Here is a 71,441-nt window from a genome sequence, read left to right on the forward strand (position 1 = left end):
AATTCCATTGGATGGGGATAAAAGGGGCTGGACTGACAGCTTTTGAGCCTTGTGACACGGTTGACAAGCAAAGGCTTCTTTAATTGAACTTATTTCATTCTTATTTAGTTATTGAATTATTCTTGGTTAAGAAAGATTTCTAAAAGAGGGGATGAGGAAGAAATGAAGAAGAGGTTTTACTTGCTGGGAAAGAGGAGAAGAGTGTTTGGAGAATTGGCACTGAAGGCCAAGTGTCCCGTGCAGGGAGGGGCATGCCAGAGGTGCCTCTGTCCCAGCTGCAGCAGATGTGGGCTGTGCCTCTTTTGGGTGGGAAGGCCAAGGCAAAGCAAGGGCTGGGCTGCAGCTGCTGCTGCTGTTGTTAGCATTCAAAAACACATAATCACATAAGCGATTATATGCAGTGCTTTTTATTTAAGAGCTCTGGGAATCGGGGTAGTTTCCACCCAAATCTGATTGCAACCATATGTTCGAGGTGAACGTGTTTTATACTCTATCGTTATATAACTTTCATGTTAATTATTAAACTTATATTGTTCTATTGTAGGCACAGATTTCAGCTAAACATAGCTTCTCTTGGTTCCCCCTTAAATTTCTAACCTAGTTTCTCATGATTCTTCTTATGATTATACAATAATTATATTTAGTTACTAAACAATCATCACATCTAGCAATTATATCATTTATCATACTGCTTACGCAGGTGCAGTGATCTGAGAAAACACAAAGCCTAACATTTTCAAAGTCTATCTTTAACATTTTCCAGGGCTCCACTATCACTGTGTGAGCCCTGCCGTGCGTGTAGGCGCTCCCAGAGCCGTGGCTGGGGCTGGGCTGCAGCTGCAGCTCTCTGTCCTTTTGCAGATTATGACACGTGTTGGCCAAAGAATGTCTCTCTTTCTGTTGATGTGCTGACCCATTGCCTGCAGTACATTTGTGATTATGACTCAAGGGGGGGAGTGTGATTTTTTGGATTGACCAATACCTTATTCTCAAGTGGCATGACTTTTGTCCTCTGTAAAGTCACACATAGCAGTTTAGAGAAGCATTTTATTCCATAAGAAAAGGAAACATTGCAGGCTCTGAACCATCTTTAGAATCTTTAGGGTTCTGATGAATGAGCTATGATAGAAGAGATGAATATTCTGAAACTGGTCATAGTGAGAATATCTTTGTGACCAAAGGTAATTTGCTTCATGGTGGACATTTGCTTCCTCAGTGGAATAGAAACACTACTTGGTTGTCTGGCTTTTCCTGTCTTTTGGGTTGTTTTTTTTCCCTACCCTGACGATGTACAGATTTTTGCCACTGATCCCAAATGTGATCCTGGAAATACCCAGGGTGCATAAATGTTTGCCTGGATGACACGCGTGGGGCAGCAGCAGAGGCTCCGAGAAGCAGCACCTTGTGATGGGTTGTGTGAGCGGTTGGCTGCGGGTGCTGAGACTCCCAGGCAGAAATGTGTGCTTTGCCTGTGGGTTTGCAGCACACAGCCCTGGGCAGGGCTGGGAGCGAGCTCTGCCTTTGCTGGCAGCCGTGCTGGCAGCAAGGAGAGCCCCTGGCTTTGTGCTGGCTGATTTCTCACAGCTCTGGGATAAGGCAGGGTCAGAGCGTGGGGGCACGTCCCCTCACTTGGTGTCTTCTGGTTTTCTGTGTTCATGTTTTGTCTCAAAGGTCATTTTGTAAGAGCTTCAGTTTCACCTTGGCCCCCTGAATCCTGAGTTTAAAAGGCTTGTCATGTGAACCGTGGGGGCAGTGTTCCCTCCTCTGTGCTCCATGTCCTTTGGGAGTGGAGAAGGAGAGTTACTGTATCCCTGATATGATTCCAGCAAAATAGTGAGTGATCTTTGGGTTCCTTTCTTTCTGTTTTTCTGCTCAGGACAATGTTGGTGTTGCCCCTGATTCTTCAGGAGGGGAGCCTGTGAACAGAGCTGCAGCAGAGGAGGTTTCATCTGGCACCGAGAGCTGCAGGAACAGTTCCCAGGAGCCCCAGGAGCCTGGTGAGGACAGAGCCCACACTGATTTAGAGAGCTGTGAGATGGCTGCTCTGAGCAGGGTTGGTGCTTCCTGATGCCTTTAGTTCAAATCCTGCACTGGCACAACCTCCCTGAGCCCTGCCCTCCACGCTTCTCCAGAGGCTCTGACACTGAGTCCTCTGCTGTGGCAAGAGAGCAGGGAATAAACCTGACCTTGTGGGAGTTGTGTCACCAAGCCGGGTGTCCCAGTTTTGTGCTGAAGTGGGTGGGTAAATTTGCTGCAGGGTGCCAGGGGAGGCCAGGCTGAGCGACTCTTGAAGGAACAGGGGAAAAAAAGAGCAAAAAGTCAGGGTAGAAGTCCAAATCACTGACTAAATGTAATACCACTCTGCTGGTATTGGTCCTGACCCACAAGAAAAACAAGGAGCACAACATCAGAGGCCAACCAATAGAAAAATCACAGTAACTCCAGTATCAGAAGGAAAAGCTTGAATGACCCCTGATTAGGGAGGCCTAAGAGGAGAGAGGGAGCACTGTGGATCCATTCCTTAGCCAAGCTGGTGCAGCCTGCAGGCCTCGTAGGGAGCTCTGTCCCTCCCAGCCCTTCCTGCCAGAGCTGATGGTTGAGTTGGAGCAGCTGCTGCTCACTGCAGAGGGCAGTTTGTAGATGCCAGGTAATGGAGCTGGTTCATGACTCAGCTCCCAGCACCTTCAGCTTCAGCCATTTCAGTGAGGGCTGAGGTCTCTCTGTCAGCTCAGAGAAAGAACAAGGCTGGGCTTCCTTGTGGCAGCTGGGACTGTCTGTGTTTCAAGCTCTCCTGGGTGCCCTTTGCACTGCGGGGGCTGAGACTTTATCAAGATACTTCAGTGTTTTGAAACACCCTTTTGAACACTTGGAATGGTCCCTGTTCTTTTAAGGGCAGATTGCTTCAAATTGCCAAGTGAGAGTCTGCCTTTCAGGCCATCTTTGACAGCCCCTGGTCGAAGGACAATTGCTGCCCAAGGGAAAGGTGCAGAAGGGCCAATATTGACTGAGCGTTGCCTTTGCTTCCCAGATGCCATCTGACCAACATCTCCAGGAGGGCTGCCCTGCACGGCAGGAAGAGACAGGGGAGAGCCTGTGACCATCGGGCAGGTAGAACTCCTCTGTTTGTAGATATGTTTATAGATTTCTATGGTTCTATTTATTAGTGGTTATAGTTCCATTTATAGATGATAGTGTTCTATTTATATGAACATATATTGATAGATCTGTATAGTTAAATGTGGATATGTATATAGTTATAGATGTGATATAATTATATTTTAATATATATTTACATTTATAGATTTTCAGAGTTAGATTTTTATATGTGCAGAGTAAAATATTTTTATATATATATATATATACATATGTATGAAGTTACATTTATGAATGTGTATAGTTATCTAGTAAGAGGAATAGGAATGTTTAGATGGAGAGATTGATGGATAGATTGCTGTTTGTGTAGGCCTAGGCTGCACTTTTAGCTCTTTCCCCCCTCGGCTGCCTTTTTCACCTCTTGCTTTTGCCCCGGTGCCCCCTGTGTCCCCTGTCCCTGTGCTGGGTCCGAGCTGGCGGCCGGGCCGGGCGGAGCAGCACTTCCAGCCCCGGCTGTCCCTGGAGCGGTGGGAGCTGCCGCTGGCTCCAGGCACTGTCCCCTGAGGAGCTGCTGAAGGTCGGTGAGACAGAGGGGGCTGAGGGGGCTCAGGGGGCGCTGAAGGGACGGTGACCCTGAGCTGCTGCTGGGGCTGAGGGCTGTGGGGCAGCTGAGGGCCATGGTGGCACTGAGGTGACAGGCAAGTGGCACAGGCTGGCAGGGTGGTGGGTCTCAGGGGACGGGATGTGTCAGAAGGGACTGAGGGGGGTGAGAGGACTGTGAGGGGCTGAAGAAACTGAAGGGGGCTGGGGGTTCACCGAGAGCATGGCGGGGCTGAGGGGATGGAGGGGGCCAGCAGGGAGCACAGAGGGCTCCGGGACTGCAGCTCTGCCAGGCCTTGGAAGCAATTCCAGAGCCTCCACTTTTGCCACAGCTGCCATGAAGACCTTGAGGACAGCCGGAGACTGATGGGAGCCAGCAGGGAGGAGCTGAAGGCCATCAGCAAGAGCAGTGAACGGGGACCTGCTGCTGCCAGCCTGGAGAGAGCCTGGGTGAGGCCACAGGCCCGGGGAGGCAGGTGGGGCTGAGGGTGCCGTGGGCTGTGGCCGTGGGCACTGCCCGGCGGGGCAGGAGCGGGCCCTGCCCGTGCTGGGGCTGCTCAGCGCAGCTGCCCCGGCCGGCACAGGGGCTGTCCTTGGGCAAGGCAGCTGTGCCGGCAGGGCCGGGAGCTGTGCCGTCTCTGTCGGGCTGCCGGGGCTGCGGGACAGTCCCGCCGCGGCTGCGCTCACCACAGCCTGGCCCGCTCGGCTGCTTTCTCTTTCGGACCCCCCTGGGGAGGCTCTGACATTTCCTCTTCCCTGATGGAAGTGCAGCTGCTGCCAAGGGAAACGTCCCCATACTCACTCAGTGTTCCCTTTGCTTGCCAGGTGTTCCATCTGCTGTCGCTGTCCAGGAGAGCTGCTCTGCACGGGAGGAGGAGACCGAGCGAGAGGCTTTGAAGATGGGGCAGCTGGGGTCCCTCTGCTTCGAGTGCTGTTTAAAGATACACGGACTTGAACGTAGCCATGGTTTATTATATGTGTATTTCCATACGTGGGTTGCTATTTGTATGTGTTTATTTCCATGTGTATATTCTTATATTTATGTATATTTATTTTGTTATGAATGTATGCTATGTGTATATAAATATTTTTTTGAAATTACATATCTGTGTATTAATTTATTTATGTATACATGGATATTGTTATATCTGTGTTAATTTCTGTTTCCTGTGGGTAATGTTGTGTAGGTATCTCTTTTGATACAATTTTTGTTATATGGCTTTTAAAATAGGAATATTGGTATTTGTATAGGTATATAAGTCTATTTTTAAATGCATACTTATCTGTTTCTGGATGTAATTCTATTTACATATCTATGGAGATATTTTTGTATTCCTAGATGAGCTTAATCCTTGTAGTAATATGTAATAAATTAAGTTGTTAAACACCTAATTGATCTTTTTGTATAGTGCGTTGTTGTGGAGGTTGGCAATAAATTAACTGAAGTTGGTATTTGTATATTATTACATAGAAAGGTTGTAATAATAGAATAAATTCCCGTTTTTAACCTAAATTGAGATTTGTATAGTTCTGTATTGTCGGCGTGGGTTTAGCGCTTTGTAATAAATGACTTTTTTCAGCTGAAATTGATTCTCATGTATTTGTGGATCAGCAGTGCAGCTGTAGCAATCTGCAAGAAATGCCATTTGTCAGCTGCGATGGGTGTTGTGTGATTTGTGCTACCCAAAGCCATGAGCAGCTGTAAATGCTGGAGGATTTTGGCCATGCAAGTCTCCGGCCATGCCCAGCACATGCCCCACCTGCACTCAGGCTGGGCAGGGGAAGCGCAGATTTGGGCTGGCAGCAGAGCCCCACCTTGGCTCAGAACTCGCTGCAGAGGCCTGCTGAGAAAATTCTGGGGCTACACTGAGAGTAGAACTCCAAGCAGGAGCAACCCTGGCAGGAGAAATCGTTCACAATGAAAAAAGAGAGAAAATGTGGCCAAGCAGATGTGGGGATACTCTGTGAGGCTGATAAAATGCTCTGAATCACCCCTGCCTGGGCACGTCTTCTGCAAAAATGTTTTGTTAAAAACTGAACACCTCCCGTGAAATACAGATTGCACTTTCCCCTTCACTTACCTTGCTGTGTAAGTGGAGACACTCTCTCCTTAGCACTGAGAATTTTTGCCCTTCAGCACCTCACATTTAATCAAAGATGATGTACTACCACTTGGCACCATCAATGAAAACAGCCCTGCCCTCGTGGCAGCGTTTGCAAAGTCTTCCCTCCTCCTGTCCCCACATCTGACAGACGGAACCATCCCCTTCTGTCCCAACTGTGCCTGAGCTGAGTGAGGGCTCCAGGAGCTCAGGAGGCTGCAAGAGCACCGCACGTGGGAAGGTTTTGCAAAGCTTCCTAAGCACCAGTAACCTCTGGGTTTGCCAGTCTTCTCCTGCAATATTGTCCTACTCAGGAATGATCCTGGAGGACACTGTGCCTCCAGCTTACTCAAGTAAAGTTTGTTTTCTTCAAGGCTTGAATAGAGGAAAATGAAAATTGTGGTTTTTAGAGTGAAATTTGGGGGTTGGTGCGGCTGGGTTTGCTCCACTATTTGCTGTGGAAAGTAAGGTAAAATCTTTAAATTCCCAGCAGAAGCTGACTACCAGCCCACACAGAGCTGAATGAGGCCCAGGTGGGCTTGCTGCATGCTGGTCCAAGGGAAAAGCTGGAACAAAGTCCCCTTTTATTGCAGATGGAGTCTCTACTGGTGTCTCCAGGGCTGTCTGTGGTAAGACACGGCAATCCAGCCAGAAACTGTGGATATGAGAGTTCCCACAGCAACCTGCTTCTCCAGGGTGAGGGACGAGGCCAGCCCAAAAGCCTGGAAGGTGCTCTGGGCACTGGAGAAGGCCAGGCTGTCCTTGTGCAGGGATGGCCTTCAAAGGGCACCTCACACCTTGTGCTGCTGACCAAGGGCAGCTGGTGGCCTTCCACAAAATGCTTCTTTTGTCCAGCTCTTGGAAAAGTTCCAGCCAGCAACAATTCCTGCTGCTCACACCAGCCCTTTCCAAGCAGGAGGAATTCCAGCAGCAGCCTGACAGCTTAGTGGCAGGAGAATAAAATACTCAGCTGAGCGTTATCAACTCTCTGTCAGAAGCCACATCCTCAGCCCCTCATCTCCTCCAGTTGTCTCAGACGTGGAGGAAGCAGCAGGAAATCTCTGATCCTGGAAGGGAAAGCAGAAGGAGGAGAGGCAGTGGCTGGTCCCTGGGGCCTTGGGAGCAGTGAGAGCCATCCAAAACAGGATCTCTGCTGGGCTGTGGAGATAAGAGTGACCAACCAGCAATGCTCTGTGTGAGACTGGAGCCGGATTACCAGAAGCAGTTACACTGATTATTGACCTCCACAATTAGAAATGCACAACAACCACTCAGGTGACTTAATCTGGCCATGATCTTTAGCTGCAATGCCAAAATCTCATCAAATATGTTGCTATCCTTTAAACAAGGAAGGAGAGCACAAATACCAACAATTCTCATCAGCCTTCTGGGCTGGAAAGACCATTTAATTTATGCTCCCTTAGCTGTCAGCCTAAACTCTGCTGTGCAAACCTTAGGTCTATGTTGGACCTCATAAACTTCTTCAGCATCAACTTAGGTGCAAACCTGCTACAAAACCCTTCAGGCACCACACTGATTTAGAGTGGCAGGACTTCACTGTTCCAGCAGAGAATTTTATTCACTTGCTCCTGCAAGTCATTTCCAGAGTGGAAGTGAAATCAGTGCCTTGCTATCTGGATGTGATAGGATTTTCCTCCTGTCCCAAGAGACAGCAGGGGAAAAGATTTGTTCCTATTATACCATTACATCTAAATCTTTGGTTTGAGAGCAAAAGGAAAACGTTCCTTTAAGAAGTAAGTTCTGCCTGGGCTTTTTGGCATGAGGACAAACTGGGGTGTGCTGGCAGGAGCAGCACTGTCCCTGTGGGTGCAAACCCCCTGAAGGATGAACAGGCTGCTGTCACAGGGGCCACACCTGCAGCATGAAAAGCCACCGTGCCATTAACTCGATGCAAACTAAACACAAGTGACACAGCTCTGCATCCTCAGCAAGGACTTGCCTCTACAGAGATGTTGCTGACAGACTCAGCTCTTGTGTGCAAGTGCTGTTAAATTGTCACACAAATCAACCACCCCTCCCTCTCTTGTCCTTCTTGGCGTCCGGCTGCTGAGCTGCTGCTGAGAAAGAAGAGGCAGAGTCCTTCAGGGCAAACGGGGACTTTGCAATGGGCAGAAACTTCCTCCTTTCTTTTGTTTTCAGTGACAACAGAGGGGTTTGTCTTCAGTCCCTGTGTCAGCAGGGAAATTGTGCCTGCCCGTCACACCTAGGATCTGAACAACCTGGATTGTTGTTGGTGTAAAACCCACAGTGACCTGAACTTCTGCAGGAATATGGAGAGAAGAGTCAAAAGGGATTCCTGGAATGTTGCAATAAGCAGATAGTGGTCTTAAACATATATAGATAAAAAGGCATAAAAGCTCATAAAACATATGGAACTGATGGCAACCTAATAAAAAGAAGCATTTTATTGTAATAAAGAGTGAGGGTTGCAGACCACAGTGTGAGAAATAGCTACTCACTTTTCATAGTTTAGGAAGGTTTATTAAACCTTATCAAAAATACAACAGAAGACTGAATAAAGAAAAAAGGTTACAGCACCAGCAGCAAAAGATTTTCCTCGCCATGTGCTCAGCCCCCTCGTGCTGGAGGCTTTCCCTTTCTAACCCTTTAAGCCCTCCCAAAGTTCTGTCCATCAACCCCTTCTTCGCTGTCCAGTGGTGGAGATCTCTTCCTCAAATTGTGATTGGGGGTCAGGTGTCGCCATAGTGACAAGCCAGCCCTCCCAGATGTCCCAGCCCCAGTTTTCCCTTGATAACCAGGGCATGGGGTGCAGCATAACTATAAATCTATAAAACTTTTCTTAACTTATATACATGATATTTGTCTATTAATTGTGAGAGTCAGTCATCACATTACTCATCTGTCACAACAGGAAAAGAAGTTTCTGGTGGGAGGAACACTGGTTTTCAAGGTAGGACCAGCTGTTGAGGTTTGATTTGTTCCCTCTTTCAGATTACAAGGAAGTCATGGTGTTCCAGAGTAGAAGCTGGTGCCAAAAGTTTGAGAAACAGGGTGTGATAAGATCACCAGAGTATTTTATCTGTATCTAGGAAGAAGCCCTGCAGAGCTTCTCTTTGGCTTGGACTGAAAGTAGAAGTCCTGTTTTTACCAAGAATTTTGATCTCTTGGTGTTTTGGAGAAAGAAAAAGAAAACCCCAAACCACCTGAAGTCTGCATTGAGGTGAGGTGTATCACAGAGGGCTGAGGGCTCAGCAAGGCAAGAGACCCTCCTGTAATTTAAACTGTTCTTTCAATAATAACAATAATTTCTCAGGACATGTTGATTTCAGCGGGCACCAGATTCCCTCTTCTTGTTCTGGCCTTTCACATATTGCTAAGGAAAGGTGAGGCTGTGTCATTCCCATTTGGAGTTTTAATTCTTCAGAAGTCAAAACTGAATTCAAGTCAGGTTCATTAACACTGTAATTTACATACTTCTAAAATCTTGTAGCCTTTTATATTTGCCTGGAGATTTAAGCTTGTTCCTTGACAAGAAGAAAAGACTACATATGGTACTAATCCTTCTTTGATATGAAACAGTTTTCAACAGAAAACAGGGGAAAATGGCATTGAACACATCATGACTTGGAAGAAAGGTGGCTGCTGCAGCAAATACTTACCAGGACAAAAAGGCATGAGCTGTCATTCTTTATGTTACTGTGTGTGCATGAAATACTGTTACTAAGCCTCTGTTTTCAAGAGTATAAAACACACAGTGCAATGAGAATCTCTATTTAATCTCCTCACCAGTGCAACTTGTGCTGGATACTGAGAGCCCTGTTGAATTACTTTAATGCTTTGATCGTTCCTGTCAATGTTCAAAAGCCATTAACCATAGCATTCAGTCTCTGGCAGATATTTGGTCTTGAAGGAAAACTTTTTACTAATTCTTTTCCTCTCTCTTTTAAAACTCACTGGGCTCAGTTAATATCAAGAGCTAGAAAGCCAAAGCCTGTGGGAAAGCACTATTTATTGTAGCAAATATCTATGTTGTCAGAAAATGTCCTTTAGATCAAATCAGAATTTCCAAGGCCTCTATCCTCTCCCTCTCTCCCTTTCTCTTTCCTTTTCCTCTTTTTTGACCTTTCCCTTCCCCTTTCTCATTCCCTCTTCACTCCTATTGTCTCTTCTTTTCACAGAGAGAGGTTTTTATGACCCGTCCCCCTAAAAGGGATTTACCAGCCCTTCATTAACTCTGCCAGATGCTGTTTGAAGGTGTTCTCTCCATTCTCTGAGAGGCATCTCTGCACCATCCTGCCCCTGCAGATGCTCTTGCTTGGTGGCAGAGGCTGCCACAGCAGTGCCAACAGCAACTGTGCAGCCAGAGCTGCAGAATTTGTCATTGCTGGCCTGAAAGTGCCAGCCCTGGATGGAAATATCAGTGGGAGCTCACGCTCTGCCTCCCCGTGCTGACAAATCCCTGGAATCCCTCCTGCTGGGCTCTGTGGCAGCACTGCCAGGGGAGGCAGAGGATGTGACAAATCCTCAGGGACACCTCGGGCTGGCTCTGGGCAGCAGCACCTTCCCTTGGCCCATGGTCAGTTCTGCAGGCAGGTGCGGCCCCGCTCCTCAAAACACTCCCTGCTTTTTGGGGGAAATCCCTTCAGCTTTAGTCATTCAAGGCTCTGAAAGGGCCCAAAGACTCAACCCTCTTTTTCTGAAAAAGCAGATGATGGGCAGTTCTTCAGCCCATGGAATTAAAAAGAAATTCTTTTGACCTAAGTAGCCTCCAAGCACATATTTTGTGAGGGAATTACTTTGCCACACATGGTGCACTTTCCCTCTTTCACTGCTACCAAGATCCCAGTGTTTGATGCAAACAGCCCCAGAGTATTTTCATGAATAGCTCACAAAATTGCTCACAATCAACCTCTGGAGAAAAGCAAAGTGTGTTTTCTAATGTAGCCAATTAGTTTGAGTTTTGAATGTTTTGCATTTGCAGCTGAGGCCCTGTAAGCAATTCTAATTGTTGTCAGTAGGTGAGGTACTTCTCAACAAAGAAATAAGTTTTACATGGCATTTCCTAATGGATAATGGTCATAAAAAAGAATGGATGTTTGGAGAGTCTGTTAGTATAATGTGGTATGTTCAAGGTGTCACACACACGCACACACTATAACATCTCTTCTTTATACTTCTGTTTTATAAATACATAGGCCTAAGAATTTATAACTTTTATTAGCTTAAAGAGTCAAAGACTCAGTAGTAAACACCTGTCTCGCCTCCTGGACCTCCGTTCTGGCCATCCAGGGCCATAAGGTGCCACTTCAAAAGGTATTTTCCACTCAACAGTAGCAGACATAGGCCCCAAGGCACCACCCTGCCCTCTTTGTGTATCATCAACAATAGAAATTAGTTCCTTCCAGTTCCCAAATGTCAAAATGTATGTATTTTTGAATGGAAACTATGATGACTTTTGCTGATGTTTTTAACATTTCACAGGGCCAAAGATGATTAAGATTTCTGAAGTTTTACAAAAGAGAGATGCAAATGTCACAGCAAGCATAGCAAGGATGAAGGTTTAATCAGCCTGAAAAAACCCTGTCTTGCTGAAGTCTCCATAGAATCACAGCTTGATGCAGAGTGCACGGGTACCACCTCACCCTGTCCATGGGCCATCCTGGAAATGCAGAGATGCCAGCCCCAAGTCTGGTCCTCTGCCTGTTCTTATGCACAATGGTCTCCAAAATCTGCAGCAGCATGTTAGGAAAATTAATCCAATTTCATTTATCGCAAAACTAAAATTTATTTGTAAAAGCAAATCTCTTTTTCCATTCACCAATCAGTGGAACCCTTCCCATTGTTAGTTTTATCTACCAGCAGACCCACAGCTTGTCTGTAAAGACAAATGCACTATTCCTCTCACTAGCTATCCCATAACTTGCCTTTCTGTGCAAACACAGAGGTTTCAGTTGCCCACCTTTCAGAGACTGGAGCCTGCCAGACCAGGATGAGCATTCAGCAATGTCTACTTGAATTATCTGAAGTTTTCAATCCAGAAGCCCAAGCTTATGAAGTGTGATTCCTCATTTAATTTCCTATATTCAAAACTGATTTTCCAGATCTACTCATGAGATTGTTCTCAAGGTCTGCTGAGGATATGGAATGGTTTGGAAAGCAAACTAAGGAACAAGGCACAAAAAAAATGTTACAGGGCCAGGGAGAAAATGCTAAGGGGGGAAAAGGGCAATTGTGTTTTTATTGCACTGCTATTAGCTTGCAATTATATATATATATATATATATATATATATATATATATGAATATATAACTTGCAATTGCTGTGGGGTACTCAACAGTTTATTCAGGTTGAGAACCTGATTCAAAAGTTTATTACTTCATTCCTGAAGCTGCACACTTGAAATTCTTCAAGTTTGTACATCCCCCGTCAATCCTGTATGCAAAATACTTGAAAACACATTCTTTATCTGAAAGGAAAAATAGATTTAGGCATCATTGCAAGCATTTTGAAAATTCATAAATTCTCAAAGTACTAGGTTAATTCCTGAGACTATTTTTATCTTTTGCTCTTGTGCTTTTTGTTGTCTTATTTCATATTCTGTTACTACCTGTAACCTACATTAATCCTATCTCACTTCAGTGCAATAATAAAGCAAATAATTACCCAAGGGATGAAAAGAGTCTATTCCTCACTTTCTTGCATAAGGATGAAAATGGAACATTTCAGGGCCATCAACAACTCATTTCTCTTAATAGTACCCAAAAAAACCCACCCCCCCAAAAAAGCAGCAAGCTTTAAACACTCCACAGATTCTGGCTGAAGTATGAAGCTCACAAAGGGCACTAAGCCAGGGAGACATGCACACCATCACCTCATCTGACAAAAATGAACCTGTTTCTCACCACCAGCCAGTTCATAGACCCAAACTCCATCCCCAGCCCCATGTGGAGGCAGTGTCAAGGCACAGGAACCGGGAAGTGTCCCAGGATGCAGAGATAATGCTGCCAGCAGCACTGGCTCAAGCACATTGAAGTTAAGCTGTTGCTGTACAGCAGTTTCTTCAGACTGCTAGGTTCCGTGGTCCTGGCTGCATTTTTCACAACAGCCACTTCAGTACAGGACCTGGTGTAGTGAAAAGTTCTGGAGTTCTGTTTCCTGTCGCGTAAATTCCTATTTCTCTTCTTCTTTAAGACACCCACAACTTGAGACACCTCAGGAGGCAACACTTAATTGCAACCAGTTCCCAAAGCGAGCTTGTAAATTATGCTCTATGTTTACATTATCTACTATGGGGATTTCAAAACTCTAAGCTGTTATTTTTTCAGTTAAAAATGCCTGCCAATAAAAAGCTGAAACTTGGCCAGCTTTAACTCCAGAGGAGAATACTCTCTGTCCCAGACCACCATCCAAACACACCCTTGGCTTGGGTACATACAGCTCTTGCACCTTTTGGGTATCTTGAGTGCAGAATTAAAAGATCCAAGACCAGGGGTACAAATACAAGCACTTGTGTAAACAACTAGAAGCAACTAGGAAATTGTTGGGTTGTTTAAATTTTATAGGAAGAATTAACACAGCAGTAGTAGAAATCACCTTTCTACAGAAGCAGCTCTCACAACTAGCGCGCTTAAGACTGCACCACAAGTAGTTACTAGAGGTGAAATCCAGTTGTTACATGCCACCAATAGCATGTGGAACTGCTGTAGGAAAATACCACAGACACATTTTCTTCTCTTTTTCTTTCCGTTCCAAAGAGAGTCATAAAACCTGTCTGGCTCCCTGGGTAGCTGTGTTAACACTAAAAATACTGACCAGCAGAAATGATTGCAATCCCACTCTATTAAATGATCAATCGAAATCCAAATTATCAAAAATGAGAAAAGATTTATTTATCTTTTTCTGCGACCAAAATACGGTCCTCAAAACCACCACAGCCAAAGAGACAGCGTCGAGCCCGGGGTCAGCGCTGGGGGAACCTGGATCCCACCTCTATCGCATCGGACCCTGCCCCGTTCATTGTTCATGAGAGCCACTTCTTGCAGGGATGCTTTGTACAGTTTATTATGCCCGAGGCGAAGGAGTCCCAGTTTCTTTTGTAACTCTGCATATTCATAGTTGGTTCTTTCCCTGTGCAGAGCTGGACCATCGCCATTTCCTTGTTGATAGCCAGCGCTGATGGATCGGGGAAGTCGGGTATTCACATGTACCTTTCTGGCGACTTTGGCCATCTTGATCGATGTTATCAACAGGGCAATGATCGCTCTGAGGTGTCTTCCCATGACTCGGGATAATGGTGATCATTGTGCTGGGTGCTCTATTCATAAGCTAAGTGCTGATTGTTCTCCTGCTGCCTTCAGGAATTTCGGAATTTGAATAGACGTCTGCCTCTCGGCTGCTTGTGGTAAGAGACTTGTTTGGATTTCACAATCTTGATGAAATACATGCTTTTATAGCATGAATTATTTCCCAGCATATATTACAACACCACTACAATCTTTCACAGAAGAAGGCAATCATACAGATCAGTGTATGGTCAAATTGCCCCCTAATTCTCATAAAGTCCATCTACTCTGGATACCCTTACTTTTTATTTTTGTTTCTCGGTCATCACAGAACTGAGTGCTGCAAGAAAAAGAGAAAGAAATATGAACAGTCCTTGGGTAAGGGAAATACTGGACTGTCAGGGACTAAAAATAGTTGATAGCATCTGTACCAGGCAATTTCTTTTACTCTCCACCAGTTTCCATTTCAGGCATCCTGTTAGCATGACTAAGAATTTTGCAGCTAAATGCAATGGGCTGCAATTTGAGAGGCCTACAAGAAAAAAGCCTTATCAGACTTTTTTTCCCCTCAAGTGACAGGTGCAAATGACAAAATGAAAGGGCCTACAGAAATTTAAAATTTTCTAATTTTAGAAAAATATAGTATTAGCATCAGATTCCACAGGGATAGAGATATAGGAGCAGCAAGGAAATGCTCCCAGAAATGGTTCCTAGCCTGAAGAGACAAGCTAGCCACAGGAACAGGAGAGAGCCACTTCTTTTAAAATGTGTGAATTACTGAATGCAAGAGCCATTGGCCCTTTCAGCTTCTCTTTTTAACAAAAAGTAAGCTATTAACTTGTGTTTATGAAGACTTTATTTGGACTTTAATGTTTTTGAGACAGCTTCTGAGCAAAATACAAAGAAATTACATTACATATTAGTAAATGCAGCATTTAGAATAGCAACTAAATAGTCCTATCTCATAGTTAAATGTTCAGTTCTTCATAAATTGTGATCAAGTCCATGAAATGCAGTCCCTAATCCAGTTAAATGCCACCTACACCTCAGATTTGCTTGTGTAACTAATATTTTCCACTCCACTCCCTATCCCTTCTCTCACCACAGTCCTCAAGCCCTCAGCCAGGCACAAGCCAACTTCTCACCTCAACTGCTGTTAGCAATTACCAAGCACCTGTTGGTAATTACCTGAGCACCTGCCCCACCCACAGCAGCTGTAGGTCCCTGGCTGCTGGGAGAACAGGTCTGAAGTGCAGACCCGAACACCACCAACCCCCCACCACAAAAAAAAAAAAAAAATTACAACTTTTCTAAATAAGTTGAGACTAGTAAAAGATCAGGACATGGAGGGACTTGTTTATCCCCTTTAGGCCAATCAAGAAAAAGTTTATATCCTTCTCTGGAAAGGGAAGACGGGGGTTTTTCTTGAAGCAGAAGCATGTTTTATCAGCCCCCTTCCTCATTTGTCCCTGCTCCCCAGGAGGCCATTCACTAGGCATATATAGAAATATCTATGTCTGAAAACACATCTACATGAGTGCATGACTTGCCCTGGTGCAATTTAAAGCATAGATTTTATTGCACCAAGATGCAGAAATCTGTTCCAGAAGAGGCACATCTTGTGGAGCTGTAAGGACCCTGCCAGCACATCTGCTACCAAAGCAACAATTCCTGCTCTGCAGTGGCTTAAGCGGGCTGAGATGGAAGTGTTTCTTCATCAATGCATAAACCACAACAAAGTAGTGGTGACAAGCCTTTTTTCCAAGTCTGACTGAAGGTTTGGGAAGCAGGTTTGCCTGCAGAGGGCACACAGAAGCATGACACGTTTGCCTACTGTGCACCTCCAATTTCCACACCATCATATCACTCACTACTCGGTCACTGAGCAAGCTGACAGTGTATGACAGGTTATTCATCCTGCACAGAAAGTCACAGAAAGAAGAAGAGAGGAAGAAAACACGGAAGATGACAATGCAAAAGTAGTTGAAGAAGTGTGGCAAGGATTGAGCGTTAAGGGACAGAAATAAGAAGAGACCATACCCTTGAACTGTAAAATCCTGACAGGAAACGGCAAGTACTTGCATCTATGAGTTCACCACCCGAACTTGCATGCTTCTCCACATTACCATTCTTTCAAAAATTTTGCTTCCTGGACAAGCTGCCAGGTCTCCAGTACCAGTCCTACCTCCCTTCCAGCAGTCTGCATCTGAGCAGAGAGTTGAAAATAGATCAGGGATTACCTGTTACGCTGTAAGCATTCAAGACAGCAAAGAACTTTGAGGAAAAAGGCCATACTGAGTGCCCAGGACAAAGAGATCTTAAGAAATTGGAAGAAGGAAGTATTGATTGAGGGTCACAGTTATGTTGAGGTTTAGCCTTTCAAAGGTTTGTTGCTTTTCTACTGAAAACTGCAGGTGAGAAAGCCTAGGCAGAGAAGGGAAGGAGAAGCTGTGTAAACAAACCCATAGCTGTATACAAGGACAGAAGCCGATTTCTTCTTCACCAGGCTGAAGAGAGTGGTTTTATTATTCGAAAACAAAAGCCAAACTACCCCAAGTCAAATATATATTCTCCCACTACATTTAGACATTACAACAATAAAAAAGCGCTATAAAACTACTGCAGTCAATTAGTCAGTTAGGAACAATAAACAGGGCACAGTTTAATAGTATCCATATCTGTCTTTGGAAAGATGAGCAATTACAATCTGCATCCCAGCTTGTGCTCAGTATTTACTACAATCTCAAATAACAATAAAGTCAAACACAACAGATGACTGATGTTCCTTCCTTCTGCTTTCCAAACAGAGTTTTAAAAGATAGTTTATTGCAAAATCAGTCTCAAGTATTTTCAAGGCCTTGGGAGCTCTCTAAGCTTAATTAACAACAGAAATAAAAACTATATCTTTATAACAAAGTTATAAAGATCACAACTTTAATATCACACATATAGAATCCATTTTAATATTTGTGTAGAGGCAAGATTATAATATTATAATTTGTATATAACAATCTATTTTAATATTGCTGAAAGAAGGCACACTTTTCTAAATACCTACTGGCTTTGGTAACTGCTAAAGGTAATGTAGCTTGGGCTGTACTACTGTTTACTCATCTTTCTGTTGCACAGAAATCTTGGATACTTTAGTGTGTATGTCTGTAATTCTGACATTTTCTGAAATGAAAGCGAGAGGAGAAATGGGCTAAATTCAGATACCTGAAGTTACGTATCAACATTTGCAGACGTAAATCAAATACCCAAGGAAAGCTTTTCTATGGGAAGAATGCCAGAGCAAGTTAAAATATGTATTGATAAGAATAATCAACACAGTAGAAATGAAGAGCATCTGCACCATAGGAGAGAGGGTATAAAATCACACTCTGCATCAAGAGAACATAATTTGTATTTCTTCACAGCCTTCTCCCTTTGCATGCCCCTCTGCAAAGTGCAAGGGGCCCCAAGGACTGAAGGAGACACAGGGAGTCAAATGGAGACACTTGCACCGATCTCACTGGGGGCTCCCGGGGAAGCAGTTTCCTTGGGAATCAAGCCCCTCTCTTCCAAGGGCACCTCCCCAAATGTGTACATTTCCTGGGGAACACCATCACACCCTTAAGTGCGTGGTGCAGAGGTTCATGGACATCACAACATAACCAATATGATCCAGTGAACCTAAATTTAATATTCCTAAAAAGACTATTTATAATAAATCTCTACTGTCCACGTGTCTCTAGCTAATACATGATTGGTTTATCCTAGCTGTTCACACGTCTAAAATAGAATGCTGATTGGATCATCTAATTTTTCACGCGTCTTGATTTGGTTGTCTGGCCCACCCATGGCTCACTTTCCCAAGCTCGCTGACAAACTTGCTGAGTCCTGATGACTCTTCTTTTTCTATCTTTTTCAAGAATACACCGACCCCATTTCTGAATATGTCCATAATTCATTCTTTGTGAACGTGTCCATTGTCCATTATTACAAGCAGGCTGGATTGTGCATCGGCTGAATATGGCCCTTGTCTTGCAAAAACTCTGTTCTGTCTCTGAGCCAGCATTCGATGCCGGTTAAACAAAATCCTCCATCTCAGGCTGTAAAGAATGTGGAATTAGAGTTGGAATGTGACCCTGAAATAGAAGCAGCTCAGAAACTAAGGTAGAAAAAAGTTATTCCAGAAAGAAGGGACTTTTCTCTCAAATGAGGGAGAGGCTTTTCCTGTAGTAACTAATGCTGCAAGTAGAGTTTGAGAACCTTTCACTTGGAAGATTTTAGAAAAGTTGAGAGCTGCAATTTCACAATTTGGCTGAAAATCCCAACTTGCACAGTCACTTCTGCAGTATAGTTTTACATCTAGCACATTAATTCCAGCTGATGTGTATACCCCAATAAGGCTTATAATGCCACCCCATCAGCAGGTGATGTGTCATAAAAGCTGGGAGGAAAAGTGTGCTCAGGAAGCACCGAGAGTGCAGGGTGATCCTCTGTATGGTTTAACAGCACAACAGTTACTTGGCAAGGGGCCCTGGGCTACTGGACTGCCCAGGCTAGGAGCATTGATCAAGTCCTGCAGATGAGCCAACAACTAACATGTAATGCTATCCTTGCACTTCCAGATGGGTTACACACCATGTCTTTTACACAAATTCACCAAAGAAGAATGAAGACTTTGATAAATTTTTAGACAAATTGCATGAAGCTATCTCTAATAATTCTGATTTAAATTCAGACACAAAGATACAATTGTATGGACTTTGGGATTATTACTCCATTCCAAATAGCTTTCCCTTCAGTCACAAGAGCCTTCCATCTCTTCCAAAAATTGCCTGCTGAAACTCTTCTGCTCCCTTCCAAATCAGTTCACTACTCCAGCATAACCCTTGAAGCACGGACAGATGACTCTTCAACTAATTATAGTAGAAAAGAAGGGTATTTATTGCAGTGCTGGATACACGTGAACATGTTTCCAAAGACACGTGCAAGGAGTTGCAGACTCCCGCTCTGTATTTCTACAGAAAAGGTTTTACATTAGGTTTCTAAGGACCCATAATACATAATTATTACCTGCCTGCTTCGTATTTTTATCAGCTGAATATCTATTACAGCTGCGCAATTGTACTCCCTTAACTGGATTGGTGGGAGTTTGAAATGAGGGAGTGGTTGTATGGGAGGAAGAAAGCTGTCTTCCTCATGGTGAACTCTTCTCCCATGGCCAGCTGGCAAGACCTTTTGACCGGCTGGTCATGGTCCAAGCCTCTCCTAACTGTTCAATTATTCTCAAGGCAAGGTATTTCTATGGTCTCTGCTCCTTCACAATTGCTTCCTCTATCCCTGTCACTCCTAGCTTTATGTTCCTAATATATTTGGTACTCTTTAACTAAGGTGCGTGATTTCTGCTAGCTGTATTACTAACTTAGCTTCTTACCTCATTTTAAAATCTTAACTAAAATATGCAATTTTCTACTATTCCAATTCTATTCCCAGCTGGCCCCTCGACTCATCTGCACTTTTCAATTACCCTAATTACATTTTCAGCTAACCCCTTGAGTCACCTCAGGCACATCCCTGACTCCCTCTCTCCCAGCAGCTCAGAGCTGCATTGCACAGCGCTTGCTGTGCACCAGAGAGCACAAAGCAGGCTGGCCTGGGGGGCCTGAATATTTCTGCCAAACACTGTGCATCTCAGCCCTTTGTTCTGGCTCAGTGCAGAACTGCAGGATTGCAGGCGCTTCCTGCCAGAGCTGCGTGAGGCGCTGGCTCCTGCAGACGTGCCCTGCCAAGCTGTCCCTGCCTCACGCTGGCCTCGCTTCCCCTGGCAGAAGTGCCGGGCCTGAAGGAGGCTGCCCTGTGCTCCAGCCTGCCGAGCAGCCCGGCTCCCTGCCCCGGTGCCCAGAGTGCTGCACACACTGCTGACCTTTGCCAGGAGTTGCAGGGCAGCCGGCAGAAGAGGAGGAATCCTCAGCCAGCCCAGCGGCCCTCGGCTGCCCTTGGCCTTTCCCTGCTCCTGGGCACACTCCGGACGGCCAATGCCTCCAGGCTGGGCTGTGCCCAGCGTGGCTGCGCTTCCCCTCGGGAGCAGCCAGCTGCCACCTGGGCTCTGAGAGCGGAGGATTCGCCCGCTCCCAGGAACAGGCACCCAGGGCCCGGCTGCTGCCTCTTGCAGCTCCAAGGGCCTCCTTCCAGCCTGCCTCTGCCGGGGCTCAGGCTGCTCCGGCCTCTGCCGGGGCTCTGCTGGGGCTCCACCCCAGGCAAGGCCGGGCCCGCTCTCACCTCACAGGCGCTGACAGCTCCGCACCACAGGAGACCTTCCCGAGCACCCTCTCTGATCTTTCTGCTTTCTCACTTGAGCACGGCTCTCCTCCCGCCAAAGACATTGCACCTAGGGATACAAATCCAAGTGGCAGGAACCCCAATGCTCTCCAGTCACAGCTGAAGGCCTGCATCTGCACAAGATGTTTGGGCTGCCTCATTCTTCCTTTGGTTTTGTCTTCAAATGCCATTGTCCTTTCTGCCTCAACTAGAAGTGCCACAGATGTACCAAAATGGGCCAGTGTGCTGGCCAAGGGCAGTGTGCTCTGGAGATGATGAATGAAGAGTCTTCCCAACTTTCAAAGTACACTGCAAAAAACACCAATCACTTGTTTTAAAATTTTAAAAGTTTAATAGCAATTAAATGGTTATTAAGATAGTAATAAAAGTTAGAGTAATAACAATTCGGACAATCAGAGTTAGAACAGTAAAGGACAATAAAAACAAAGACATACAGACAGTCCTGGTGCCTCCTGGGCAATTATGCCCGGAAAGCACGCAGGCTAACAAAGGATTAGCTCTTAAAAGCAATAACCTGTTGCATATTCATATATCTCATCCATGATGCATAAATTCTTTTCAAACAAAGGGTGTTCTCTGGTTATTGTCAAGTTCTCCCCCTTAATCCAGTTGGCTCCTCAAAGTCGGGAAGGAGGTGGAAGAAAGTTGGTCTTTTCCAATAAGGACGCAAGAATTCTTCTCTTGGGGCTTTAGGTGTCCTGTTGCTGTTATCTCTGGGCAAAGAATTTCTTGATTATCCCATCTCTTTCTTGAGCTAGTTAAAAAAGTATCTTACATCACATAATGTTATAACCTAAAACTATATTTACCACTGAAATAATTACCAATTTTTTTTTATTTGGAGGTACTTAGGAATAAAAAGAAGATGTATCAGCGTTGGAAGGAGGGTCAGGTCTCTAAGGAAGTATTCAAGAAGGCTGCTGGAGCATGCAGAAAAAAAAATAGGGAGGCCAAAGCTCATTTTGAACTTAGAATGGCAACTTCTGTAAAGGATAATAAAAAGTGGTTTTACAAATACCTTAATGCTAGAAGGAAGGGTAAGAGCAGCCTTTGTTCTTTATTGGACAAGGGAGGGAACTTAGCATCTGCAGATGAGGAGAAGGCAGAAGTGCTTAATGCCTACTTTGCCTCAGTTTTTAGTGGGAAGATGACTTGCCCTCAAGACACCGGCCCGCCTGGAATGGTTGATGGTGTCAGGGAGCAGAATGGTCCCCCCATTATCCAAGAAGAGGCAGTCAAAAAACCACTGAAATGCTTGGATGTTCATAAATCTATGGGACCAGACGGGATCCAGCCCAGGGTGATGAGAGAGCTGGCAAATGAGCTTGCCAAGCCAGTCTCCATCATTTACCAACAGTCCTGGCTCACTGGTGAGGTTCAGGATGACTGGAAGCTGCCCAATGTGACACCCATTCACAACAAGGGTGCAAAGGAGGATCCTGGTAATTATAGACCAGTCAGCCTGACCTCAGTACCTGGCAAGATAATGGAACAGTTTATATTAAGTGCCATCACACAGAATTTACAGCATGGCCAGGGTATCAGACCCAGTCAGCATGGCTTTAGGAGGGGTAGGTGATGTTTGACCAACCTGGTCACCTTTTATGACCAGGTAACCCGCCTAGTGGATGCAGGGAAGGCAGTAGATGTTGTTTATTTGGATTTCAGCAAGGCCTTTGGCACTGTCTCCCACAGCATACTCCTAGACAAGCTGGCAGCCCGTGGCTTGGACAGGAGCACTCTTTGCTGGGTTAGGAACTGGCTGGATGGCCAGGCCCAGAGAGTGGTGGTGAATGGTGCTGCATCCAGCTGGCGGCCAGTCACCAGTGGTGTCCCTCAGGGCTCTGTGCTGGGGCCAGTTCTGTTTAATATTTTTATTGATGACATGGATGAGGGCTTAGAGTCTTTCATTAGCAAATTTGCAGATGACCCTAAGCTGGGAGCATGTGTCGATCTGTTAGAGGGACAGAGGGCTTTGCAGAGGGACTTGGAATGGTTGGATGGATGGCCAGAATCTAATGGGATGAAGTTGAATAAGTCCAAGTGCCGAGTCCTGCACTTTGGCCACAATAACCCCCTGCAACGTTATAGGCTGGGGATGGTGTGGCTGGACAGCGCTCAGGAGGAAAGGGACCTGGGTGTGCTGGTTGACAGTCGGCTGAACATGAGCCAGCAGTGTGCCCAGGTGGCCAAGAAGGCCAATGGCATCCTGGCTAGTATCAGGAATAGTGTGGCCAGCAGGAGCAGGGAGGTCATTCTTCCCCTGTACTCAGCACTGGTGAGGCCACACCTTGAGTATTGTGTCCAGTTCTGGGCCCCTCAGTTTAGGAGGGACGTTGAGATGCTTGAGCGTGTCCAAAGGAGAGCAACGAGGCTGCTGAGGGGCTTGGAACACAAGCCCTATGAAGAACGACTGAGGGAGCTGGGGTTGTTCAGCCTGGAGAAAAGGAGACTCAGAGGTGACCTTATCACTCTCTTCAGCGTCCTGAAGGGTGACTGTGGTGAGCTGGGGGTCAGTCTCTTTCTCCGGGCAGCAACAGACAGAACAAGAGGACACAGTCTCAAGCTGCGCCAAGGGAGATACAGGCTAGAATTAAGGAGGAAGTTTTTCACAGAAAGAGTGGTCAAATACTGGAATCATCTACCCAGGGAGGTGGTGGAGTCACCATCCCTCGATGTGTTTAAAAAAAGACTGGATGTGGACTTGGTGCCATGATCTAGTTGAGGTGTTAGAACATGGGTTGGACTCGATGATCTTGAAGGTCTCTTCCAACCTAGAAATTCTGTGATTCTGTGATTCTGTGAATATAGCCAGACGGGACGTACATGAGCTTGTCTGGCCTTTGCTGCTTGACCAAATAGCAGCAACTGTGGAATTTTACCCCAGAGACACTTTTGGCTGGCTGGATGCTGCAGCTGGGCACTTGGAGGCAAGTCCAGGCACGCAGGAGTTCAGGTTTACCTTTGGTGGAGAAGCTTTAAGGCGAGGTGAAGGAAAGGAGTCGGTTCTGATGGAGGGTTTTGATCCAGAGCTTTATTCCTGGCCCACAGGCCTCTGAATCCATCAACGGCTCCAGGAGAACTCCCAACCACATGGTTTGCTCGCCCTTTTAGCCAGGGGAGAGGGCGAGGGAAGGAACACGGGGGACCACCAGCCAGGTACGGGGTGGGGAAGTCTCAAGGGACAGAGGACACCTGGATGGCCCAATGTCCTTCCAGGAGGGGAGGGCATCTTTTGAATTCTGCCAATCACTCGCCGCCCTTCTGGAATGCCAGGATTGACAGACAGCGCTCAGCAGGGGTCAGGGTGTGGAAAGGAGGGATGATTGACACACCTGGCAGGGAATTATCAGGGAGGAACCTGGGGTATCTGAGGCAAACCATGACATCACACCGCAACATACCACACTACTGAAAAAAATACAGTACTACTGACTAAGACAACATAACACATACAGTATATTAATTTATATATATATATATTTTTATATATATATATATATGTTCATTTTAATATCTGTGAAGAGCCTATCCTGTAATATGTACTTTTCACAACACCAAAGAAGCCATTTGCACCTTTAATAGACAGCTGACAACTCAGAAGGAAATGCTCAGCTTGTTCACAGGGTGAGAAAGAAAGGATTCTTCCAGATGAGTTAAAGTTTCAGAAACTTTATTTCTTTACAATCCTACTCTATAATCCTGTGGGGTGGTATTTGCAGAAAAATGGACAGGCACTAAATGAACCAGCCTAACCTTCTGGAGCTAACTAAACTAACTAACCTTCTAGAACTAGGTCAGGTTTTTAATAAAGCTGCATTCAACTTTGTGGATAAAAAGGTGAAGCAGAAGAGTTGCTGACAGACAAAGGGGTAGCAACCCAAATAAAATGACCCTTACAGCATCTACCAATTAGATTAAGAAAAAGATGCGTGCTTGCCTCAGGACAAAATAGAGCTACCAGTCAAGAGATGCTGGACAAAGTGCAGGAACCAACCAAACAATGCATGTCTATAGAAACCTATAGGATAGGAACTAATTATAAACTATGCTTAGAAGCACAATAAATGGCTTCTCCTTGATTCACGTTGAATTGTGCAGAGTCTTTTGTCTTTTCTCCACATACTCCTACTCTAAATCCTACTCTACAGTCCTACTCTACAATCCTACTCTAAGATGGCTATGGAGAAAATGGTCCTGATATGATTATAGCACTGTTTGCTTCTCCATCCTCCTCTTCACTGAGATGATGAGTGGTCTCAGGGTGGATGCAGCCTCAGCTGATGTTACAAATGGATGCTGTTCACAAAAAAACCCCAAAAACCAAAAACAAATTAAAAAAAAAAGAAAACAAACAAATTAAAAAACAAACCAAACCAAAACAAACAAACAAACAAAAAACAAACAACAAAAATACAAAGAACAGTGAAGAGTGAACCATTACTTTCCAAGCTCAGTGCTTCACAGGCTCAATCGGGATTTCTCTGGGTCCTAAAAAGACCCAGAAAGAGGAGCAATGGCACCATCTGCTACCCAGCAGTCATGTGCAGGACCCTGCCATCACAGGCAAACCTGGCCCAGAATCCCACTCATCCATTTATTCAGGTTTCTTTATCTTGTTGGGATCTTTGCCCTGCCAGTGCTCTAGAAATGGTGCTTTCTGTCCCTGGGTTATCTTCCTTTCAGGAAACTCCAATGACTCACATAGGTCCCTGTCTTTGAAAGACAGGCACTGTGCTAATTCCCACAGGGACAGAAAGCAGTGTCTGCCTTTCCATGCCCTGCCCCTCGTGTGCTGGATGGCACCTTCCTTCCCAGCAGGGCCAGCCCAGTGGCACTGGGTCCTGCAGTTCCCTCTCTGCCACACAAGCTGGCAGGAACCCTGGCGCAGTTCCTGTCTGCTTGAGCGTGCCAGGCAGCAGATGGGGCTGGGACAAGTCCCTCCCAGCTGTCCCTGTTTGTGTGCCAGAAACCTCCAAGTGTGGGCTGGGGGGCACAAACCAGGGCCCCTCAGAGGCTCACAGTGAGCCCCCACAGCCCCTCCTGCCACAGCCAAATCTCTGACTGCTCAGCTGGGACTGGCTTCCTTGGGTTCCTCCACCACCATTTCATGTCTCTGCACCCTGCATTGCTCTACTTCAATTCTTTTGCCATTAGATAAAACTGAACACTCCACCAAATTAGAAAAGAGGGCAACAGAAACAGTCAGAGGACAGAGCACCTCTCTGCTCAGGAAATGCGGAGAAGAGGTGGAGTTATTCAGTTTTGTGAAGAACAGGCCCCAGGGAGACTTTATTGCCACTTTCCAAGACTTCAGAGTGGCTTTGAAGAAAGTGGGGGACATCTTTAACAGGGCTGGTTACAATAGGATATGGACAAATATTTTTAAACACAAAGGGCATCTAATCAGAGTAGGTCTAAGGAAGAACTTGTTTACTGGGAGCATGGTGCCACCCTGGCACAGCTTGCCCCAAGAGCTTGTAGGTGCCCCATCCCTGCAACCATTCAGGCTCCGGTGGCAAAGGGCTCTGAGCAACCTGATCTCTTTAAAGATGTCCCTGTTCATTGCAGGACACTTGCACCACAGGACCTTTACAGGGCCCTGCCAGCCCAGCCCAGTCTAGGATTCCTCACCGTTTTCATTTGAAGAGCACCAAGAGTGGAGGTGAGGAGGAAGGGGGCTCATCTGATGCCTTGGACTTGAGTGGAGGAGGAGCCCGTCCCTCAGACCCTGTTTCACCTGCAGCCCCTTCACATTTTACCTGCAGGAGCTCCTTGGCAGACCAGCGCCGCGCCTCGTCTCTCTGCAGGCAGCAGCTCAGGAAGTCACGCAGGCAAGATGAGAATAGGTTGGGCTGCTGCAGCTTTTGTCTTCCTCCTGTGGCTATCAGGAGTTGAGGCTGGGGAAAAAGGAGACACCAGGCTACACCTGCTTCTTTCCTATCTGTAACTGCTCTCCTGGGTCCCATTGATTAAGCGCCACTCTGCAGTGGCAGTTTCTGCCCTGGCAGAGACCCAGAGATGACTTTCCTTTACCAACCAAAAACCCAAACTCCGATGCAGCCACAGCTTTTCCAACATCCCACAGATCTTGCCTTGGCAGCTGATTTCATTGACTGACCTAGTTAGTGGGAACTACATCACCACAAGCACATTTCCTTCCCTGATGATTCATACCAGCTTGAGAGGCTTTTTGGAAGAAGGACTTTGCTATACTAACTCTACTATATCCAAGGGTTAGTACATGGAAAAGTATCTCTGCAGTGCTTCTTGGTCCCTTAAGAGCAGCTGCCATAAAACAAAACTAATCCAGCTTTTTGCTTTGTTCTTGAAAACAATGGGAATTGGAAGGAAAGAAAGGAAATCCACCAGGTGCTCCTCAGGTAAGGAAACAAACATTTGGAATCTCATCTTCAACACAGACACATTAAGATGCATGCACAAATGTACTGGGATGAAAACGCCTGCTTGGACACACAGGAGCCACCTGCAGCTCTGTCTCTCAGCAGCCTGAAAATTTCTGCTTTCCTTACATGGAAAAGAAAAACTTTTCATGGTCAAATCAGAAGGAGAGGTTCCATCCCTACGGTCACCCTCTACTCATTTGGCTGCTCAAGTCAATGCATTAATGGTAGGCCCATCCCAGAAAGTGCCAGGAAACAAATGGGAGGTTTTGGCAGGCTCTCCACATCACCAGGCTCTGGCTTGGTGACGTGCAGAATGTGGCTTGGGCTAGGAGAGAAACACGATCACTGAGTGTTTCAGCAGCACTGCACAAGAAGCAGAAGAGACTCTGTGGCCTTTACACACTCATGCCCCAGTTTGAAGCATGTTTCCCAGTGAGAAGAAATTGCACAGTGGGGTAAGTTCCTCTCTAAAAACCAGTGCCCTAGCAACTTTCTTGTGTTTGGGCTTCTTTTCTTCATTTCTGGAAATGTAACACCAGTTCTGAGAGGCTTGTCTTGTGGTTTTAGGGGCATCTTCACAGACAGACAAGTGGGAACAACTTGAAACCCAAAGCAAATGTTGCCTGAGAAGAGCTGGGGAGTGTTTGCCTGTGGTGAGGCTTGAGCTGTCTGGCAATCCCTTTCCATGATGTGCAGAAACATCCAGCTGCTCCCCAGAGCTCAGTCCCTCTGGGCACGCCAGCCTCTGGAAACACCTGACGATTCCAGCCTTTCTCCTGCTCAAGAGCATCTAAACTAAGCTGAGCTCCAGTTTCTTCAGCAAGGCCAAGGATGCTCACTTCCATGCAGCTGACAGTGTCCATGGAGCTCAGCAGGTCTTTCTGATACTCCTCAGGCCAAGGAATTACAGTGTAGATTGGCAAGACATTGGCTGATCGTTATCCAGTGTGGTTCGTGTGGAACCAAGCTCTAACATGCTGACAAGTCAGAGGGAGAGAGCTCATTCTGCTTTTGCAAGATGGTATTTAGAAACATAGGACACCAACTTGGAACTATTCAAACCTCAACTTGCAGAATCCATCTCAAATAGACAAAAATATGAATGGCAAGAGGCCTTGGAGTCTCCATAAAAATGCCCACCACTGTAACGATAACTCTGTGCTTGTGGCACTGAAATAGATGGTGACCAAAGAGACTTTGCTATTATCCTCTTTAACCCAAAGGAGAATTTCAAATCCAGAAATGGCAATGCACTCCCCTTGTGTACAAATAATTTATGCGGCTTTCTTTCCTTTTCCCACATCACCAGAGGTGACAAAGAGGGTTTTATCCTGACTCTCAGCTGAGCTCAGCCACTGGCCATGGTGGGGAGCTGGAGTCCTCCCTGTCATTAGAACTGTGCAGGCCAGGGATGGCCCTGCTCCTGTGGTAAAGAAACACAGCACCGGTGTCAACTGCCCACGTTGGATCCCAGCCCAGGCACCTGCCTGCAAGCTCATCAACTTGTTAAAGTACCAAGAAACAGCCAAGGGTTTGGCAAACAATTCTAACTGCAGTCGGAGAAAAACACATCCTAAACTTATCCAGGCCACCCACACACATGACTGAACCATGTACAGATGACTTGAAAGCCTGAAAGTTTCGAAGACCCACAGCATTTGGAAAAGATGCTACAGAATGGAAGAGAAGAGCTGTGTTTAAAAAATGAGAAAGCAAGCAGAACTGCTTGGGCATTGCTTTGGTAGTAGGTTTTTTCTCTTTTTCTTTTTTGTTTACTTTTCTTTTTCCTTTTTTTCTTATGTTTTCTATAAAATTGAAACTGGGAAGGTCTAACCTCCATTTCTCAGAATATTTATCACATGTCTACCCTCTCCACTGAAAAATTCTTGTCCTTCAGAAACAGAGTTCCAACATTGTTCAAAAAACAAGTGAGAAATGTCAGGCATGGCTGGAGGCCAAAATGGCAGGTTTCTGAACTGGTTAGGTTTCTGAACTGCCACTTCCCTTTCTGATACAACCAAAGCTACAGCAGATGCTGATGTGTTGCAGGGGCATTTTTAGAAGGAGACCTTGGTGGAAGCGGTGCCAGCAGATGGCAATGGGATTTTGTCCAATGGCACACAGAACATGGGACAGGTGAGAAAGACAGTGGGATCAGTGAGTATCTGCACCTTACCAAGACAGGAGTTGCATTCCAGTAAGGAACTTCTCGTTCCACCATTTCGATGCCCACGATTCCCAAAGACCATATGTCCACTTTGGGGCCATATGGTTGACCTGTCACCACTTCAGGCGCCAGCCACCCAGGAGTGCCGGCCACGCAGCTCCACCTGCCCTGCTCAGGGGTGAGCTGAGCAAAGAGGCCAAAGTCAGCTGTGGAGAAAACAACAAACCATGAAAGCCAGCTCCAATTAGGAAATAAAGCAAAAGAATTCCCCACTCTCAGGCTAAGAATGTGCTGTTGAATCTCCTGGAGAAATGTGCACGCTCGATTTCCTTGGGGCTTTAGCCAAGGGAGTATGGAATTGGCCGCTTCCAAAAAAACCCAGGTTTCTTAACGCTGCTCACAGCAGTGGACTTTATGCCCCTGAAGCTTTAGATTGTAGCTCCCTCTGTCTGGAAGGGACACACACAGAGCAACACCACTCTTGACTGCTTGTGGTTCCTTATACCTCTGTGCACGTTGCAACTGTGCCTTCAGCTCGCAGCAGGGGTCCCTGCACTGCCACCAGCACCATTTCTGGGGAGCTGGCAGTCACTCCAAGCAGCCCCACACCCACATCCCTGGAATGCTGCACCTGACCAAGAATATACTGACCCAGCTTGACAGAGCCGTCGGTTTTGAGAAGGATGTTGCAGCTCTTCACATCTTGGTGGATGACGCGGTTTGAGTGCAGAAAATGCAGTCCTTGCAGGCACTGAGCGAGAAAACAGAAACAGGAGGGCAAAAATGAGTGATGTGATTTCATCACACCAGAAAGGAAACAAAGAATCTAAAAGATTCCCTCTCCAGGGGAATGGGGAGTAATGGCAGAACAGTAATGGCCACTGAGAGGAAGAGCTTGCTGCTCCAACACTTGCAGAGCAGGACTTTTCTAAGGAAAGGCACGTCAGCTTTTGAAAGAGCAACAGCACTTGCTGTTGTAGGCTGTGCCCTGCAAACCAGCCAGGATGACTCCTGCTGCAGTGGACGTGCTTTTTCCATGCAGAGGACAAAGGAGGGGTTTTGAAAGGAAAAGTCCCTCCCTTTGGTGTGAAGCAGATCACTTTTGGGTGGGAGGCTGCATGACAAAGATTTTCTTGCTGGCCTCAGCACAGGCTTGGAAGTATCACACCAGTCACTTTCCGGAAGCAAAGAGCATTTTGGCTGCACTACTATCCTTTTCAGCTGAGGACTGTGAGACATGAGTCTTTTTTCTTTGCTGATCATTTCAAATCCTGCCACCAGCACCTTTGCTTTTACAGGCAAGGAATGCAGTGAAGACAGACTCCAGGCAAACATTTAGAGAAGCAAAATGGAGAACAGCAAATACAAATACAAGAGACAGAGCGAGAATACAACAGCAGGAGATAAGAGTACTGGCACTGAGTACAGGGAGTGCAGGGGCACTGGCAGGCCTTTCACTTGAGATGCTTTTACTTGCCCATAGAATAGCAGCAACACAGAAACAAAGCTTGGCACAGGAAATCACTCCAGCTCTGAGCCCCTGTTTCCCAGACAATCCTGCCCAAGCCCTTGGAAACACATGGGATTGCTGACCTCCCGACTGATGGCTGCCATCTCATCTTCAGACAGGTAGGTCTTGCTGATGACATTGCTCAGAGTGCCTCCATCCATGTACTCCATAACCAGCCAGAGCTCCTCACCCACAAGGTAGCTGAAAGAAGGAAACAAGGGCGTGGAGATGAATGTACATGGCTAGGTTGCTGTGTGGAAAAGACGGGTTGATTCTTCTTTTCAGGTCCCTTTGAGACAAAGACAAAATAAAGGAATAGACATTCCCTCTTGGCTGTGCATTGTTTGCCATCTGTGCAGTCTCAAGGAGAAAGGCACAGCTGAGAAAAAGGAGATGTCTTAGATGGGCAGCAAGCAAAATGTGCAGTTTAGTAACAGCCCAGATAAAAAACCTGTCACACATGGTGTTTCTGGAAAAAAGCACCTAGTCTTCCTGGCATGCATAGCAATGGAAAACAGTGGCAACAATCCAAGGGAAATCCTTGTTAGTTTACCTGGACGTAAGAAGACACTTGAAAAAAATCAAGCTCCAAAACAAAGTGGTGGCTGTGAATATAGAGATCATTGATTTAGTAAGACACGATACATCCAGGTTTTTGAACAATTTTCAAATACCATGTGCCAGTGAAGACTCATGCAGACAAAATGCAATCTCTTCCCATCCACTGGAGATGAAAGGAGCAATAATAATTAGCCAATAATTACAGCTCTATTTTCTGCCAGTGACCAAAGTGGGATTTTACCTTGCATGTTTGCAATATGTGAACAAACGTTCATGGGACAAAAGCACAACTCACCTGTCTAAACAATTGACCAGGTTGGGATTCCTATTCACCTTCATGACCATGAGTTCATTGACTTTTAGTTCCTTCTTCCTCAGTCCTTGAAGACGTATTTTCTTTATGGCCACCTAAAATGACATTGAAAATCAGTAACTTGAGAGGTTGGTGGCACGAGACCACAAGGCACATGGAGCGAGTGATTTTGCAATGACACAGCTGAGCTGTGCCAAACTGCCTTGTGATTAGGCACCGCAGTAATTAGGAACTGACGTTCCAACAGCCCATTTCTCTGCTCCCTTGGGAGCCAGTTACAGGACACGTGGGGCCACTGACATTTTGCCTTGACCACTTGGTAACAGCGGTGTCTCGGTTATCACCCACAAAGCTCTGACCACACTCTCTGCTGCTTTGTTTGCGACTCAGAAGAAGCAATCCATGCCTTAAAACTCTGTGGATACATCTTGGGCTATGGGCAGGGCTTAGGGCTTTCAGGGACGCCTTGCAGATCTCTCCCTATGTGCAGTTCCCAAGTGCAGCAGGTGGCTAAGGAACTACCGGTAACTTTCAGATGTATTTATTGGCAGCCAGAAATGAGAATTCAGGACTCTGAAGCTGTGCCCCAAAGAGCAGTGAGGTGCTCGAAGGCACCACCTTTGTTTCAGCAATGGAGAGCGAGTGAGCGCGTCCTTCTCTGAAAGGAACCGCTGCCCTCTGTGCCTTCCTTCCGGCAGCTGAGGAGGACAAAGTCCCAAATGCATTTTGCAGGCTGGCACCAGTCTGTGCTTCTTGTGCCTTTTCAGCATAGCTCTGCCCAAAGCTCCAGCCACAGCTCACACCAGAAGGGAAAGCCCTCGAGTGCAGCAGAATCTGCAGGTGCTGTTGACATTTACCTCTCCTCCTGTGGCAGTGTCGAGTGCTTTACAAACATCTCCAAAAGTCCTAGAAACAAAACAGAAGCAGAGAAAGGAGAAGCCATTTAGATCTTGCAGTGAAAGCCAGCCCACACAGGAGATCTGTGCTGTAAATGCCTAAGACCTGCAGGACACTGGAAGCATGGAGATGTCTTTGACAATGCCTTCTGAGCACACTTAGAAATTCTGATCAGCACTGACAATCTAAGCCCAGTGCCTGAACACATTTGCAGCTTGTCTGACTTCACACTTGATACCTATTCCACCAGCAAAACACCTGATGCATAGTTTTGTAAAATTAACATTGCTTGGACTCACCCACTGCCAATATTTTCCAGTTCAATGTATTTTATAATAGGATTTTCCATCTTCGCCATTCTCCCTGAGGGAAACAAAATGCAAGATGTTCACTTTAAAGCAGAGATCCCAGCTTCTAGGAGATACAAAAGGCAGCCCCACTGTCTGGGGCTCTGAGCCCTCCCTTTGTGGACAGCTGGCTAAGAACAACAGGAACAGGAACTGGAACAACAAGAAAAGAACAGCAGGTCCACAGCACAAGTGGCTGGCACAGAGACTGATTTCTAGCATCCTTTGAAGTGAGAGACCTCTTGACACAGGGAAGCACAGGGAGATACATTCAGAGACTGAGACCAGAAGAGAACACCTACCAAGGCAAGTAAGTTTGTCATCTAGAAACATTAAGGAGAGCTGGAACTAACAGTGCCTTTGTTTTCTTGGGAATAAACACTGTGAGATTTAGAAAAGGTTTCCTACTTGCTAAGATTAAATGCACCTGGACATCTAGAATCAATTCCTCTGAACAGATGTCAAGTTCAGAACAGGAGGAATTATTGCCAAGTGTTCCCATCTTTTCCAGCTTGCAGCAGTTTGCCAGAAGAATGCCTCTGCGTTTGTAAACCAGAGCAGCTCATGCTAGAAGCAATCCCGACGGGGCTTTCAGCGTCAGGACCCTCACCCTTTATGAGCAGGCTGAGCTCAAAGACGCCCTTGCCCGTGCCCGCGTGAAGAACCACGCCGCTTCTCTTCACCCCGACAGCGCGGATCAGTCGCTCCCATTGCACTCGCCCTCTCGGCACCGCACACGTCCCCATCTTCCCAACTCGGCACGGCGGGCATGGGCACAGAGGACAGCAGTGCTCCTCAGGCGCCCTGTGACACAGAGAGCTGCCCAGAGGAGATGCTGACCCTCTTGTGAGTCCAGGCCGTGCGACGCAGCAGCCGGCCCAGAGAAGGGGCTGCTGCCTCAGGCAGCTCCGCGCTGCAGCAGCCGGGCAGCAGCAGGACCCTCCCAGCCAAGGAAGGCTCAAGCCTCTGCACTCCCACCAGCCCTCAGGGGCAGGGCAGCGACCACAACAAGGCTGGCAAAGCCCAAGCATGAGCACTGACAGGCACTGACTGGAAGAAGCCAGAGTGAGCCTGAGCCCCGTACAAGCTGTTGCCCCCATTCAGGACACAACAGGATGGGCTTTGAGATCAGCCACACCGAGGCGCAGATCAGTGCCCTTTTTGTCCCAACAGGTGATGGTAGACACAGAATCCACTGGGCTCTCTTCTCAACCCTACCAGATCTTATCTGAGAGCACAGCACTGGCAGCTGTTAAGGGCAAGAAGCAGATTCATTGGGTTGTGATGCAGAATCACAAAGGGCTTGATGTGTTCTCCTAGAGACTGATCTCAGCAGAGCTTCTGCCAGTGGCTAGGACTCAAGCAGTCACAGCCTTCTGCTGATCCAGGAACAATGCCTGCTTCTGCCTTCGGCAGAGAGGGAAGCCCAGGCAAACTCCAGCCAGTCTAAGCTGCCCTCAGAGGCAGCAGGAACACCCAGAGCTCTCTCTTGCTGCCTCGGAGCAACGCCAGCACTTCTGTGACACTAAACTGAGGAGAACCCTTTAGTACAGCTATGCTGACACGTGCACACAATACACTGTCCCTCAGATAAGAAAGATACCAGACGTACTCAGTTGCTCCAGGGAGTCACCCGCCATCTCCTGTTGCTGAGCAGCAGCTGGGTCAGCACGGGACGTGAACCAAGTGCTCAGGCTCCACTTCTTCAGCTGGAGAGCAAAGGCTCCTTGGGACAGCACTGCTGCTTCTGCAGCAGCTTCAGTGTCAGAGTCGGTGTAGATCTGAGACAAGAAATGAGTTTATGTCAGGAAGGTGTGGCAGAGATTGCCCTGAAATGCAAGAGAGATTGCCATTTGAAATGCAAGCCCTTAGGAAGCTGCTGTCAGCCACATGCAGAGCTCTTCAACTGGATTGCTTTGGATGTCCACTTGTGAAACCAAATGGTCAAAACCAAAGGCTGGTTTTACTCGAGGTCATAGCCAGTTTCTTGTTCTAAAGGATGACTGCAGCAACGACCGCTCCACTTCCTCCCAAAGACTCCTTTCCCCCTCCTAGGTCTGCAGATACATTTGCAGCTCCTCATTCTAATGTTCTACCTCCTGCCATGAAATTCTCTTTTTCTGCACCTTCCTCAGGACGTGCTCATCCTGCAGCATCTCTGGATGGTTCAGTTCCTGGGCCTCATGCCAGCCTTGGGGCTCTTGGTTGCCCGTCATTTGCTGGAACTCTCTGCAGGCTGCCAGGTAGGATGGCAACACTTCCACCTCAAGTCAAACAGAACAAAGCAGTCAGAGACTACAGCTTGTCCCCGTCAGCCAGGAGTCATCGACTGGGAAGAAAGTAGAGAAAAGGACAGGAGCAGATTCACAAGGGATACAGACAGCTTGTAGCTCGTATTCCAGATCTATGTGAGTGACCATGTTCACCTGCAAAAACACCTCAAGAAACAAGGTCACCTGGAAGAAGCCAGCAGGAGTTCATTCGGATGACTGCTGGCTAAATGGCCAAGGGAGTAATGCCACTGTCTAGAGCATCAGCTGAGATTCAGCAGACCAGGAAGTGCCCTTCAGAGCAGCTCTGACAGAGGCCTCATCAGGATGGCACTCAGAGGCATCACCCACCCCCTGCTGCTCTGCACTGGAAAGGCAAGGAGGGCAGAAACCACCCCTTGGGTGACTGCAGTGGCTATTGCTGTTTCACTCGCTTTTCTAGAGCCTTTTGTTCCTGAAGGAGGCGATTAATTTTCTCTTTGATGATTTTAATTTTTTCGTCTAGCCTCTGCTTCCTTGCCTTGATCCTAGCCTCAGTTTCCTGCAGCTGTGCCTGCATCTGTTCATCAATTTTCTGTAAACAACAACGGAAAGGACTCTCTTTCATGCGTGGAGTGGCTGCCATTCCTTCATTCACCTGTTTTTGTTGATTGCCCCTCTGCATAGCGAGATTCTTCTCCTCTTGGATGTCTTCATTCCTCCTCTTTGCTGCCATGATGTCACTCTGAGCTTCAGGCAGCTCTGCTTGTGGCTCTGCCTTGATGTTCTGTACACACAAAAGCAGAGCAAGTGACTGAGAGCTGCCATCAAGATCAACTTTTCCCTCTTTTAGCCTCAAAATCACATTTATTCAGCCCCTTCTTTCTGCTTCTCTACCCAGCTCTGCTTCCACTGTAACCATCCTGTCCTGGTGCTGGTCTCTGCAGATTCCAAGGCTCTGTCCTTTCAGTGCCTGTGGGACTTCCTGGCCTCCTCAGTCCCAGGAGCTCTGGTTTATGCCCCTCTTCCTGCCCTTCCCTCTGTCCCCCGGCCAGTCAGGCTAACCTGGCCATTCTCCTCTGGCTCTTCCACCTGCTGCCCGAGCTGCTCTTCCTGCTCTCGGGCAGGGAACAGCTCTCCCTGAATCTGGCACGGCATCTCAGATAAGGCAGTCTGCTCCTGCTCTTTCTCTAGAAGCACCTGCACAGAAAGCAAGAGAAGATGGGTTTCAACTTCCCGTACGACCTTTGTGGGCCAAGACTCAAAGACTGCTGGGCTCACACGCTCCCAAAGCACTGTGATGCTGCTCTGCTGGGTCCTTCTCTGCCCGTGGGGAGCCACAGATTCCAAAGTGACCCTGGCCCTACAATCAGGGGCCATCTGGGACTGAAGCTCCAACAGCCTCTCAGGCAGCTGACAGGGAAGGTGTGGCATTTCTCAAGGGTCTGGTGAGGGCCTCCCTCTGCTTCTGCCATGTCCTGTTTGTCTTTCAGTGGTGACTGACACCCCGCCCTGTCCCATAGCTCCATCCTGGCCCTGCAGGTGGCTTCCTGGGTGAGCTCACTCCTTGTGAGAGACACTTCTGGAGTTCACATTCCCTTCAGGCCTGCACCAGCATTCCTCCTTCCTGACATCTACACTCTTCTTAGAAAATGGGGTCATTCAGGAGATAAGGATGCATGCAAAGATCTCTGATGGAAGTCAGAGAACCTCTATGGCCATCTCAGTATATGGAGGAGGACCAAGGTGTTTCTTCTCCCTCTTTTGTCAACTGAGAATTCTGACCAGCAGTAACAGAGTTTCTCATAAGGCCCCATTAACAAATGCACTTACACAGCCCTGGGGATGCCAGCGAAGGAAACCATGTGTCATGTAATGCATGTATGGGCAAAGTCACCAGATCCCAGCTACAGCATGGGACAGTTCCACTCCCTTAGGACATGCAAAATTTAAAGGATAAAAAGAAGGCTTCAGGTCAGAAAAGGCTGGAGTAGGAAAACATGAGGGGAAAAAACAACCATCTCTAGAGGGGGAAACATCTCTGCCTGCTCAGGATCAGTCAATGGAACTTGTCTCTACTCCTCTCCTGAAGGGATGCCTTGTGGTGAGCTTTGCATCTTCCACTGCTTTGGAGCAGAGCCAGGAAGATTCAAATAGACAGATAGACAGACAGATCTCATTTTTATAATCTCTCTTTACTGTGCTGTGGTATTTACATTCTTTGAACACAGAGAGATATAATTCTCTCTCCTAGGTTTTTTTAAGGGGAGGTAGTGAGAAACTTAGAGAAGAAGAGAAAACAATTATTATGTCTACTTGCTGTTCTTGTTGTTTAGTACATGTAGAATGTGTTCTAGTGATTGTTTACTAAAAGTGATTTGTTAATTGGATTTTAGTGATAGTTGTTTAGCTTGATTAGTTAATTAGATAAAAGCTGTGTCGTGACTGTCTGGAGGCAGTCACAAGTTTTTCTTTAGTAGCTTTTTAGTATAGTATCTCTTTAGTATAGTTTTAATATAGTACTAGTGTGATATAACATAGCTTAAGAAAGCATTTGTTTAACCTTCTAAATCATAGAGTCAAAGCACATTATTCGCCACGTGGGGGTCACCCTGAATCAATACTGTCCTTTCTGTCGCTACACACATCAACACTCGGTAGCAGTGCCCCGATCTGCAGCCATCCTGAACTTGCTCTCCTGTTGCTTCAGTAACCCACACTCTTGGGGAATCTGGAGCGTGTGGGTCCTTATGGAATGCAATCAGACCCAGAGCGTTGCACTGGGAACTGCACTCTGTGCATCTGTGCTCGGGCAAGTTCTTCTCTTGGACTCGAGCACACTGATGGTGCTAAAGTGGCTGGAATCAGAAATGCAGCCCAGCCCCTCCCAGCTCCTCTAATCTCTGAGCACCAGCTGGAATGCAAGGGCATTGATTTCCTGCTCAATTCCCAAATACAACACACACTGATTCCCTGGGCTGCCAAAAGACACGGGAGCCGTTAACCTGAAAGTGATGTGTTTCTGCCAGTGCTGGAAAAGGGCAGGAAAGATTGAGAAAAAGCTCCCTTGCTCCCTGGAGAAGGTGAAATTACACAAGGCTTCTCCTTCTAGCGAACAAACAAACAAAATATGAAAGTGTTACCTACTCCAGTGTCTAAAGCACTTGGATGCAGTGAAGGGATGTTTGGCAGGGAAACAGCCCTTGTGCTGAGCATTGGATCTGTGGATCTAAGGCAGGGATCTATGGAAGTCTGCCTGAAGGTCCCTCATGAGCCCCCATTGTCCAGGCTAAAGCTCCCTCAGCACCTCCTCGCTGGCCTTGTGCTGCACCCCTTGCCCAGCTCCCCTGTCCTTCTGTGCACGCGCTGCAGCCCCTCAAGGACTTTCTGCTTCCCAGGGCCCACAGCTGCACCCAGCACTGCAGCGGTGGCCGCAGCGCTGCCAGCACAGGCCACGCTCCCTGCCCTGCTCCTGCTGCCCCCCTGCTGCTGACACGGCCACCGTGCCCTGGCCCTTCTTGGCCCCCTGGCCACACGCTGCCTCATCTTCAGCGGCTCAAGGCCGCCAGCCCTGCGTCCTTTTGGCCCACGCAGCTCCCCAGCCACAAAGGTGCCCATTTCACTTCAGATACAGCAGGCATCATTGCAAGGTGTACATCCTGGTTTTAGCATTACAAGACAGCAGTCAAGGACTTGCAGCTTTGCTCCCACTCCAGGCTCCAATGCAGTTTTCAAAGCAAACTACACAATAGAAGGTATCAACAGACACATGCAATGTCTGGTTTTTGCCTCAGAAGAAGGGTTCAGAACTACTCACTTTGTTTCTTTTGCCACACTAGACAAGAATGGCCCCCCCAGCTTCATGGACAACACAGTCATCTCCTTGCAGCTTATCAAAGACCAAGAAACAGGCAGACTCAGAGCACCTATCTGCTCTGCTACTGGCTGCTCTGCCTGAAGAGGCAGAAGAGCAACCTGACTACAAAGGCACCAAAATCCCTGACTTCAAGCAGCAGCTCTACATCCCCAGCGTGTCTCTGAAATAGTCCTAAGTAAGCACACCCAAGAAGTTTGTGGGGACAAAGCACCACAAAGAGTTGTGTGGTCAGATCAACATTTTTTTGTGCCTGCAGCTACTTGGCCAGTCTGTGCAGGGGTACAGGTCCCTCCACGCCACAGTGTCCCCTGTGTATCCGACAAGGCTGAGCACAGTGTCTTTGACATGCTCCCTGCTCTGGGATCAGGGAGCATTCATGCTCCAGGCTGGCCCCTATCAAAATGCCAGGAAGCTGCTGCCTAAGCATGACAGATCAAAGCCCATTGTCCAGCTGCCAGAGGCTGGGGGCAATCACCAGGTCCTGGCAGGACTCCAGCACTCAGCATCCTCAGCCAGCAACAGCAAGTGCCGGCTGGTCAGAAACTTGCAGCTCTGCCTTGCACCAAAGACAGCAGCACACACAACTGGCACTTACTGGCTCAGAATGGTCAGGCTGTGGTGTGACCACAGCTGGAGGCTGGCGCTCATCCACCTCATTTGCCTCCTCTTTGGCCTCCTCTCCATGAGCAGAGGGAGCCAGAGGAGAGACTGCTGTTGGTTCTGTGATCTGTGGACAGACAGCAGTGTGAGGGACAGAAAGTTACCTACAATTTATAACCTTATTTCTATTCAGCACTTTATTCTACTCAGCTCTATTTCTACAACCAGCTGTACTAAGGACAAATCAGAAACTTTGATAACAATGGGATTCTAAGTCACTGCGACTGAATTTAAATGGGCTAATTCAACAGAATTGCTAATAGTTCTGAATTAGACATTATGCCCTGGCTGCTATCAAGAAGCAACATTCTCTCTGCAAAATGAGCTTTTCATTCCTTGAAAGTTCTGAAATGGAAAATCAGGAAAAAGCCAGCGATGCCTTTGTTATTGCTGCTGCAGACATGGAAATGGATTTTCTTTCAGCCTACCCAGCTGGCCCTCTACACTCTGCTGCCACAGGCCAAGCTCACAGCTTGCTCTACAATTCTTAAGCACCAGGAACATGAAATGTTCCTTTCTCACTCACCTCAGGATCAGCACCTCTGAATACACGGATCATGTGATCTGGAGTGGGCAAGGGAAAATGAACAAGGGCTGTGAGAAAACTGCCTGGGCTGCTGAATCCCACAGAAGAGAAGAAGTCAACCCAAACAGAGAGTATTTTTCTTTATCAACATCCCTTCACGTGACATACTTCTTTCACACAGCCAGCAAGAGATCAGGACAATAATCTTGGTTGTGCCTACACCAGTAAATGAATACAAACGTGATCAAGGAAATGCAAATTGTTCTTCAACACTCAATGCTTCTGTTCTGTTCAATGGATAAAGCAACTCTTGTTCTCTTGTCTTTCAGGTACTTTTTTAAAAAACAGAAGTTGCATGCACTAATTCCCATTAAGCTGCCGAAAACAGTCACCCAGAAAAGCTTCCCCAAAATCCCCCTGAGCTGTGGCAGTTCTACTGTGAAACAGCACAGCAGCAGCTCCAGGGCTCAGGAGCAGACACTCATGGCTTTAGAGTTTGCACTTCACTGCAAAGGGAATCACTATTTTAGCACTCAGTCAAGGGTCAAAATAGACAGTCAAATCCTTTCATTACAAAATTTAGAATAAAAGAAGCTTTCCCTCAGTTCTGGGGAGAACTACAAAGTCTTTAGAAGGCCTTCTGAGAAGGCCTCCCAGTCTGCATTTTGGAAGTTGTCCTGCTTGATCCAGCAAACTGAGGAAATGACAGACTCTGCTGCCACAGACTCTCCCGTGGAGGGAACAGAAGCCCTGCAGGTTCCCTTGCAAATGCTGCCCCTGTGGCTACAGGCACCCCCTTTTTAGCTGAACGCCCTGACAGGAGCTTTACCAAACCACTGGCATCCTAATGCTCCTTCTCTTTCAAAATCAACCCAGTCACTAAGAAAGAGCAGGAAGACATGCAAAAGCCAGGTTAGCTTACACCCTAACCTAAATAGAGTTGAAACCTCTACTTACTTGCCAGGCTAGTCATGAAATAGGCGGAATAAACAGTGCCATACATGGTGCAAACTGCAGCAGCGAGTTGCTCAATCATTGTAGCACTGTTGTTCAAGTTTACCCCAGCACTACAAAAGCCAAGACTCCTGTCAGTGTGCAGCTACACACTGACAAAGGCCACAATCAGGAGGATGCTCCTGATCTCAGCAAGCCCTAGGGCTGCTCTGGCACTGAGGCCTTCCGTGCAACAAGGCAACCTTCTGATGTCACCACGACGATGTGGCAACCATGCCCTGATATCACAAAGCAAAGTATGACAAAGCAAAGCATCACAAAGCATGTTAGTCTGTGAATTTATGCAAAGCAGTAACCAACCTTCCCTACAGCAAACACAAAATGGCCTTGGAAGTTCTCCTCTGACACAAAGCAGCACAAACTCCCCCCATGGGCCAAACCCTGTTGTTCAAGGGATCCAAGAGGAACTCCAAGAGTGCCCCAAGCACCTACAGCCTGTACCCCAAGTGAGCATTCAGATGGGACCCAAGCAAAGGAAACCAGACCAAGAAAATGGCCCAAAGCATTGTACAGAACCAGGAGAGAAAGCACTATTGGCATAGCAGCTGAAGTAATTCCTAACAAATCACCCCATATATCTGCATGTTTATTGGATGTTCCCAGGGCTGCTGTGTATGTACATCTCTTCCTCTGCTCTGCCTTTCTTCCCCTTTGGCAGCAGTGGACCTGGCAGCATCTGCCCGCCAGCAGCAGCTGCTCCAAGCTGGGAACGCGGCTGGTGGTGCTGATTTCCAGAGGCTCCTGTGTCCCAGGGAAGCCAAGGCAGGAGCAGTTGAACGGTGCTGGCGCTGATGCTGCTCTGTGCCAGAGAGCCCCGGCTGGGCAGGGCACGGTGCCCACTGCGCTGCGGGCTCCTTCTCCTGCCAGAGCTGGGCACACCTGGGAGCAAGGCATGGCAACCTTTGGGCAAACCAAGGGGTTTCTGGGGCTGCACTGCTCTGCACACACCCAGCTCACCTGCAGCACAGAACCTTGGTCCCCCAAAAGGTAAACAAGATGGAAACAGCTGGAAAAGATCTCATTTCAACCATTCTTTATGCTTCAATAGAAATGACCAAAATGAAAGTTACCGAGCAGGGCCCGATCCACACTGCCAGCTCAGTGTGAGAAAAGAGGCATTACTTTATTTCAGTGCTGGGTGCGTGGGGAATCGCTTCCCTGAAACATGCACACCCACGTGTGTGTATCCATGGAACTAAGACATTCCTTTCATTACTTTTATTCATTTCTTTGCTCAAACTCACAGGCTAAACATTCTCACAAAGTATTTGACATGTTTAAATCACTTCCCCAAAATTACTGACATTTAGAGTAGTGGTCTCTTGAGGGTCTCTCGTGGTCATGTGGTGAACATCCCATTCCTCAAATTCTCCTTCCATGGTTAAGATCCTTCTTCTCCTTGAATGCATTGCAGCTACCTCCTCAGTAGGCCCACTGTCTTTATTCTCAAGGCTAAGATATCCACTTGCACACATTAACCACTGGGTTGAGGGAAGGTATGACTCAGCACCACCTGTTAAAGCTTAACAAATTCACAATTTGTTGCCGGTAAACACTTCCCCAACATCTCTTGTTCCTTCTCTGGGAATCAAACACAAGCATTTTGTGAGCACTGAGCCCAAGGCCGCCTCCAACCCTCCTGTCACCCACCAGCCCTTCTCTCTTCACAAACAGCAGGTCCAGCAGTGCCTTCCCTCACCGGCTCAGTCACCAGCTGTGTCAGAAGTTCTCTGTCACACACTCCAGGAACATCCTGGACTGTTTGCTCTCCGCTGCACTCTGTTGCCAGCAGACATCCCCACCCTGTTCCACAGCCCTTGCAGAACCCTGCACCTACTATCCCCGGGCACCTGGGAAGGGGAGGCAGTCACGGAAGAGATGCACCAGCTGCACTGGGCAGGAACCAAAACCCTCTCGCGGCACAGCTGCTGGCCTGTGTCTGGCACAGCTCCGGCTGCCCCACTCCTCATGGGCTTTTGGCTGGAAATGCAATTGCACTTTCTGCCTCATGTAGAAATACCAGGGCTGCACAAACAACGGCCAGCAGGCCACAGCCCAAAGGCACTGCAGCATGGAGTTGAGAAGGAAGAAGACCCTTCCCCAATTCCTAACCATACCAAAAAATACCACCATAATTGGGACTTTTAATCTTCTGAATGTAGAGTTGATTCACAGGGTGACAAGGGAATCTTCCAATGGAGTTGAAGTTTGGTAGAGTTTTTATTCTGAGTCCTACTCAGACTGTTGATTTGAAAATTTATTTTAAAATATTTTTTAAAAGGCTGTGCAGTCATATGGTTTTGTTCTAATACCAAAATGGCTAGATGAAATGTACTGGCATTTTAATTACATACAAACTGATTAGTCTGTAAAAGCTTTCCTGCAGAATAGCCACTAAACAAGAAATGAAAATCTGTGGACTGTTGACTTTGCAAAATTCTACTACATTTACCAGACAATGAGGCATTTTTATTTAGATCATAGAGCAAATTAATTCCTATGGATAACTTGATTTGGATAAACCTGTTGATTTCAAATTAAAATTGCCAGCATGTACTAAGTGGAAATCTGAATACTCACTTCTATGAGATATGAATTATTAGATAGTCATTGTTCACCATAATAACAAAAATTAACATTCTGGCTATTTTTTTTTTACTTATTGTCAGCTCTTCAACACTCTTTGTAACATCAGAGTTTGTAGCAAGGTGAACCATGGGTTGGTGGAGCATTGCAGAAGGCTCCTGTGTCAGCACTAAATGTTCACATTTACCATGGCATCACTTCTTGCCTTTAATTCCAAGCTACAGCTCAGTTCCTGCAGTATAGATTCACACTTGTAGTCTGTATTTGCAGCTGGTTCTTACTTCCCTGTCCAGAAAAAAATCATGCTTGGATCTCAAATCAAAATGAAACAAGGACAGAGTCAGGTTCTGGATAGGCATAGCAAGAACTAAGAGATTCTTTTTGCAAATATGTTGAAAAGTTGTTTGTAGATACTGCAAAAATGGCAGATTAAGGACTTGCACTCTAACTTGCAAGCTGAGGTTTGCCTGCTATTTCTGGACTGATTTCTTGAGGCCAGACACTGAACCTAATCAGTAAGAAAATCAAAACCACAGGAGTAGTTTGGAGAATATTGTAAATTATTCTGTCATGATGCTTTTTGCCTAAAAGTTCTGGCCATCATCCGATTGGAGTAATTAGAGGGGATCAAAGCCATCATTCTGTGCCTGTGCACACAGTTCCTTCCCAGGAGCAATCCATGAAGCAACGCTGACGAATCCACACCAGCAGCTGTTGCCACACAGTCATGAAGCAGAGAATATGTATTTCTGCTACACTTGGACAGCTGAAGATGCCTCTGCTGAGCTAATTTTAGTGACTGCTCACCACAGATGAGACCTTGTGGTCAGTCTCCAACAAGTCAGGGCAGTTAATATTCTGCCTAAGTGAAGTAAGTCTAGCAATACATAGGCCATGGAGCCTGAGGAAAGCCAGCAGCTGTGGGAGATTTAATTTGTTTCCGTATCTTTCTCTTTACTAATTTATTGCAGTCAATTATTTAAAGAATGGAAACTTTTGGCATACCATTGGCTGGAAGGTTGGTCAATCTTCCATTCATGACTCCTCTGAAAGCATCACCCCAGTGTTTTTATCAGTAACTCTTCCATTATTATGGCTCACACAGCATTTCCTGCAGCTCTTCCTGGAGTCAGGGAAAGGCACCAGGAGGAGGGGGAGAAAGCTGTGTGCAGAGACTGTGTCAGATAAAGAGACATTTGTTTCCTCTTATTTGACTGAATGGCTGCAGGAACCTCGCTAGCACTGCTAGCACTGCTGGCAAGGCGGCCTTTTGCAGGGCTGGGCAGAGTTTGGGGCCCAGGATCCCTCCTCTCCGTGGGACACCAGGGTAAGCAGCCCCTGTGCCAGCCAGGAGCAGAGGTTCTGTGACTCTGCCCTGGGCAGAGGGACCTGCCACTGTCCTGAGCTCCTGCCGCGGGTCCTCTGGGGCAGCTCCTGCTCTGCAGGGATGATGGGCGCAGCTGGGGGGTGGCTGCAATGGAGGGTGGCTTCCAGTGTGCTCTGTTGGTCTGCCACACTGGAGCCAACAGAGCTTCTGGAAGGAGCCTCCTCTTGTGAGCTGCTGGAGCTGGAGCTGGCGCTGGCCACAGAGCCGCTGCTCTCATCCCTGGCAGGACCAGAGCACAGCAGCCTCTGGGCCTCCTTGCTGCACAATGACAGTGAGGAGGCCATGGACCAGAGGTTCAGTATGAATGACTCAGTTTCCTGATAAACTGTGCTAAGAAAACCCTGCATCCCTCCTGCCAGATCTAAGACACTCCAAGAAATCTGTTGGCACATTGGGAACTCAGAATTGTTTGCATTTTGAACAATTGTCTTATGAGTGCTTTTGATTGTTTTTGTCATTTTGTGTTGATTCAGTTGATCCTTCAGAGAAGCTTTCCTAATAATATAAAACACGGGGAATTGTGGAGACCCTGGGGGGGCATTCCCTGGTCTAGAGAGACACGAGAAGCTTCCCTCAAAAAGCTGTTAGAGCCCATTGGCTCCTTCCCCTGTTCCTGTGTCTGCTCCTGTGTTCCTGAGCCACACCTTCCCTATTCCCTGATTGGCCCCCTTATCTTTGTACTGCCCTGAGATCAGGGTCAGCCCCAGGCCCCTGTGGAGACAAAGTGAGACCCTCTGTGTGTGGGTGCTGGGACCTGAACATCTCCCTGCACAGCTGAATAAAACATCTGTGGAGATGATGCAAAGGTCCTTTTTGCTTCTTTACCCTGGACTATGCTAGCAGCAATTCAGATTGCTACAGAGGAGAAGCTGCAGTACTGGCATCAAGATTTTGGCAACTTGATCATAGGCACAGAGGGCGTGCAGGATGCTGCTCTATGAATTCTTTAACCAGCCATCTCTGGTGCTGGCATATTCCCTCCAGCTTCTGGTGCAGCCAGGGCCACCTTTGGTCCAGTAGATGACATTGTTATTTGAAAAATTCGGCGCACACCTTGGGCAGGAGGCCATCCACAGGCTCTGGTCCTGCAGGCCCCTGATCAGCTGGGGACAGTGCTCCCCGTGGGGAAGATGGAGCAGCCATCTCAGGGTCTTGGGGGCTGTTTTCAGCAAGGTGGCCAGGCTCTCTCCCTGCTGGACTCTAGCAATTGTTTGGGGGAGCTGATGGCAAATTGTATGTAGTCCTGTTCATCCTACTCAGAAAACCTGACAGCTTCTATCATTCTTCTGCAGAGTGGGCACGCTGGATTTCTCTTTGCCCACTGCAGGATGCAGCCCAGGCAGAACTGGTGGTGACAGGGCAGAGAAAAATTCACATCCTTCTTAGTGACCTGGCAGATGGGGCAGCTCCATTCTGTCCCCATGGCCATGTCTGTCTGTCACAGCAGGAGGGAGGAGCTGAGGACCATGAGCTGCTCTCATTTGCAATCTTGCTTGGCGAGAGCCCAAGCTCAGCCAGAGGGGTCCAGGCTCTGTCAGTGCCCAAACATAAGCAGAAAGGGATGTTGTATCACAATCCATTCCTTGGTGAAGGAGGTCCATAGCAGCCTCAAGAGGCACCTCAGACACTCAACAGTCAAGGCAGTGACATATGGACAGGACACAGATGGCAGTTCATGGCTGGGAGAGCATTCGTAGACATATCCAAGGACAAATTTCCCAGGAACGCTCCACAGCTCTGGGATCTGCTCATCGGCTCTGTCAGAGGCTTCAGCAGAACAACCAAAGTCCTAAAAAGCAGCTTCCAGACACTTTTCCTACCATCCTGCCTGAGTAGCCAGGTTGCTTGCTGCAAAACACTCTTTTTCTCCTCTTCCCCAATGCCCTGTGGACACTTGCAGCCAAAATAAAAAGCTCCTGGCCCTCTGTGTGATGTGATAATACAATTTCTGTATTTCCATGCTGGGATGAAAGAAAGCTGTGCTGTGGGTCAGGAGAGGCCAGGACCCACTTGGCCTTCCTGCAGGCTGAGGCAGTCCCAGCAGACATCCTGCTGCTTTTTTGGGGAATGTGTGAGGTGGAGTGGAGGGGGTGACAGAGAGGCCGAGATTGTAGAGTGGAAACTCAGCTCCAGAGTGGCAGTGCAGACTCTCCCTGCTGAATGCCTGCTGGGGCTGACAAAGAAGGAAAATGCCCCAATAACAGCCCGGTGGCACTGTGTCTCAGGGACAGGTACAGGGAGGTGACAAGAAACAGCAGCATGGCCCGGTCTCACAGCTTCTAGGAAGCAGTGACAGAAGGGCCTCATGTGCCAGAGATTTCAGAAAGGCTGTCTTCTTAAATGGCCACTCTGAAACCCCTCTCTTTGCCTCTTGGGTTTGTGAATGCTTTTGACAGCCACAGCATCCTGGGGCAACGCGTTCCCCGATTTCATGAAATACTCCTTGAAAAGCTCCTCCCATTGTTCAACTGAGCTGCCAGCTTGGTCATTTCAGAGGCTGCTGCCTTGGTGGAGAGAAAAATCAATCTTCTGCCTTTCAGGGAGCTGAAGGAGAAGGGACTCTTCAGCATCCAACACCTGGCTGGGTCCCATTCAGAGGTCCTGCTTTGTAGACTTCGTGAGGTTTGCTTGGCACTTACCAGCGAGGTGAGAACATTGCTCTGAATTGTCCCCCACACTTCATACACAGTGTGTAGAGTAGGGATGAGCTTGTTCATCTCCATGTGTGCTCAGGGTCTGCCTTCATTTCTGGTTTTAGACCTGAGATTTCCAATGTCTCCCAGCTATCTGCAGGATCTGTGGGCACATGCAGCTGTATTTACTGGCAGGTTGGGTATCTGACACTCATCTTTGAGTGTGGTGCCTTTATAATGCAATGTGCAAATGCAGAAACTGAGACACTAATGCTGTTATTTGCCAGAGTCCCAATCTCTGCCCAAGTTGTAATTCAACACTGCAAATGAGTCTGTAGACCTGAGCCTGTGTTTTCTGTTTCCTGGCTGAGTGCTTCAACTGCTGGTGTTGCTTTTTTGAACAGGAGCACCTGACTCTTTTATCTTTATCACTTGTGCCTTTATGATTTGAAAGCAGCTCTTGCTTTAATTTTCCAGTAAAAGGGCCTAAAATCAAAGCTGTGGACATTTTAGAAGGGTCAAGTAGAACACTTAATGAAATTTTTATTTATGGCCTGCAGTGAGCAGGTCTGAGGCCAGAAATTGGTGCCAGAGTAAGTGCCTTTCTGTGCTTGTGCTCTCCTGCTCTTCTGGTACTTGTATGTTCCTCTGGACACAGTGGGATGTGTTGTCATTTCCTGGGACTTCTGTTGAAGGCAACTGCTTTTCTTTCCAATGTGATTCTTATGTTTCCCCTCATGATTTCCCCAGGTGACCAACCTCCGTTCCAAGGTGTCCTACTCTGCCATTGTCATTCTGGGAGAGCTCTTTGTGACCTTGAAGAAGGACATGGACTCTGAGGTGGATGAGGTTGCTCGGGTCCTTCTCCAGATGGTGTCCAACTCCCCAGAATTTGTTCAGAAAGCAGCCAGTCAGACCCTGGGGATCATGGTGGAGAATGTGACTCCTGCACGAGCAATGACTGCTCTCATGGACATGGGAGTCAAGTAGGTTCTTCTTCTTTTAGTGATGTTCTTCACCTTCGTGTGCGTGGGAGGGAGAAGGGATGATACAGAGAATGGGAATGGTGGGAGGGAAGGGTCCTGTATCCTGCATCTTGTGTGGACTCAGTGACTTGATTCTCCGACCAACCTCACTTCTTTCCTCTTGTCACCTATTTCTGCCCTCCTGCAGCCTATTAGTTCTCAGAATCACAGAACTGTAGAATATGGGGAGTTGGAAGGGGCCCATCAGGACCATCGAGTCCAGCTCCTGGCCTTGCCCAGAACAGCCCAAGGGTCACACCAAGTGCCTGAGATTGTTGTCCAAATGCTTCTTCAACCCTGTCAGGCTTGGTGCTGTGACCACTGCCCTGGGGAGCCTGTTCCAGTGCCCAACCACTCTGGGTGAAAAACCCTTTTTCCTGATATCCAAACTAAAGCTCCTCTGACTCAGCTTCCCGCTGCTTCCTGGAGTTCTCCCAGCCTGTCAGATTTTCCTAGATGTGGTGATCAGTGGGGAAGTGAAAGTGCCTGCAAAGGCCAAGGATAGAGCCTTGTGCTTTTGTGGGAAGAGGGACAATTGCAATTGCAGCTGTGAGCAGTGTTTGGTATTTCACAGCACTAACCACAGAGGCCCTGGGAAAACCATGTCTCCTCATGATGCCATTAACTTGAGAAATGAGGAGGGTCCTTGCTGGGGCGTGGAGCACATGGGGGACAATCTGCTGGGTGTGGCCCAGCCTGCACAGCAGGTGCAGCTCCGGCCAAAGGAGCCTTGTATGACTGTCCTGGCCTTAGAGCTCTACTTTCTATTCAAACTGATGTTTCATGTTAGCCTTGAGATGATGAATCACTTTACAGGCACCTTCACAGGCTGACTGCCATGGGACAGTTGAAGCAAATGCTGCTTAAATGTTGGTGCTGGGCCTGATAGTTCCCAAGAGACACTCTCTAGAACAGGACAACCTGGCTAAACTGCCTGCCACCCTTTCCTCAGCTTTGGAATAGGGTAAAACATTCAGATGGATCCGTTGCCAAGCCCCACAGAAGAAACAGGCTGCATTGCTGGATATTCTGCAACTTCATGGCCCACAATGTGTTTTCCCTGCATTTGTTGTTTTCCAAAGTTCTGCAGATTTGAGGATAAATGGGTGGAAAGAGCCTCAATCCTGCTGCAGCTCTGTGTAGTGGGTGCCCTCTGATGGGTCAGCATCAATTGTCCTTAATCTCTAAATTATTCATATGTCATCTATGTCTTGAATCTTTCTCCGAGTAAATACTGTGAAAGAAATTGAGTATCAGACAGTGCAGGGAGACTGAATTCCTCCCTCTTCCGTGCAGGCAGGCCTTGTGTACAATGCTAACTTTGTGTTTACCTGAGGACAGAACCTTCTGCAGGTGTCTGAAGGTGCAGGGAGAGCCCAGGCTCCTTCCCCCAGCAAGGGCAGGGAGCAGGCTCTGGCCAAGGCCTGTGCTGCTGCTGCTCCTGGTCCCTGTGGCCCAGGGTTTGCTCTCTCCTCCCCAGCAGGGGCCACGCCCCGGTGCGGCAGTGTGCGGCCCAACTCCTCCTGTCCCTGATGCAGAGAATTGGAGTCACCAAGCTCGCAGGCACAGCCTGGGCTGAGAGGCTGGCACACGTGGCAGGGAAGCTTGCTCAGGACTGTCACAAGGACACAAGGTAATGATCTTCATTTCACCTCCTAAAACAGGAAAACCCTTTTGTGTCTGGCTCTAAAGGTGAAACCACACAAGAATGGAAACTAAAGGGAATATGAAGTTACCTCACGGTGTGAATAAGGGTCACAGAATCATGGAATATGCTGAGTTGGAAGGGACCCATCAGGGTCATGGAGTCCATCCCCTGGCCATGTGCAGTGACCCCAAGAGTCACTCCATGTGCTTGAGAGCCTTGTCCAAACACTTCTTGAGCTCTGTCAGCCTTGGTGCTGTGACCACCGCTCTGGGCTGCCTGGGCAAATGGCTGTACTGGGAAACCTGAGGTTGGCCAGCAAAAAGGAGCATTGCCAACTTTTTCCTGTGGCTTGAAGGATTCTTTACTGAGATCAAAAGAGCTCAGATCAGCCAGTCCAACAGTCTTGTTTGGCCTTAGGTGCACAACACAAAGCCAAAGAGTTGACTAATGTTCATCACTGAAGGATCCCAAACATCCATTTCTCATTAACTTCAGACTTTCCTAGAAATATTTCAGGGGTCTTTAGCCAACATATTCAGTCTTTCTAAACTTGTTCTGCAGATTTCTAGAATACTGTTATCTGTGGCTCAGTGAGCTCCACATATCTTCTTGAAGAAAACTGTGGTTTCCTAGTGGCAAAATCAACCCAAACCACCAAAATCCCCTTCCTTTGATGATGAAATTCCCATGAATAGCTGCCAAGAACACCAGAGCAACTAGCTGCCCCTGTGCATACACATAGTATAGAATAATGAAGAGGATGCATGAGGTGTTTTGTCCTGGCTTCCCTGCCAGTTAAAGAAAGGCAAATTAATGTGCAATGGCAGCAAGACACTGCTAATAGGCTCTGACAACAAAGCAGATGTGTTTTGCTTGTTCCCTGGGATCCTTTGATGCCACAGAAGCACACCCCCAGTTTCAGAGTGAAATGGTATTTTTCTGTTGCTCCACATTCTCCTCCTGCCTCTTGTGTTCAGCTGACAGCACTGTGCAGTGTCAAGTGAGGTAAATCTCCCTCTTTGCTGAGTAGGTAATGCCTTCTCCTGCAGGGATTGCACCTGATGAGTTATCATGAGGTATCAGCCTCTTCTGTTAACACTCTTCCTGTGTTTGTTCACTTTTTTTTCATTTCCTTCCTTCCTTCCTTCCTTCCTTAGGCATTATGGACAGGAGATGGTGAAGATGTTGCTCACTCATCAACAATTTAAAATGCTTCTGGAACAATCTCTTTCCCCCCGTGACCTGGAAGATATTCTGACAAGAATTAAGAAGAAAGTAAGTGCTTGGCAGGAGAAATGTCTCCTTTGTGCAAGTATTGCCACTGCTAATATGAGATCAAACATACCCAATCTGTCTTTAGCTCATTCCTCTTCTGCTGAATCATTTTGCTCCTGGGAATGAGCTGTTGATCCTCAGCCTGTTCATCAGCAGGCCACGAAGGAACTGATATTATTAGGGAAAAAGTGGGGTTTTGAATATTTTCAATATTGGTCACAAAGAGGGAAGGGAAAGAGGAGAAAATGGGTTTACATTTAAGAGTAACCCCCACCATGCTTTCCCTACTCTGCCCCCTGTAAAGCAATTAAGTGAGAATTGTGCTTCTGAAGATAACAGTCTTTGCAAAGGACACTGGAAGTAGTAGTGCCAAGAAAATTTCCAAATTTACAAAAGATGTCCAAGTCAATCCTAGTTACTACAATGACTGTCTGTCTTTTGGGAATGCTGCCCTGCTGTCAAGCCCTGTGGAGCTGGAAGAAGCTTGGTGAATTCAGCAGCATCCAGTGGAAAATCCTTTGTTTGTTTGATGGGGGGGATTTTATTTTTTTATCAACATTACAGAAGGGAGCCTGCCTTTGTGCAGGCTCAGGGAGAGTGAGTGTTGAACCAAATCAACTTCCAACACAATGGGCCAACCCCCAAAGAGTCCAGTTTGTTCTGCTGCTTCCTTCACAAACACTCGTTGCCTGCCAGTTTGCATTATTCCCATTTATGCTCAAGACAAAGGAATTTGGGATTTTAGACTGCTGCTCAGTCTGGTATCACCCATAACCTGCCTTGGGCTGTTGAAAACAAAGAGTTGGCATCACTCAATCCCTGCTCTGTTTCCATCTGTAAGTTAGGAAATGTTTCCCTAAGCCTTGGTAGCAGTGATCCTGGTTCTAACTTGTGTTTTCAACAGGGAATTTCCTGGTTTATATTCTAAAGATGGATGGGGTTTCTCTATGTCTTTGTAGGGCATGGCAAACCAGAAGGCTGAAGGCCCATCTGTCAAGGAGCCAGTGAAGGAGAGGAACGATGGCTCAAAGAAGCCCCAGGCCACATTGTCTTCTAGCAAACGGTACTGAGCACTTTTGTCAGATGTGACAAAGCACATGACAAGCTTTACATGTCTCTTCCTCAGGAAAATCTTCCTGGAAGACATGACCAGTGCCACAGATTGTTTCCTTTCCCTACAAATGCTCTAGGATAAAAAATGTCTACTTCTGCATTGTGCTGAACACAACTTCTCTGGAGGGGTTTCCACAAAAATGGAGAGACAAAAAGACACCCGTTGGTTGCAGCTCAGACGATGCAGTGCAGTGGCAAGGGCAGTGCTGTGGAGGCTGGGAGAGGGCCAAGTTTCTGCTGCCTGACTTGGGACAAGTAAATTCAACCAGGGCTTTTTTTCCATCTGAGTGGAGTCTTTTTCAGATGGGTGTTTTGATGAGAAATCTCAGTCTGGATGCAAGATGCCATTCCACAAAGATGCAGTTCTCATCCATGTGGTTTGGCCTGGCTGAATCATGGTTTTCTTACCCTCAAACAGTACCAAGTTTGAGTAGTAAGGAGCAAGGCAATTTCTGAACAACTTCAGTCAACAGGTGTCTGAATGTGGATTTTTTGTCTTGATATTCCTGTCCTTCATGTAACTTGCTTGATGGACAGCATGTTTGGTGTATTTCTCCCTGTGCTGCAATCAGCATTTAAGACAGGAATTTGCTCCTTGCTGTCTCTTCATGCCACTGGCAGAGCTACTTGTACCTGTTCTCCTCTGATAGCAGAGGGGATTTGTTTAGCTCTGTCCTGCTCAGCAGTGGCAGGAAAGTGGTCACATGCCTCAGTAGCACAGCTAGCATCTTCCTGTGCTCATGGAAGAGACAGGTTGATCAGGAGAATTGTTCCCAGTGGGGTTGTTAAGCTGTGCATCTAGTCTCTAGGGAAGCAAATGAAATGTGAGTGTAGTTCTGGCATGTCAGGCTTCTGTTTTTATCTCTGTTACTGATTTTCTGAATCCTTCAAATATGGTCCTGTTTACCTGTTCAGATGCATCTGAGCTGCTTTTCCAGATTGTCATGCCTGGTTGTAGAGACACTTCTCCAGAGTGATGAGTTTCCTTATTGTAAGACACACACCTCCCATATGAGGAGGCATTTAAACTTGGAAGTAGTGTCTCTCTTTCTCCACAAAGCAATGTGACCTGTGTGCCCTGGCAGCCATCTGAAGATAGATCAGATGCATCTCATCCTTGGTTTTCCTGAGTGAGCAGTGCTGAGAATGTCACTTGCAGATTGTCTGCCATAATGATTGTCATGAGGTCCACGTTGTTCTTCAGAGCCTCATGATTTTCCAGCTTGAAATCACATAATTGGGAAAGCTGCTCAAGATGTTTTGCTCACAATTAACTGAAGGTATTGTCTGTGGCTGCAGCTCTCTCCATAGAGAGCAGCAGGCACAACTTTCCCAGGCATTGTCCTGGGGAAAGCTGTGAGAAGATCAGAGAAAAGAATGAGAAACAATTCTTATCTGCACTTGCTGCACCTCTTGTTGTGAACATGTGGAATGTGTTATGGAGATTTGTTTACCAAAGGGTAATTTCTTAATTGGCCACTGGTGATGGTGTTTTGGATTCAATTGACCAATCTGGTCTGTCTGTATCTGACTGTCTGTAAGGGTGATGAGTTTCAGTATAGTATAGTATAGTATAGTACAGTATAGTATAGTACAGTACAATAAAGTGATTGATCAGCCTCAGCCTTCTGGAATCATGGAGCCAATGCTAATTATTTCCTCGACAGGGATGCCATGCTATGATAATTATCACCACCAGGTCCTCATTTGGTTTTATTTTCCAGGATGAAATCTCTCTCTGATGGCCACCTCCTACACCGTGCAAAAGCCCAGGTCACGTCACCTCCAGCTGTGGAAGAAACAGAGCTGCTCCAGAAGCTTTACCATCTCCTGGAAGCCAAGGGGTTTCAGACAAGGATGGAAGGAGTGGAACTCCTCCAAGACCTGTGCAGAACAAACCCCCATCTCATCTCCACTAACATTGTCCAAGTATGTAGGGTATCTTCACTGCTCCTTTCCTTTAGCTCCTTTCCTAAGCCTGTAGCAGCAAAGTTAATTCAGTGTGTCTTGGCACTCTGTCCTGGCTGTTTGGGACATGCTGGTCCCTCTTACCCAGACAAATGTAATTCAGGTCCAGGCTTCAGGACAAGTTATTTCAGTCCAGCTGTATTTGTCTGGCAGGTGCCTATTGATACTGTTCATCAGATGATGGCAGAATTTTCTGCTGGTGTAACTGCTGCTCTCTCCTACTCCCAGTTGGGTGAAGTGAAGGGAATCCAGCCCCTGAAAGCATGGCAATTGTTCTCTAGACCAAAAATGGGTTTGCATAGGGAAGAGAAGTATCAGGCTGGGTTCGTTTAGACCCAGTTGTTTTTTCAAAAACAACATTTCTATGAACTCCATCTTGTCTTACACAGGCACAGCTCTGGCTACTCATTTCCATCCTTGTTCCTATTCCTCTTGGTAAAGACAATGCTCACCCTTCTTGGCGGTCTTTTTTTCTCTTTGGAAAAGGAAGAAAACAGCGAAGGACTCATCTCTGCCTTCTCCTCCCAGTAGCTGCTTCTTCCCTTTTTCCAGGAAAAGGTGCCTGACAATGAGGCTGTCAAGGGACTGAACCTGCTCTTATGAGAGCTGTACAGCACATGACATTTCAGAAGTCCACCTGTTACTTAGAGAAATGGTCTGGATCCTGGAAGAGTTGATCAGAGCCCTGCTCTTCTCCAGACACAGCCTCTGAGACAAACAAAAGAAAACTTCTATCTCCTCCAGCCATAGTTTTGGCAAAGTCATAACTGCCCTCAGTACTTGAGGCAACTGTATAGAAAACCGGGCATTGTAAACATCTGCTTCCATTCAAAGCAAAGGTACTCTTTAGCATTAATAAATGGAATTGATTTAATGATTTAGAGATGGAGAGAAATGCCATAGGAACTATTCTGTCCCCAGCCAAACCTCCTAAAAACAGAAGAAAATCTTTCAACCAGCATGAGGTTGGGCCACCATTCCAGTGAGTGGCCCACAGGAAAACAGTGAAATTGTGCAAGCGAGTGCTGGCCTGAGAGAAAGGATCACTTTCATCTTTGACATTGCTGACTGCTACAGCCACTCTTCAAACAAGGACATTTGAATCCAGCTTTCACATTGCTTGTTCTCTTCACAGATTTTTGATTATTTTGTCCTGAGAATATCTGACAGCCACAAGAAAGTGAAGCAGAGGGCGCTGGGCGTGCTGGCTGAAATCACAGGAGCCCTGAAAGATGCCCTGAACCCGGTGATCATTGGTTTGGTGGAAGGAATAACAAAGAACCTGAATTCAAAGGATGCCAGGGTTCGTGGGGCAGCTGTGAAAGCACTGGAAGAATCCATTGCTCATTTGGGTAAGGCTGAGCCCTGGCAGGGACTCTCCTCAACTTCGTCTCTGTCTCTCCTGCACAAGAGAGCGCTGAGTGCCTTGACAGCTGCTCTTGTCTGTGGAACACTCCAGCTGACACCCACCAGAAGCTGTGCAGCTGCAGTCCTTATGCACCATCCCCAACAGGCTGGAATGTGATCAGCATTTCCCAACAGTCCCAGGAGCCCTTGGCTCTGTGCTGCTTGTCTGAAGAGCAAGTCCTGGGCTACAGCTTTGCTGCAGTTCAGAGGCAAAGGGGGTTTGGAGTTTGCTTAGGCCCTGTCTGACTTCCCAAATGAACAGCTTTGCTGTTGGCATGAAGGGACACTGACCCATCAGAGCTTCTGCAGAGCAGCCACCTGCAAGGCTCTACATTAGAGGCATCAGCTGCCTATTTTCCACTTTTCTTCTTTGTCTTCTATTTTCAATGGGGAACTTATCATTCACCAAGTTCATTTCTTTAGAACAAACAGGTATAAACCCAGCTGTCAATGATGCCTTGTTCCACATGTTGTTTTGCATGGGGCAAGATGGCCACAGCAATTAACTACATAGGCAAGGGCTGCTCTAAATTCCTCTGCCACACAGATTTATGTCAGCTCTGAGAATGCTGCACTGGGGAAATATGCCTGGAAAAAGGAGTGTTGAAGAGGCAGGTCTTCAAGGGGAGTTTGCACTTTCTCCTCCCCAGTTGCTCTGTGAACTCAGGAACTGCCTGACTCAGTGCCTTTCTGTGACCCAAGTATGGGCTTCTTCCTTTTTGCTCTGGGATGCAAAACCTTTTCACTGCTTCCATGTGACTGAACTCTTGAGGTCCCTGATGTGAAATGTTTTAACACAGCTCCTGCTACAGCAGACAAGTTTGCATTTACAAATGTGAAAGGAGAGCTTTTCTTTTGGAATTTAAAACCCTGCCAAGGAGGCTGGAAGGAATGAAGAAAAGGATTCAAAACCCAGCAGAAATGTACTTGATTTTATAAAATGGGGTTGGCCCTGCCCTTTGCCTCCCCACTGTCCTTTCTCCTATGACCTGAGAAAAGTGAGCAGAACCATGTGTTTCCCTTGTAGATCAAGTGTCACTGCTGAAAGAGTTCAGCTACCAATGGAATCACCTGAGTGGCCAAGCTCTGCTGGATGTCACCGAGCGTATCACAGGCATGGCCTCCCCTTCTAAGCCAAGAGCTCTGCCCAGGGAGTATTGACAGGGAATGCCTATGAACAGACAGCAGAGCAGCTCCTCCACATCAGGAGGTGCTGAGCTTGTCCCTGCTGCCCAATAGCCCAGGCAGGTGGATTTGGCAGGTTTGCCCTGGCTGCTGCAGAGCTGGGCAGCATCTGAGATGGGGGCAGCGCTCGGCCTCGGGGCTGAGCTCTCACTGGGGCATCTCAGAACCACCTCCAGCAAAGGGAGGGGCTACAAATACCCCAGCTGGCTGCTCTCTGGGAGGCTCAGGGACATCTGTGATCTTTGAGGGGAAATGGTGGCAAATGCTCTTTCCGGGCATCAGTTTGTTTTGTCCTCATGGAATTCTTGTTTTTCTCTTGGAAAGTTTTGAGGCTGAACCGTGCAGAGCCTGGGGGTCACAGCTTAGGTCAAAACTCAACAGAGGTATCAGAGGCACGGGTTTAGTGCAAGGCAGCCTCTGGGGCACAGGGACAGAAGCAGAGGGCTGAGGCTCCCTGCCTGTGCTGTCCAAGTGGCCTTGGACTGAGCCTTTCAGGGTGTGCAAACAGTGTCTGCCTGTGCCAGCACTGTCCAAAATGCTACAAATGCAGCTGATAATTGATTCCTCAGAGGAGCTTGCTATGTCAGCAAGAGCCAAGGAATGGAAAAAGGATAATCTCAATATATAGTAGAGAAGATGATTGATAGCCTTGCTTTACCTGGGGCTAAATCCACTGCTAATGATGCCAGCATCTTTGAATGCAAGGTTTAATACACTTTGTGTCTTCATTAGGAATCTCAAAAGGGCACGTTCAGCAATTGGGAACGTCAAAGGCCCTTTAAAGAGCATTTGAATAAAGTAGATCTCCAGCAATAGGGAATTTAGTTTAGCAGTTCTTTTGATCTCTTTTTCAAATAAAGCAATTAACCATAAATTAGGACTACTTTAGGAAAAGCAGATGTCCTCTCTGAGATTTAGTAGGAACAGACAGCTGTTCCTCACGTTCAGTAGTCACCAATGTCTTTAATTGCACTTAAACTCAAATGAATTCCCATTTTAAAATGGGTACCATAACCCTTTCCTGCTTAGCAGAATTGGTTTTGGGTACTCGCAGGAGTGCTTTCAATGTTGATGACTGCTGGTGGATTAACAGCATTGAGAAAATAAAGTCTCTTCCACCACAGAATATTAAATGGCTGCTAGATAACATTTTGTCTGATAAGAAAATAAGAATGGTCTCCAGAGCATTTCAGGTTTTGATCTCTCAGCCAAATCTGCCATGCAAGAAGCCTGTTGGTAGTAACTTTTTGTCTGTGTTTGATACAGTTCAGTTCAGAAAACGGGCAGAGAGATTTCAGAGACAATATGAGAAAACACTCGTGTTTTGGCTACATTTCAGTCCCCTGTGTAGCATTTTTCTTTCTCTATGCCCCTATTTCAGTGGACATTATAAGAAAAAATGCCATTAACATTGGGAGGGGAAGTGGCATTAAAATGTGGAGATGCCCAAATGCCACGGCAATGGGGTCTGGGTAATTCTCTAAGACACCCTGAGGTTTGAAACAGCTCTTTGTAGGAAGCCCCAAAAGCATTCTGCCAAAGACACCAGCTGGTCCCTGATGTTTCTCATCCAGCTGTCAGGCAGCAGCTATCTCTGGTGGGCTGGAGTTCTGAGGTGTGTTCTAATCCTGCCCTTTGCTGTGTGCCACTGAGCAAAGGGAAGAGCCAGATTAGGCATTTGGCTCTTGACATCAAAGGTACAAAAATGGAATCTTCCCTTTTATTAGAAATCTCTCCATTTCCTCTCTATGGTGCATTTCCAAATCTTCAGGGTGGGTTTAGAAAATTTCTTAATGGAAATAAAAGGCAGTTGGACATTTCATTCATTGTTCATGCAGCAAGAGATTGTGAAATAATTTAGTAAAGGTGCAAAGTCTGCCACAGGGACAAGGCTCTGGTTGGAGCAATTAGTCCTGAGGGGTTGGTGGTTCTGTTTCCAGGATGATCAGCTGCTTTGCCCGTTTCTGGATCAAGGGGCTCTGTGTGCTGTTTTGCTGATCTTGGCCAGAGAGGCTTGCCAGAAGCAAAAGCAGAGGTAGATCCTTGTTTGCATTGAGGTTGTGGCTAAGGAGCTGTGTCTCTGTCCCGGCAGTGCTTGTGCAGTGGGTCCATGCCAGGAGCCCTGCAGTCGTCCAGCGCGACGCCCTGCCCGTGCTCTGGTCCTTCCTGGAGAACAAGGCGCTGCCCGTGCGGAGCGCCAATGTCCGCACCGTGGCCACCAAGCTCGCCTCTGCCCTCTACAAGGTGATGGGCACCCAGCTGAAGAAATGTGCTGCCAGCAAGCCTCCACACGTGCGGGAAAACCTCTCCAAAATGCTGGGCTGGTGAGGGCGAGATGTTCTCCAGAAAGCTGAGGAAGCGCTGAGTTGGACACCTCTGGATTTGCCTTTTCAGCTGTGCCAAAAATGACCAAATCCAAAGGAAGGGTTTGCATCTGCCCTTGCTCTCTCCATTGCCCTTCCTAGTCATGGCATGGGGGGCCTGGAGCAGCTCCAGATGGAGGACAAGGTGAAGGGAACCATGGCTCAGCCTCACACAGAGGTGAGGGGGGAGCTGGGCCAGTCTCTGTTGGGTGGAAGGGTCTTGTGGCAGCGCAGAGAGGCTGTGCACATTGCCAGGGAACAGCTGTGCCCTGCATGTGCCCCTGCAAGGAGCTGTGCTGCTGCCAGTGCCCCTGGAGCTGCAGGGCTGCTGAGCTGTGGGGCAGGCAGAGGAGCAGGAGGGTGCATGTGCAGCTGAGCCATTCCTGGAGAGCACAGGGCTCTGGGCTCCCTGCTGTCCCAGGGCAGCCCAGAGGCCAGGCTGTGCCTGTGCTAGCTCTGGGCAAGTGGCTCAGGGTTTTGCCCTGGCCTGCCTCAAGTGTCTGCCAGCAGGAGCATGTTTCCCTGTGCAGCTGTTTAGGAGTTTGCAGGAAATGTGTCCCATGAAATATGGAGCTTCAGCTGCTTTAGGTTTGCATGGTGGCCTCTGTTAAACTTTGTATCTCCATTTTGCAGATCTGGCTGGTTACAGTCTTACCGAGAAGTTTTCTCGGGACACTTCCGATGTTCCCTCACCCACAAAGTCCTCGCCTCCCGTCCAGAAGAGCTCTCTTTCCTCCAAGCTCAGGAAGAAGCTGCCACCTGTATGAAGAGTGTTTGTAGAACAGGATTGATGCCTTAGGCTTCATAGTTACAGCTGTACATATGTTCTGATCTTTAGATGTAGTTTTGAATTAATGTGTGTTGATTCTGTCTTCAAAAATTGCTGACATATTTTTAATTGTATATATTTTCTTTTGATGATGAAAAAAGTAAATAAATAAATAAATAAAATTTAAATAAACCAAAAGGAGTATGTGAGACCAGGACCTGCTAGCCTAGAGATTATGGGAGTGCAGCTCACTCAATGTGCCAGTGTCTCACCACATCCTTTCCTCATTGGGCCTCTCCTCTTCCTCTTTGGCCATGTTTTCTTTGTGTCATTTGTGCTGCTCTTTGTTACTTGGCATTACAACAGGGTCACCTGTTGACCTGTTTGGGGGACAATGGATCCAAAAGATCCTGTCTAGTCAAAGGTTTTCTACCTAGGTGTGTTCTGGGCTCACCAAAGGCCTGAGCAAAGAAACCAAGAGAAGTGTGCCCAAATGCCAAAGCTTTCCTCCTTTGCAATCTCCCACAGATCTGGCTCACAGGTGTCTTCAATCACAATTCCATAGGTAAGAAGAGGTCATGTCTTTCCCTGGGAAATGATGCATGGCTTTGGCAGAGTCACCTGTATGTATATTTACCCAGGACAGCAGTCCAGCTGTGTTGTTTGCACCTTGTTTGCAGAAGGATGAGTGCACTGGGAGGCCAATAACAAGTGACAAGGGTTCCTCCAATCTGTACTGCAGCCTGGGTGCCATTCAGCCCAGAGCCTGGGGATCATTTGTTCCCATGGACCAGTGCTTGCCAGTGTAATGAATTCCTGCACAGCTGGAAGAAGCAATTCTGGATTCAGCTCCAGCTCTTGGTGGGCTGCATGGTCATTGACAATGCTGCCCTTCCAGAAATTATTCTGCAGTTTCCTTTCATAATCATTTGAAGCTTTTAAACTTCACATTTCATTTCAATGTGCTTTGCCTTAGGGAAAAACACTTCTGGGCCCAGTGCAAACTGTAACTTTTTGACAGCAAAGTCCTCATGGTTGCCAGCTTCTGATGTCACACAATGTCACCTGGCTGCAGGTGTTTGCTGAGCTCTGGGTCTAGTCCTGGCCTAGTAAAGCCCAGGCAGGGTGGCATGTTGCAGGGAAAACGGGTCCATGAGCTTATGGGGTTGCCATCAGCAGCAGAGTGAATGTGCCCTTTGGGGATTTCTCTGGAGACAAAATTAGGGACCTACTCCATGCCACAATATTCTCTTAGATCTTTCTGAAATATCCTAGAAAAGGCTGTGAAACTTCACATCTCCTTGCACACCCACTGTTTGAAGAGGGGCATTTTTGTTCCTCCTCAAAGCCATTGCTCTTGCACACCAGAAACATGAACATCCACCAGCAGGAATGATGCATGGTCCTGCTGCTGCTGCTGCTTCAGAGCACTGGGCAGTGCAGACCTGGGTATTACCAATATGAGCACTTAATTAGCATTTCATGCTCCTTCAAGCTGTCCAGATCTCAGGGCTTTTTGTCTCAAAGCAGCCACTGCACCATCTCTAGGGAAGAACAGGAAATGGGAACCAGCGACTGCCAGCCTTGCAGGGGTGTAGGGGAGAACCTGAAGTGTCTGCATCCAAAGATGAATGGGAAGAGTGTAATTGCCAAAGCAAACGCTTCATTAGCATAGCAGGACCAGTTCTTGACTGCATGCTTGCATGAAGATCATTTGGGATCTCCTTTTTGTATCTCATGCAGAAAAGGAGCTCTTAATAATACCACGCTACTTAAACCAGATTGGGATGTAGCTCTGTAGTGGTTCACAATGAAGCAGACTGCCTGCTTTGTCACTGCCAGCCCTGGTGAGCCTGCGAGGGACTGTAGTGTATCCCATGCCTGTTTTGCCTCCAAGAAAAGCTTGGTTTTCCATATTAGTGTGGAATAAGTACAAGAGTAATAAAATGGACAATTAAACTGGCCACTTTGGAGGATATGCTCATGCTTTCGCACGTCAGTCCTGTACCTCATGCTCCCAAGGCTTGTTACTCTTCATGAAATATTTTAACAAAATATCTCAGCTCTCTTGTTACATTTGAATAAAATTGCATCAGATCATCAAGAATTCTGCTGTCAGGAACAAGACAAGAGCCTTGCGACACTCACTTGCAGCTGTCCTGGATTTCTGCAGGCCTTTGTGAAAAGCTGCTGCAGACAGAGTGTTTGGAGTTGGTTTGGGCCTTTCTGGGAGATCTGTGGAGCAGTGTGCAGGGCTCTCCTGGCAGAAAACTGTTTGTCCAAGCCCAGGGACATGGTGCCGGCAGAAGCGGAGCGGCCCCGCTCCCAGCCCGAGAGTCTGTGAGCTGAGCCACGCCGGGGAGAAAAGACAGCGAGGGGCTCCAGCCCAGCTGCTTCCCCTGCCCTGACCGTTCCATGGAGCTCTGCCATGGGAGAAAGTCGACGCCGCACGAGCCACCGAGCTTCCATCAGCTGCTGGAACTGCTCCGTGACAGCTCCTGTTCTTGCCGAGAGAGAACCTGGCGCCTTCTTGTAACGCCTGTCATGGGGGGATTCTGTTTGTTAATAAACTGCTGGGGTTTTTCCACTTTCATCTATTAGTAATAATTTCCTATTGCTGGAAAGGGATTGTTGGAACACTTTAGAGGAGATGACTTATTGCACAATATCCTGTTTTAAGTTGTCTCAAACTGTGTGAGACAGATGGCTTCACACAGGAGCATCCCCAAGGCTGCTGAGGGGAAGGCACAGAGGAAGACAAACCCAGTATTTCTGAGGGAAACTCCTTGACACCAAACCAACCTGAGTTGTCAAACAGCAGACCTGACGTTTCGAGTTATGGCCCAAAGGGGAAACCTTTCAGTGTGTTTGGTCCAGGCTGGGTTGTGCTCGAGGCAAAGGTGTGTCAGTGTGTTGGATAATACTCTTTTCTTGACCTAGAGATGGGGACACTGAGAGGTGTTTTAAAAACCTTTATTCCATTTTCAGTCTCATGAGAAGGGTGAGACAATACAGATGTTATAATTCAATCAGAAGCCAACTATTTCCTAATTACAATACATTATAAGTGTTTCTTGGTCTATCAGACTTTTGCCATGCCATGTTGTAGATGCCTTAAAGCCAATTATTTAAAACTACCCCTTGTGGGTCCCTCTACAATGCATCTTTCATAGCTCTATTTTTCCAAAGTCTTATTTGCAAGGCCATCTTTTGAAACTTTTTTCCACCTCCATTCCTCTCTCAACAATATCTGTCCTATTCCATGGCATTTTTAAGTTAGCATTTCTTGTCTCAAGGTTTATAAACAGATTCATACTGTGTGGGCCTTCTATTAGGCCCTGAAAACTTTCTACAAATCCATTTCCCACATCAGTGCACTTGGCTTCTTCTCTCCTCATTGTGCCTGGCAAGCACAGGAGCCCAGAGCTCCTGCAGAACCCATCACAGCACTCAGTGGGAGCAAACTTGTGTCCAGTCCTCACCTGGAGCTGTGGTGCCCAGCATTCCACCTCACTGGAATGAGGAACTGTTCCTGCTCTTTCAGAAGGAGCTAAGGAGGTTTGGCCTTCAGATCAGCTCCTTCCCAGCTCTTGATTTGCTGCCCTGGGGGAGCTGCTGCTTGTGGCAGCACTTGTTTCACAGCTGACAGCCCTGCTCTGCTGGCCTGCAGCCATTGCAGGAGCTTTTGCTGGTGACATTGAACATTTCAGATCTTCTTAAGGAAAACTCAGGGCAGAACTTGTCAAAAGAGCATTGCCTGGATGATGTTTTTAACATTAGATCTTTCCTCCACCAGTGTTCATGTCCATGGGCCTGTGACCCCGAGTGGGTGCTGCCTCCTGAAATCCCAAACGGGGCAGGATGTCTCCCAGCTCCAACCTGCCTGCTCCAGGGGCAGTGTGCTCCGCTGGTGACGGGCACTGGCAGGGGCTGTCCCTGCAGGTCTGTGCAGCAGCAGGGCACCCCGCCAGCACGCCATCCCCACCTGGGGCAGGGGCACGGCTCTGGACAACCCGGGGACATTCTGCTGAGGAGGTGTCCCTACAGGGGATGGGGTCCCAGGAGCTGGGTGATGTTGTCCTTCTCCCCTGTTTATACACAACTGCAATGGGGTCCACGATGGGGAGGGGATTCCTGACCACTGGGGGGGTCCTGGTGTGGTTACACCCATCAACATGGGGGGAAGGGGGGAGACGAGTGCAATGGAGGGCACAGAAAAGGGAGGAGGAGAGGTGGGGAGGTGGCCACTTTGGGGTGTAAGGGCAGGAAAAGTTGGAAATGGAGCAACAAAATGGTGGGGCTGGATACGTTGCTGGCACTGTTTTGTGGGGAATCAGCAGGAGGGGGAAGTGGGTAAAGGGGCACAGGAGGGAGGATGAGGGGAAGGTCCAGGGCAGCAGACGCTTTGCTGTCCAGGCAAAGGGAGAGAGGAGATCGGGAGGCGTCAGGGGATCGATAGCAACCCTGGGCCAAGTGACAACGACTGCCTGCCCATTGCCCCTCAGGTGAGGAAGGGTTTTGGGTACATGGGGACAGGAAGAAGGGGAAGTGGTTTTGAACTGGGGACCAAAAACTTTTCCTGAATTTTCCCCCAATTATTTAACTGAATCATAAATAGAATGAAAAAGAGGATAAATGGAAAAGAGGTTAAAACTTCCCCACTTTAAAATTTCCCTCCATTTGTAAAACAAATAACTTGATCCCAACCACATCCAAAACTCAAGCAATAAAACCAATTCCCTCATAACATTCACAAAGTATTTGGAAAGAAAATGAACAAAAGCTTTCCAATTTCCCTTAGAAAAACAAATTCTCCAATCAACAAGGGCACCCACAACCTTGGAATAGATGTGTCTTTGAGGAGGACTCAGCTTAGGGTGACTAAGGTTGTTGCCCATCCTCAGACTTTGTTCCCACACCCAGCAGAAAAAGGAAAATGAAAAAACAGAAGACCCTCATATATATATATATATATATATAACTTACAGTTGCTCTTTGGGTCATTGCCCATTGGGTCAATGAAAATCTGCTGGGCAGGTGCTCAGCCCCTCAATTGGCCTCCGCTACTCCGGGAGCTCTTCGGCCTCTTCAGTCTTCGGAGGGTCCCGGTCGCCCTTTGGACAGCCCCCACTAAAACGTGAGGGCTTCTCCTGGGGAAAGTGGCTGCGCCAACAGCGACTTTTGTCCTGCAGTGGGAGGCTGCAGGAGACACTTCTTCAGGGATCTCTTTGCAGAGGCCGCACGTTGGGTGCCACAGGTTGTGGCAGGTGGTGCTCAGAGCGCTGCAACCTTCCCGAAGAAACTTCTGGAAGAAGACACCTCGGGGCACAGGCAATGTCTGTGCTCATGCCGAGTGATTTCAGCTCTTCTGTGATCCCGGCGACGCAGGAGGAGAGACGGGGTCTTGGTGTGGGGTTCCAAGGAGAACCTTTCCTGAGCTTCATCCTCAAAAGGGTCCAGGGACAAAAAGCCACTCAGGCAGGGAAAGCAGGGCTTTATATTGGGATCTCGAAGGGCAGGACAGAACACTAGAGTGAATGGGATCAGGGCACAGGGGCAGAGCAAAGGGGAAGGACCAAGGCGTTGCAAGGGATCAACATAAAGCAACAAAGGATTTTGGGGGTGATCTTTTTGCTCTCCCTAACCAGAGGTTATGGCTTAGGGGTTGGTCCTCCAGGGGAGTACAGCAGGCTTTTCCTTGGCCAGTTCTCCAGCCTCCACACAAAGTACCTTAAAAATCTTGAGTATCTCAAAGTATTAATGAGCCCCACTGAGTGTCAGTACAAAGCCCTCAAGGGACTCCTTAAAGCAGATAATTGGGGCCATGATTGCACAAACCTCTCCCAGAGTCTGTATCAAAAGGGAAACACCAGGTACCTTAAAATAACTGAAATAGTACCCTGAGGCATGAATGAGCCCCACTGAGTGTTGTTACTGACAAAGCCTCTCCAGGGACTAATTACAGCAGATAATTGGGGCCATGATTGCACAGACCTCTCAGAGACTCCAAGGCAAAAGCAAAACCCAAAGTCCTTTGAAAAACCTGCAGTCCCTGGGAGCATTCAGGAGCCCCCAGGGCCATTCCTGAGCAAGGCTCCCCTGGGACTCCTTCCAGCAGATCCTTGAGGCCACTGGGATGTGGGCTAGGGGGGGATGCTGAGGGCAGGACAAGGGGCTGACAGTGCCCAGCCTGGCTGGGGCTGTGCCAGGAGGCCCCAGGGCCTCAGGACAAGGTGTCTCCTCCCAGCCCTTGGTGGCACAGACCCTGCTGTGCCCCAGGGCACCCAGACTTGGCTTCTCTTTGTCCCCACCTGTCATCACAGCCTGCAGTTCTCTGCTCTGCCTGGGGCCTGGGGACACTTTCTCAGTCCTATCCCTCAGTGGGGCCCATTAAAACTTCAAGAAACTTTGGAGTTGGATTGTGACTCGGAGTTCTGGAGAGATTTCTTCAGCTCCCTCTCAGGGACTGATGTTCAGGGCCTGAGCACAAAGCCCCAGAGGCTCATTCAAGTCCTGGTGCTGTGTCTGTGCTGCTGAGCTGGGCCGGGCTCCTGGCCCAGAGGCAGCTCCTGGCAAGGGCAGCAGAGCTGCAGAGAGACAGCTCTGGCCAGGAGCAGCTCCTGTGCACAGCCCAGCAGGGCTGGGGCACTGCCTGCAGCCAGCCCGGGCACAGCACAGAGGCACAGAGAGCTTCAATCACTCAGGGCTGGGAAGGGGCTGAGAAGTGCCTGGGGCACAATCACTGCCAGCCCTTGGCACAGCAACCTCTGGCTGCAGGACAATGCAGCTGCAGCTCCTGCACTGATCTCCTAAAGCTGCAACATCCCAGTGCCTGCAGACCCTGTGAGTACCACTCTGAGTATTTCTGGTGCAGGGGAGGTGAAATGCTCATGACGCTCTGATGTACTGAGGGGTTCTAATCAGTCACAGAATATTCCCAAGACAAGGATTTTGATAAAAATGAGGAAATTTCCTAAGACTTTGTTTTCAGTTTCCTATTATTGGAGAATGGCGGGGGGGGCGATAAATATTAAAGGATGATTATGGATTTTGACAAGTGCCTGAGACATCTGAACTGTTACTTTTAGTGATCAATAGGTTCACAGGAGATCCCTAATATGCTTTCAGCCACTCCTCTGCCCATGGCCAGACCAGCATCACCTTTGCTGGACCCATGAGATTCAGTCTGAGCTGTCCTTTCTCCAAGCTGCAAACAGAACCTGCCCCCAGCCCATGCCCTGCAAACAGGCTGTAGGGGCACAGGGAGTGCACAGAGATTTGGGGTCTGTGAGTGCTGGCAGGGAGAGATCAGGCACAGGGAAACACCTGCAGGAGGAAAATCTCCAGAAAGCAGAGAGAAGATCAGGGAATGAGAGAATAATCACACTTGGATGCTCTGCAGCCCCGGGCCCAGTTCCCTCTGCAGAGCACAGGGCTGGGAGCAGCTGCCCGGCCCTGGGGGCTCTGGAGGGGGCACAGCTGGCTCAGGGTGACGCTGTCCCCAGTGCCCGGCTCTGGGCAATGCTGTCAGGGCAGCCAGGGAAGGAGCTGCATCTCCCACAATCCAATGCCATCAGAAGGACACTTGGGAGTCTCCCTGAGATTTCAGTCCAAGCTGGGAGCTTCAATCCAGGGTGCAAACCTGTCCTAGAGCATCTCTGAGTCATGAGATTGATGGGGAAAGGCAGAGGTGTTCTGACTCTGAAAATGCTGCTGGGTTGGTGAAATGAGCAATGCGAGTCCTTGGCTACAAATGTGCAGCTGGGCTGGGGTGGATCCATCTGCTCTCAGCAGTACCTGGTGACATTTTAGGGGAAGCATGGGAAGGTGATCACCCTCCACCTGAGACAGGTTAAAGCCCAGAGAAACTCTGAACAGGTCACAATGACAGACCATCTCTCCTCAGTCTCCACTCATCACTCTGCCTCACAGAACTTGCTCTGTTCTCCCCGAGTGCAGCAGAAATGCTGAGGGTTTCTGATATCCAAAAACACCAGAAGACATGTGGGGAAGCTTATAAGAAAAACCCCAGAACTCTTGAACACAAAAGGATGTCTCTGTGTGTGTTTTGGGGAGAGTGTATGGGAAATGGCTTTGATTTTGGTTACAGGGATCTCCTCTAACTCTTCGCTGTCCTTTCTCCATGAACAGGTGCCCATGTGCAGCCCCAGCAAATGTCCAACAGCAGCTCCATCAGGCACTTCCTCCTGCTGGCATTGGCAGACACGCGGCAGCTGCAGCTCCTGCACTTCTGCCTCTTGCTGGGCATCTCCCTGGCTGCCCTCCTGGCCAACGGCCTCATCATCAGCGCCGTAGCCTGGGGCCACCACCTGCACACGCCCATGTTCTTCTTCCTGCTCAGCCTGGCCCTCAGCGACCTGGGCTCCATCTGCACCACTGTCCCCAAAGCCATGCACAATTCCCTCCGGGACACCAGCACCATCTCCTACTCAGCTTGTGCTGCTCAGCTCTTTTTCTTTCTGTTCTTTATCACAGCAGGGTATTCACTGCTGACCATCATGTGCTACGGCCGCTACGTGTCCATCTGCAAACCCCTGCACTACGGGACCCTCCTGGGCAGCAGAACTTGTGCCCACATGGCAGCAGCTGCCTGGGCCAGTGCCTTTCTCCATGCTCTCATGCACACAGCCAATACATTTTCCCTGTGCCATGGCAATGCCCTGGGCCAGTTCTTCTGTGAGGTGCCCCAGATCCTCAGGCTCTCCTGCTCACACTCCAACACTCTCAGGGAAGTTGGACTCATCACAGTTAGTGCCTCTTTGGTATTTGGTTGTTTTGTGTTCATTGCTTTCTCCTATGTGCAGATCTTCAGGGCTGTGCTGAGGATCCCCTCTGAGCAGGGACAGCACAAAGCCTTTTCCACCTGCCTCCCTCACCTGGCCGTGCTCTCCCTGTTTGTCAGCACTGGCATATTTGCTCCGTTGAAGCCCCCCTCCATGTCCTCCCCATCCCTGGATCTGGCCCTGTCAGTTCTGTACTCAGTGGTGCCTCCAGCCCTGAACCCCCTCATCTACAGCCTGAGGAACCAGGAGCTCAAGGCTGCAGTGGAGACTGATGACTGGATGCTTTCAGGAACATTAATCTGCTTGCCAATTTCTGAAAATCACTTGTAATAAAACTCATCTTTAATACTTCTTGTTGGTTTCAATTTGGCTGTTCTTTTTCTTTGTTTTAGTTTTTTTCATATTGTCCACAAAGAAATGTCATTGTTTGTGCCGTTTCTCATTTTGTTTCTCTCTGTCTTCCCTGTGGCCACAGACTGTGTCAATGAGCTCTTGGTGCCTTTAAAGGAACTAAAGCATCTCCCAGCAGAGTTTTCTGCAGAGATGCCCTTTTGATGCCTTCTCTGGAGCTGCAGTAGCAATGTCTGTGTGCAGAGCTGGGGCAGATCAGGGCTGGCCCAGCAGCTGTGCCCAGCAGCAGCAGCAGCACTTGGTGTTGCCAGTGCTGCTGCCGTGGCCCTGCCCCGCTGCCCTGGTGGCCCTGGTGTTGCTGCAGGGCCTGAGTGCTCTCGGGGCCGGGCACAGCCCTGGGGGTGGCAGTGCCGGGGCTGCAGCAGGGACAGGCCATGGACACTGCTGGGGCAGCGCTGACGCCTCAGGCCAGGCCCTGGGGGCTCCAGGCTCCTTGCCCAGGCTCTCTCAAGAACACGGCCAGGCCAATGCTCAGCACAGAAACCCCGGTGAGCAGCCCCAGGCTGGCCGTGGGCAGGCTGGGGGCAAACAGCATGGCTGGGGCTCTGCAAGGGCCCTGGGGCAGAGGGGAAGGAGCAGCAGAGCAGGGGCTGATCCATCCCCAGTGCGCTGCACAGCCCAGGGCAGCGTCCCAGAGCGTCCTCATGCAGCTGCCAACAACATCCCCCCTCTGCAGCCCTGGCCTCTCCCCCAGCTCACACAGGTGCCCCAGCCTTGCAGGCACAGACACGGCAGCACTGGCTCAGCAGCCCCTGTTTGCATTGCCCACAGCAGGGGGAGCACCCCCATGCTGTTGCTGTGGGGACATGAACCTGAGGGAGCACAAATGCCATCAGCCCTGGGGCCAGCAAGGGCTGGGGGACACCAGGGAAACCACTCAGCTTTGTCCTGGCCTCTGCACTCAGCCAGAAAGTTTGTTCCCATCAGCTGGGAGTTTCCTGTGCCACTGCAGACGCTGTTGCTCAGAGCCAGGGCTGCCTGGCAGCCACCCCCAAACTGCCCTGAGCATTTCCTTTGCTTCACCTTTGCTTTCTTTAGTCTTTCCTTGTGCAAATTTCCTCCCATTGCCCACCCCCGTTCCCTCCCCTGCAAACAGCCCATCCCTGGTTGCCCTTTCCTCTCTGGCCCCACTGCCCATTGCAGTTCCTGACTTGGCCCCATGGGAACGTCCCTTGGGCAGCAGGATCATCCTACAAGTGCTGCAGGAATTGTCTGCAGGCTCCTGCAGTGCCTGCTGCTGCTCCCTTGCCAGAGGCACCCCAGGCCAGGGGGGCACATCTGGGCTGCTGTGTCTGCCTCTGGGGCTCCCTGTTCTGGGCAGTGAGGAGGAGCTGCACAGGCTCTGCACGACTGACAGGATGGGCTCTGGGGCTGCCAGGAGAAGCTGAGGGACCTGGGCTGCTGGAGCTCCTCAAGAGGAGGCCCAGGGCTCATCCTGCAGCTGCTCCAAGGGTTCTTTCAGAGAATCCCAGAATCAGCAAGGCTGGAACAGGCCATGGAGATCATCAAGTCCAACCTGTGCCCTGACACTGCCATGTCTCCCCTGGGCCTCCTCTTCTCCAGGATAAACAAGCCCAGCTCCCTCAGCTGCTTCTCAAAGCTCTTGTGTTCCAGACCCTTCCCCAGCCTTGTTGCCCTTCTCTGGACACGCTCCAGCCCCTCCATGTCCTTCCTAAATTGGGGGCCCAGAACTGCAAACAGCACTCGAGGTGCTGCCCAAGCAGTGCTGAGCACAGGGGAACAATCCCTGCCCTGCTCCTGCTGGCCACACCATTCCTGAGCCAGGCCAGGAGCCATTGGCCTTCTTGGCCACCTGGGCACACGGCTGCTCATGTCCAGCCTGCTGTCCATCTGTCCCTGCAGGTCCCTTTCTGCCTGGCTGCTCTCCAGCCCCTCTGGCACCTTGTTGAGTGAGGGAGGCAGGGAGGGAATGGGTCCAGATCCAATTCTTC

The 71,441-nt window shown here is 48.1% G+C and overlaps 1 protein-coding gene across 1 annotated transcript; it reads right to left on the bottom strand.

The window, feature by feature from the left end:
- Positions 1–24,593: 24,593 nt before the first annotated feature.
- LOC136570840 (serine/threonine-protein kinase PAK 3-like) lies at positions 24,594–44,540 on the bottom strand. Its single transcript, XM_066571244.1, is given in 12 exon segments — positions 24,594–24,686; positions 26,150–26,287; positions 28,971–29,167; positions 29,613–29,712; positions 30,555–30,672; positions 31,328–31,440; positions 35,290–35,625; positions 35,904–36,038; positions 39,311–39,442; positions 39,902–39,939; positions 40,859–41,077; positions 44,507–44,540. Coding segments are annotated over 12 exon segments (1,653 nt in total).
- Between the last annotated feature and the right edge of the window lie 26,901 nt (positions 44,541–71,441).

Source organism: Molothrus aeneus, unplaced genomic scaffold (assembly GCF_037042795.1).
Source record: "Molothrus aeneus isolate 106 unplaced genomic scaffold, BPBGC_Maene_1.0 scaffold_40, whole genome shotgun sequence".
Lineage (NCBI taxonomy): Eukaryota > Metazoa > Chordata > Aves > Passeriformes > Icteridae > Molothrus > Molothrus aeneus.